Source organism: Mercurialis annua, linkage group LG7 (assembly GCF_937616625.2).
Source record: "Mercurialis annua linkage group LG7, ddMerAnnu1.2, whole genome shotgun sequence".
Lineage (NCBI taxonomy): Eukaryota > Viridiplantae > Streptophyta > Magnoliopsida > Malpighiales > Euphorbiaceae > Mercurialis > Mercurialis annua.
In genome coordinates this window covers 16871663-16943751 of record NC_065576.1, presented here as the reverse complement: position 1 = coordinate 16943751, position 72089 = coordinate 16871663, and the positions used below count along the sequence as shown (strand labels likewise).

General features: G+C 34.6%; 1 long non-coding RNA gene across 1 annotated transcript; it reads right to left on the bottom strand.

Annotated features, from left to right (window-relative positions):
• Positions 1-40577: 40577 nt before the first annotated feature.
• On the bottom strand, positions 40578-42482 carry LOC126656407 (uncharacterized). The gene is made up of 3 exons (XR_007633217.2): positions 42019-42482; positions 41534-41776; positions 40578-40772 (listed from the first exon to the last, which is right to left on the bottom strand). It is a non-coding gene; the product is annotated as an uncharacterized LOC126656407 (long non-coding RNA).
• Between the last annotated feature and the right edge of the window lie 29607 nt (positions 42483-72089).

Genomic DNA, 72089 nt, shown 5'->3' with positions numbered 1-72089 from the left:
CGAAACAAATCCAAATGTTTCACCTTTCTAGCGATTAAAGACAAACATTTAAAACGTTACAAAACCAATCCAAATGTTTGAAACGTTATGAAACAAATCCAAAGGTTTCACCTTTTTAGCAATTTAAGCTAAATTTTTAAAACGTTACGAAACCAATCGAAACGTTTAAAATGTTACTAAATGAATCCAAACGTATCACCTTTTTAGCGATTTAAGCCAAATGTTTAAAACGTTACAAACCAATCCAAAAGTCTACAAAAGATACAAAACAAATCCAAACGTTTTACCTTTTTAGTGATTGAAGCCAAACGTTTAAACGTTACAAAACTATTCCAATCATTTAAAACGTTATGAAACAAATCCAAATGTTTCACCTGTTTAGCGATTTAAGCCAAACGACACGAAACAAATCCAAATAATTTCTCTTTTTAGCGATTTAAGCAGAACGTTTACAAACTTTATGAAATAAATGAAAACGTTTCACCTTTTTAGCGATTTAAGCCAAACTCTTACAAACGTGACAAAACAAATCCCAATGTTTCACTGTTTTAGCGATTTTAGCCAAACATTTACAAATGTTACGAAACAAATCTAAACATTTCTCCTTTTTAGCGATTGAAGCCAAACGCTTACAAACGTTACGAAACAAAACCAAACGTTCCACCTTTTTAGCAATTTAAGGCAAACGTATACAAACGTTACAAAACAAATCCAAACGTTTCATCTTTTTAGCTATTTAATCCAAACATTTACAAACGTTACGAAACAAAACCAAACGTTTCACCTTTTTAGCGATTTAAGCCAAACGTTTACAAATGTTACGAAACAAATCCAAACGTTTAACATTATTATCGATTTAAGCCAAACATTTACAAACGTTACGAAATAAATCCAAACGTTTCACATTTTTAGCGATTTAAGCCAAACGTTTACAAACGTTACCAAACAAAAACAAAATGTATCCCCTTTTTACCAATTTAAGCCAAACGTTTACAAACGTTTCAAAATAAATCCAAACATTTCACCTTTTTAGCGATTGAAGCCAAATGTTAACAAATGTTAACGAAACAAAACCAAACGTTTCACGTTTTTAGCGATTTAAGCCAAACGTTTAAAACGTTACAAAACAAATCAAAACATCAAAAATGCTAAGAAACAAATCCAAATGTTTCACCCTTTTTGCGATTTAAGCCAAACGTTACAAACGTTACGAAACAAGTCCAAACGTTTCACCTTATTAGCGATTTATGCCAAACGTTTACAAATTTTACGAAACAAATCCAAACGTTTCACCTTTTTAGCGATTTAAGCCAAACGTTTACAAACGTTACGAAACAAATCAAACGTTTCACCTTTTTAGCGATCGCTTACAAACGTTACGAAACAAATCCAAACATTTCCAATTTTTATCTATTTAAGTAAAATGTTTACAAACGCTACGAAACAGATCAAAACGTTTCACATTTTTAGCAATTTATGTCAAACGTTTACAAACGTTACAAAACAAATTAAAACGTTTAACCTTTTTAGCAATTGAAGCCAAACGTTTACAAACGTTAAAAAACAAATCAAAACATTTCACCTTTTTAGCGATTTAAGCCAACGTTTGCAATCGTTACGAACAAAACCAAACGTTTCATATTTTTAGCGATTTAAGCCAAACGTTTAAAACGTTACGAAACCAACTCAAACGTTTCATCTTTTTAGCAATTTAAGCCAAACGATTAAAAAGTTACGAAACAAATCCAAATGTTCCACATTTTAAATGATTTAAGCCAAATGTTTGGATTTGTTTCGTAACATTTGTAAATGTTTGCCTTCAATCGCTAAAAAAGTGAAACATTTGGTTTTGTTTCGTAACGATTGTAAACGCTTGGATTAAATTGCTAAAAAGGTGAAACGTTTGGATTTGTTTTGTAACGTTTATAAACGTTTGGCTTAAATCGCTAAAAAGGGGAAATGTTTGGATTTGTTTCGTAAAGTTTTCAAACGTTTGGCTTAAATCGCAAAAAAAGTGAAATGTTTTGATTTGTTTTGTAACGTTTTAAACGTTTTGATTTGTTTCGTAACGTTTTAAAAATTTGGATTAAATCGCTGAAAAGGTGAAACATTTGGATTTTGCTTAAATTGCTAAAAAGGTGACACATTTGGATTTGTTTCGTAACGTTTTAAACGTTTGAGTTTGAATATTTTTCGTAATGTTCAAAATGTTTGGATTTCTTTAAACGACAAACATTACGAAATTAATGCAACCGTTTAAAACATTATGGATTTCTTTAAACGACAAACATTCCGAAATTAATGCAACCGTTTAAAAATTACGAAACCAATCCAAATCGCTAAAAAGGTGAAACCTTTAGATATGTTTCATAAAGTTTGTAACCAAACGTTTAAAACGCTACGAAACAAAACCAAACATTTTACCTTTTTAGCGATTTAAGCCAAACATTTACAAACGTTATGAAATAAATCCAAACTTTTGAAACGTTACAATACAAATTCAAACGGTTCATCTTTTTAGCAATTTAAGCCAAACGTTTCGAAATGTTATGAAACAAATCCAAACGTTTCACCTTTTCAGTGATTTAAGCCAAACTTATACGTACGCTACGAAACAAATCCAAACGTTTCATATTTCTAGCGATTTAAGTCAAACGTTTAAAACGTTACGAAACCAATCAAAATGTTTGCAAATGTTACGTTATGAAAGCAATCCAAATGTTATCAAACATTACGAAACAAACCCAAACGTTTCAGCTTTTTAGCGAATTAAGCCAAACGTTTACAAACGTTACAAACAAATCCAAAGTTTAAAACGTTACGAAACCAATCCAAATGTTTCACCTTTTTAGCGACTGAAGCCAGACATTTACAAACGTACGAAATAAAACGAAACGTTTCACCTTTTTAGCGTTTAACCTTTTTAGCGATTTATGCTAAATGTTTACAAATGTTAAGAAACATAACCAAACGTTTCACCTTGTTAGCGATTTAAGCCAAACGTTTAAAATGTTACGAAATGAATCCAAACGGTTCAAATGTTATAAAAAAAATCCAAACGTTTAAAACGTTACGAAACAAATCCAAACGTTTCTTTCCTTTTGCGATTAAAACCAAACGTTTACAAACGTTACAAAACAAAACCAAACGTTTAAAACGTTACGAAAAAAATTATTACGTTTCTCCTTTTTAGCGATTTAATCCAAACGTTTACAAACGTTGTGAATAAAAACAAACGTTTCACATTTTTAGAGATTCAAGCAAAACGTTTAAAACGCTACGAAACCAATACAAACGTTTCACCTTTTTAGCAATTTAAGCCAAATGTTAACAAACATTACGAATCAAATCCAAACGTTTCACATTTTAAGCATTTTAAGCCAAATGTTTACAAATGTGGATTTCTTTCGTAATGTTTTAAATGTATGGCTTAAATCGATAAAAAGGTTAAAACTTAAACGATGTGATTTGTTTCGTAACGTTTTTAACATTTGGATTGGTTTCGTAACGTTTGTAAACGTTTCGCTTAAATCGCTAAAAAGGTGAAACGTTTGGATTTGTTTCGTAACATTTGTAAACGTTTGGCTTAAATCGCTAAAAGGGGAAATGTTTGAATTGGTTTCGTAACGTTTTATATGTTTGGATTGGTTTTGTAACGTTTTAATTTTTTTGCTTAAATCGTTAAAGGGTGACACGTTTGGATTTGTTTCGCAACGTTTGTAAATGTTTGGCTTAAATCTCTAAAAAGGTGAATCGTTTGGATTTGTTTCGTAACGTTTGTAAACGTTTGGCTTAAATCGCTAATAACGTAAAACGTTTGTATTTATTTCGTAAAGTTTTAAGATTTATTTTGTAACGTTTTAAACGTTAGGATTTGTTTCGTAGCGTTTTAAACATTTGGCTTAAGATGAAACGTTTTGATTTGTTTCGTAACGTTTTAAACGTTTGGTTTTGTTTCGTAGCGTTTTTCGGTTTCTTAACATTTGTAAACGTTTAGATTTGTTTCGTAAGGTTTTAAACATTTTGATTTGTTCGTAACGTTTTAAACGTTTGGCTTCAATCGCTAAAAAGGTGAAACGTTTGGATTTGTTTCCAAAAACCAATCCAAACATTAAAAATGTTACGAAACAAATCCAAACGTTTCTCCTTTTTAAGGATTTAAGCTAAACCATTACAACCATTGCGAAACAAATCCAAACGTTTCACCTTTTTAGCAATTTAAGCCAAACGTTACGAAACCAATCCAAACATTTTCCCTTTTTGAGGATTTAAGCCAAACGTTTACAAACGGTACAAAACAAATACAAAAGTTTAAAACGTTACGAAACCAATACAAACATTTAAAACGTTACAAAACAAATCCAAACATTTCACCTTTTTAGCGATTCAAGCTAACGTTTACAAACTGACAAAACAAATCCAAATGTTTCACCTTTTTAGCTATTTAAGCGAAATGTTTACAAACGTTACGAAACCAATCCAAACATTTAAAATGTTACGAAACAAATCAAACGTTTCACATTTTTAGCAATTTAAGCCCAACGTTTACAAACGTTACGAAACAAATCCAAAAGTTTCCCCTTTTTAGCGATTGAAGCCAAACGTTTACTAATGTTACGAAACAAATCCAAATGTTTCACCTTTTTAGCGAGTTAAGCCAAACGTTTCCAAACGTTACGAAACAAAACCAAATATTTTACCTTTTTAGCAATTGAAGCCAAACGTTTACAAACGATACGAAACGAATCAAAACGTTCCAACTTTTTCGCGATTTAAGCCAAATGTTTAAAACGTTACATAACCTATCCAAATGTTTCACCTTTTTAGCGATTCAAGCAAAACGTTTATAAGCCTTAAGATTAAAACGTTACAAAACTAATCCAAACATTTAAAACGTTATGAAACAAATCCAAACGTTTCCTCTTTTTAGCGATATAAGCCAAACGTTTACAAACATTACTAAACTAATCCAAATGTTTCACCTTTTTAGCGATTTAAGCCAAACTTTTACAAATGTTACGGAAAAAAATCAAACGTTTCACCTTTTTAGCGATTTAAGCCAAATATTTACAAATGTTTTGAAACAAATCCAAACACTTCACCTTTTAGCGATTTAAGCCAAAGATTTACAAACGTTACAAAACCAATACAAACGTTTCTAAATGAATCCAAACATTTAAAACGTTTAGAAAGAAATCCAAACGTTTAAAACGTTACGAAACAAATCCAAACATTTCACCTTTTTAGCGATTTAGGCTAAACATTTACAAATATTACGAAATAAATCCAAACGTTTCACCTATTTATCAATTTTAGCCAGACATTTAAAACGTTACGAAACAACACCAAACGTTTCACCTTTTTAGCGATTTAAGCCAAATGTTTACAAATGTTACCAAACAAATCCAAACGTTTAAAACGTAACGAAACAAGTAGAAACGTTTCAACTTTTTAGTGATTTAAGCCAGACCTTTACAAACGTTACGAACCAAAACCAAACGTTTCACCTTTTTAGCGATTTAAGCCAAACGTTTACAAAAGTTACAAAAAAAATCCAAACGTTTCACCTTTTTAGCGATTTAAACCAAACGTTTAAAACGTTATGAAACCAATCCAAACGTTTAAAACGTTACGATACAAATCCAAACGTTTCACTCTTTTATCTATTCAAGCCAAACGTTTACAAACATTACGAAAAAAATCCAATTATTTACAAACGTTACGAAACAAATCCAAACGTTTCATATTTTTAGCGATTTAAGCCGAACGTTTACAAACGTTACGAAACAAATCCAAATGTTTCCCCTTCTTAGCAATTTAAACCAAACGTTTACAAACGTTATGAAAGGTGAAACGTTTGGATTTGGTTTAAACGTTTAACGATTTAATCCAAACGTTTCACCTTTTTAGCGATTGAAGGCAAACATTTACGAACGTTACGAAACTAATCCAAACACTTCGCATTTTTAGCCATTTAAGCAAAACGTTTACAAATGTTAAGAAACAAATCCAAACGTTTCACCATTTTAGCAATTTAAACCAAACGTATACAAACGTTACGAAACAAATCCAAACGTTTCACATTTTTTGCAATTTAAGCTAATCGTTTACAAACGTTACGAAACAAATCAAAACGTTTCCCCTTTTTAGCAATTTAAGCCAAACGTTTACAAACGTTACAAAAAAAATCCAAAGGTCTCACATTTTTAGCGATTTAAGCCAAAAGTTTACAAACGTTACAAAACAAATCCAAACGTTTACAAACCTTACGAAACAAATCCAAACATTTCACATTTTTAGCGATTTAAGCCAAACGTTTCCCCTTTTTAGCAATTTAAGCCAAACGTTTACAAACGTTACGCAATGTGAAACTTTGGATTTAGTTTAAACGTTAAGTGATTTAATCCAAATGTTTAAAGCGTTACGAAAAAATCCAAACGTCTACGTAACGTTTGTAAATGTTTGACTTAAATTGCTAAAAAGGGAAAACGTTTGGATTTATTTTATATGTTTCACATTTTTAGCTATTTAATTCAAATGTTTAAAGCGTTACAAAACAAATCCAAACGTTTCAAACGATACGAAACCAATCCAAACGTTTAAAACTTTACGAAACAAATTTAAACGTTTACAAACATTACAAAACAATTGGTTTTGTAACGTTTTAAATGTTTGGCTTAAATCGCTAAAAATGTGAAATGTTTGGTTTTGTTTTGTAACGTTTGTTAACGTTTGGCTTAAATCGCTAAAAAGGTGAAACGTTTGGTTTTGTTTTGTATTGTTTGTAAACGTTTGGCTTAAATTGCTAAAAAGGGGAAACGTTTGGATTTGTTTCGTAACGTTTCCAAACGTGTATGGCTTAAATCGCTAAAAGGTAAAAAGTTTCATTTGGTTTTGTTTTGTATTATTTGTAAACGTTTGGCTTAAATCGCTAAAAGGTAAAACATTTAGATTTGTTTCGTAACGTTTCAAACGTTTGGATTGGTTTTGTAATGTTTTAAACTTTTTGCTTAAATTGCTAAAAAGCTATTTAAGCCAAACGTTTAAAACGTTACGAAATCAATCCAAACCTTTAAAATATTACGAAATAAGTCCAAATGTTTCAGCTTTTTAGCGATTAATGCCAAACATTTACAAACGTTACGAAACTAATCCAAACGTTTTCCAATTTTAGCAATTTAAGCCAAACGTTTACAAACGCTAAGAAACAAATCCAAACGTTTCACCCTTTTTAGCAATTTAAGCCAAACGTTTACAAACGGTAAGAAACAAATCCAAACGTTTCACATTTTTAGCGATTTAAGCCAAACGTTTACAAACTTTACGAAACAAATTCAAACGTTTCACATTTTTAGCCATTTAAGCCAAACGATTACAGACGTTATGAAACAAATCCAAACGTGCCCCCTTTTTAACAATTTAAGCAAAACTACAAACGTTACAAAACAAATCCAAATGTTACACATTTTTAGCGATTTAAGCAAAACGTTTATAAACGTAACGAAACAAATCAAAATGTTTCACCTTTTTAGCGTTTAAGCAAAATGTTTAAAACGTTACGAAACCAATACAAACGTTTAAAACGTTACGAAACAAATCCAAACGTTTCACCTTTTTAGCGATTGAAGCCAAACGTTTACAAACGTTACAAAACAAATCCAAGCGTTTCACCTTTTTTTGCAATTAATCCAAACGTCTACAAACATTACGGAAAAAATCCAAAAGTTTCACCTTTTTAGTGATATTGGCCGAACGTTTACAAACATTACGAAACAAATCCAAACGTTTCCCCTTTTTAGCAATTTAAGCCAACCGTTTACAAACATTACGAAACAAAACCAAACATTTTAAACTTTATGAAATAAATCCAAACGTTTCCCCTTTTTAGCAAGCTAAATGTTTAAAACGTTACAAAACCAATCCAAATGTATAAAACGTTATGAAAGAAATCCAAATGTTTCACCTTTTTAACGATTTAAGCAAAAAGTTTACAAACGTTACGAAACAAATCCAAACGTTTCACCATTTTAGCGTTTAAGCCAAATGTTTAAAACTTACGAAATCAATCCAAACGTTTAAAGCGTTACGAAATAAATCCAAACATTTCACCTTGTTAGCGATTGAAGCCAAACGTTTACATACGTTACAAAACAAATCCTAACGTTTCACATTTTTAGCAATTTAAGCCAGACGTTTACAAACGTTATGAAACAAATCCAAACATTTCGCCTTTTTAGCAATTTTAGCCAAACGTTAACAAACTTTACAAAACAAATCCAAACGTTTCACATTTTTAGCGATTCAAGCCAAACATTTTTAAATGTTACGAAACAAATCAAGTCATTTCACCATTTTAGTGATTTAAGCCAAAATGTTTAAAACGTTACGAAACCAATTTAAACGTTTAAAACATTGCGTAACAAATGCAAATATTTAACCTTTTTAGCGATTTAGGCCAAATGTTTACAAACGTTACAAAACAAATCCAAACGTTTTCCTTTTTTTAGAAATTTAAGCTAAACATTTACAAACATTACGAAGCAAAACCAAACATTTTAAACGTTACGAAACAAATCCAAATATTTCCCCCTGTTAGCAAGCCAAATGTTTAAGATAATACGAAACCAATCCAAACATTTAAAACGTTACAAAACAAATCCAAACGTTTCATCTTTTTAGCAATTTTAGCAAAACGTTTACAAACATTATGAAACAAAACAAAATGTTTCACCTTTTTATCGTTTAAACTTTTTAGTGATATAAGCCAAACGTTATGAAACAAAACCGAACGTGTCACCTTTTTAGCAATATAAGCCAACGTTTACAAACGTTACGAAACAAAACCAAACGTTTCACCTCTTTAGCAATTTAAGCCAAACGTTTACAAACGTTACGAAACAAATCCAAACATTTTCCCTTTTTATGAATTTAAGCCAAAAGTTTAAAACGTTATGAAACCAATCCAAACGTTTTAAACATTACCAAACAAATCCACACGTGTCACATTTTTAGCGATTGAAGACAAACATTTACAAACGTTACGAAATAAAACCAAACGTTTCACCTTTTTAGCAATTTAAGCTAAATGTTTACAAACGATACGAAACAAATCCAAACATTTAACCTTTTTAGCAATTTAAGCCAAACGTTACGAAAAAAATACAAACGTTTCACATTTTTAGCAATGTAAGCCAAACGTTTACAAACAGTACGAAACAAATTCAAACGTTTCACCTTTTTAGTGATTTAACTCAAACGTTTACAAACGTTACGAAACAACACCAAATGTTTCACCTTTTCTAAAATTTGAGCTAAACGTTTACAAACGTTACGAAACAAAACCAAACGTTTTACCTTTTTTAGAAATTTCAGCCAAGAATTTATAGACGATACGAAACAAATCCAAACGTTTCCTCTTTTTATCAATTTAAGCCAAACGACTAAAACGTTGCGAAACCTATACAAACGTTTTATACGTTACCAAATAAATCCAAACGTGTCACATTTTTAGCGATTGTAGCCAAACATTTACATACTTTACAAAAAAAAACTAAACGTTTCACCTTTTTTTAGCAATTTAAGCCAAATGTTTACAAATGTTACGAAACAAATCCAAACGTTTCACCTTTTTAGCGATTTAAGCCGAACTTTTACAAACGTTACGAAACAAATCCAATCGTTTCATATTTTTAGCGATTTAAGCCAAACGTTTACAAACGTTACGAAACAAATCCAAACGTTTTATCTTTTTAGCGATTTAAGCCAAACCGTCTAAAACATTACGAAACAAATCCAAATGTTTCACCTTTTTAGCGATTTAAGCCAAAACGTCTAAAACATTAAGAAACCAATCCAAACGTTCAAATAGTTACGAAACAAATCCAAACGCTTCACCTTTTTAGCGATTTAAGCCAAACGTTTACAAACGTTACGAAACAAATCCAAATGTTTCAACTTTTTAGCGATTTAAGCCAAACGTTTACAAACGTTACGAAACAAAATCAAACATTTATAACATTACGAAATAAATCCAAACGTTTCATCTTTTTAGCAATGTAATCTAAACGTTTAAAACGTTACGAATCCAATCCAAACGTTTATAACGCTACGAAAAAAATCCAAACGTTTCCCATTTTTAGCGATTTAAGCCAAACGTTTACAAACGTTAAGAAAAAAACCAAAAGTGTCACCTTTTTAGCGTTTCACGTTTTTAGCGATTTAAGCCAAACGTTTACAAACGTTACGAAAAAAACAAACGTTTCACATTTTTAGCGATTGAAGTCAAACGTTTACAAACGTTACGAAAAAAAACCAAACGTTTCACCTTTCCCGGAAATTTAAAGGACTAATTTATTCCACAAAAGGAATAAGTTAAAGGACCAGACAAACGTAAATTAATTTTGAGGATAAAATTAATTTATAGTATCTCCGGAAATAGAAAATAGATATAGAAGTTAAAATATAAAATGTGGATATTTATATTTTAACTAACGAGAATTAAGAAATGCTTATAAATTGAAATGAAAAGATTTATAAGTCCCGTGTGAATATTTTTGGAGTCAATATTCACGGAATATTTTTAACAAGTTACTCCTAAAATTTTATAGAATTTGGAGATAGAAATTTTATTAAGTGGGTCTAATTTAGCCCTAATAAATCTTAAATTATTTATTAAAAATAAAATATAGGTCCCGTGAGAATAAAAATTACGTTTTTTTTCTAATTACGAATTATGGAATTCATGGTTCAAATTTCATAAAATTCGGAGTTCGTTGTCCGTTTTAGCTATGGACGAGTATATAAGAATTTCGGTTAAAGTAACGCGTAAATACCTAGGGGCTAGTTTTGCTTTTAGCCAAACTATATATAAACATTTCAAATGTTTCATTTGAAACATTAGAAACCATTTATAGGTTTTATACTCAGAGAACAGCGACAACTTCGATCGACGGTAAGTTCGCCGATTTCGATCCGATTTATCGTTTCTAACTCAAATTTCTTCGGTAATCCGTTATTAATCAATGTTACAACCGTTATTTTGAATTTGGTTTTATAGAAAATGGATTATATTCGAATATATAACGGCTACTGTATCGAATCGAACGAATACGTAATGATCTTACGTTCCGATAGCGGAAATGGATAGATTGGTGTTTGTATAGGTGTTTGGGATCAAAATTTGATGATTAAGCACGTCGGAAAGCCCGGGAAACGCGAATTCCCTGGGCTGTGCACGACTAGTTCATGAACGGGCACCAGCCTGGGTGCACGATGTTAGTGATATGCACTAGGTCAATCATGTTTGACCATGTTTTGACTTTATCATTTTGTTATTTATTGATTGGCAGTTTTATCATTTTATATTAATGATTAAAGACTTGAATGGTTAATTCTTTCTAAGGTCATCAAGTATGTGACTTGATAGTAGAACCCTTAGGTTTAATAAAAAAATTATATACCATATATCCCTAGTCTTAATAGAACATTGAGACTAGTATGATGTTGACTGATGATTATGTTTTACTAATCATGTATATGAGATATTAAGTCAAATCATAGGTGCTATTTGAGAAATAAGGCACTGGATGACCCACTGTGAGAATACTACATAGATCACTGTCATAAGTAATTCTCATTACAGTTCTATTAGTATAATCCTTTGATCTTGAAATCATCATGGATTTCTACATAGCTATTTCATATTTTGATACAGTCTTACATTATCTTTAACAGGATAATGGAATAGATTGTCATTGGATATGAAAGTAACTATGTGAGAAATGTGAGTGACTGAGAAGGAATTTGTCCCTCATTTATTTGAGTAAGATATCTATGGGCCACTTGAAGAAGATAGACTGAAGGAAATGCATGGCCATGCTAATTGATAAGGAGTTATCATTTTCAGTCTACTTAGAGTCAAGAAACTAATGATTGAATATTATAAATGCCTTATATTCAATCTGGATATCGAGAGACAAAGGGATTAAAATATTATTGTAAATGGTTAAATCGGATTATCGATATTCGTATAACTTGGGTAGTCATAATGTCTTGCTAGTGGCCATTTATGACTTGTGGGCTGAAATAGGGATTTCGGGCCTACTGCCAACATTATATGAACCTACAGGGTCGCACACTAAGAACAGGCCCAAAACAGTTATGGGTTGTACAAGCCCAATGTGATTAAGTGAATAATTATATATATATATATATATATTAATTCAAAATTTAAGGATAAGTGTTTTCCTTAATTTATTATTTTTTGGAAGATAATAAAGGAGTTTTTGATAAACATAAACTTGTAGAATTGCAATGAGATTGAAATTCGAATTTGTCTCAAACCCTAGTGTTGTTGTATCACTATAAATACACATTAAGCAATTGGTTTGAGAATTACGAAATTCATTATTCACTAAATCACTAAAAATTCGAAATTGCTTGTGAAGCAATAGTGCTAGCACACAAGCACTAGTTTTGGCTAAGGTCTGTTCGTGTGGATACTCGTAGAGGACGCGTTCTTTTGGAGGCGTTTCTGATCCGAGGCCAGGTATCACCAAAGTGAACCACCTCCTTCCTTCCTACATTGCTGTTGCATTCGACATACAAGTAAGTACTTATTCTGTTAATTCGAATTACATGGATCTTGGTTTGGATTTTTGGATAAATTTTTGAAATTCCGCTGCGTTATGAACTGAAAAAACCCAACACACGAGCATGCACCAGGCAGCACGACCGTGCAAGGGGTTACACGATCGTGCTTCCATGACTCGAAGGGGGGGAACGTTTTGGGGCCTTTTTCCCTAACTTTCGACGCAAGTAATCGTCGAATTGTGGATAATTCAAATGAACTTTAAAACTTAAACCTAGACGTTTAACGGACTAAATGAACTTGGACATTTAAAGGAGTTCGATTAATTAAAATTTAAAGACGTTTTAATTAGGTCCACTATCAATCAAAGTGATTAATAGATAGAGGACTATCAGTTTATATCGATGATGAGAATAGACTATATACGTTATATGTCTATTAATGTCTATATATAGTCTACTCCTTAGAGTTAGAATTCTTGTTACAATTGTGTTTAACAATTATTTTCTAAATAGATCCGACGAAAAAGCAAGCTACCAGACCAGGAGAGTAGACGGTGACCAAAAACTATTTTATGAATAACGTTTTTGTGAGTTCGCATATTTACTTTTCAATATTAATGCCAAAACATTTATAATTCAATATGTGTTTGAAATTGCATCGCATAGAGTCGATTTGAAACCGATATAGATCCACTAGAACGTGCTATCTATTGGGCAACAATAGGACTGTGTGATCACCGGTGTTATTAAATCACTACATTGTATTGCATATTGGTTGGGTCCTTTGGCCAAATGCTTGCAAAGTGGCCTAGACCTAACACGTTATCCTCGGGAGCCAGTACATCAATTTACGGCCCATCAAACCTTACACAGAGTTAAGATGACTGTGATAACATGAGTTGAAAGTTCAACCTGTGTTAAACAAGTGAGCATGAAATGTGGTATTAACCATTGATAACCAAATGGGGTTTCTCTTAGGGTTTCATTTGGATCGGTTATTTGGATGCACGAACGGTGTTTACATGCGATTTCTGCTTTTATTAATATGCTTATGTAACTATATGAATTCACTAATATTTGACTTGACCCCCATTGATTTCCCTTTTACAGGTAAACGGCATTTTGACGTGACAAGACTTCCAGTTCTTCTCAGAAAGTCGTAAATAGATAAAGGTCGCTCTAGAGCTGTAGTGTAGTTTTACTATCTCACAGTAGTTAATTTGTAAATGTTTTAACTCTGATATGAAACTACTATCAGTATCATTTTGGTACAAAGGCATGTTTCATACAAAACGGGGTTTTTGCCAAATGTTTATAAAGAAACCTGGTTTTGATAAAAGTTATATGATTGTTTGTCTGACATGCTTAAACCGGTTACTTGATGTCATAACTGGTTTGCACCGCTGGCATTGTTTTCAGACTGGGTTATGTTAGAATACGTGTTCTGTACACGTACTGCCCAGAGTCCAAATTTGCAATAGCACGGTTTTGATTACACGCTCATCCAATGGTTTTCAAATACTTGTGAAAAGAGATTGAGACCTTTTATGTTTTCAAAACACGAAAAGTTTTTATTGTTTTTCCTAGGCTTGCTACTGGTTCCAGAACAACCATTCACATTCCCTAGCGTTGGTCTCGACACGAGTTTCTGAGTGGAAATCGGGTCGTGACAAACTTGGTATTAGAGCAATGTTGTTGGACTAGAGTGTCTACAATAACATTGCCGATACTAGAGTCATGAAGTCTGGGGAACTACTGCAGCAATAGGATTCGAGTCATGTCCTTGATATGTCATCATTTGATTGTGAAATATTCAGATTTTCCTTTAGGCTGTGAGTTTATAGTGTGTTTGATGTGAGTTATATGTTATGATAAGCATGAGCACATGAGGTGTGACTATTGAGATGGTTATATGCATACATTTTGAACAAGAATTTGTTATTCATCATCTGATTGCAAAGTGGTTTGATTTGGTTAGGATGGCTGACCGAAGACAAACTCGCGGTCAAGCTGTGATGATACGAGATGCATCTGAAGAGGCTCATGTTGAATCGTCTGTGCATATAGGGCAACATGAACCTGATAATGCAGCAAGTAGAGGCCGTGGGCATGGTAGACCTAGAGGTAGAGCTATAGGTCATATAGTGGAGGAACAGGAACCAGTTCAGGCTCCTGGAATGCCTCGGAAACCTAATGCGGCAGACTTTGACTTTAATCAGTTGTTAGCCGCAGCTGCAGCTATGCAGGCCAACCAAGTGGAGAATCAGGATATGCATAGAGAGCAACTATTATAACAACAACAGCGAGTTGGTGCAAATATTGACAGAGATAGTGTTTTAGCTTATATGCGGCTTAAACCAACAGAATTTGATATTTCTAGTGATGCGTTAGATTTCTTGGAAGAAGTTGAGCGTAATGCTAGACGTCTGCAGGCTTATAAGAGACAGTCAATTATGTTAGTTGAGATGTCAATGAAAGGACCAGCAAAAGATTGGTTTAGACATATGATTAAACATACGATGGATCATATGACTTGGGCAGAATTTGTCAATCGGTACAGAGAGTTCTATCTGCCATTCTCTATTACCGAAAGTTATTAAGATGAGTTGTTAAATCTGATGAAAGGAGATAAGTCAGTGAAGGAGTATGTGACAGAATTCACTAGAATGGGGAGATTTGCACCTGATTTGATGTCTCATCCAATCAAGGTAAATGTGAGGTTTATCAAGGGTTTAGGACCCAAATTTGTCAGTCTTGTCTCTGATGTGAACCGAGATTTGATCCAACTGATAGATAGTGCACATCAGATGGAGATTTTGTTGGTACAATTTGGAAGGATTGTTAATTCTACTGCACCAATGACGACAAGGAGTGATCAAGTTAGTGCGATGGCTAATACACAGATGTTACTCATTCCAAGTGGTTTTACTGGACCACATCGCAAAAACTATAAGAAAGGAAAGAATAACAAGCGTTTCAATACCCCTGGGGCTAGTTCAAGTGGATGCAACCCAGGAAGTGCTGAGTGTTAGCTCCATTTTTCCAGAATTGTCGGAGGAGACATTATGGAGTGTGTCTTCTTGCTCCAAGAGCGTGCTTTATTTGTGGCCAACCAGGCCATTATGCTAGACAGTGTCCGATGTTAGGAGCACAAGGGTCTACTGCCAGTGTCGCTCAACCTTTTCAGCAACAGTGGAGGCCTGTGTTTCCGGCAGCATTTGGGCAAGGTCAGACTGGTAGTATGTTTACTGATCAGAGAGGAAGAGGTTTTGAAAACAATCGAGGTGGAGGAAGAAATGGTGGAGGAAGAGGTACTAGCTAAACTTCTCAAGCGGAAGGGAGTCAAGCCAGAGTGTTTGCACTTAACCCACAGGAGGCTCAAGCCTCTAATGCAGTTGTGCAAGGTATCTTTACTACAGCTTCTATGGATGCCTTAGCATTATTTAATCCGGGTGCGACACATTCATTTGTTTCGCCAAGTTTTGCAATTAAGATGGAGAAATAACCCGCTTATTTTCAAAATCCATTATCAGTAGCCACGCCAATGGGTGAAATTATGGATACAGACATAGTTTATTCGTCTTGTCCTGTGAATGTTCAAGGACGAGAGTTGCTTGCTGATTTAGTTTTGCTAGATGGTGCTAGCATTTGATGTTATATTGGGCATGGATTGGTTAGCTCAACATTATGCAAGTGTGGATTGCAGGAAGAAGTTAGTGACATTTAATACCCCTGAAATTGAAACAAGTTCAGTTCAAGGTGAGGAACTGAAATCCACTACTAGCATAATCTCAGCTATGAAAGTTCAATGAATGATGAGTAAATAATGTAAAGCATTCTTAACTATTGTGTTAGATACAGAGTAAATTCAAGGGAATGTACATAATGTACCAGTGGTAATGGAGTATCCAGATGTTTTTCCAGACGAGTTACTTGGATTACCACTAGAAAGAAAGATAGAGTTATGCATTGAGTTAGCTCCTCGTACCAAACCGATATCAATACCACCTTATCGGATGGCGCCATCAGAGTTTAAGGAACTGAAAGATCAACTAGAGGAGCTACTTGGTCGTGGTTTTGTTAGACCAAGTGTTTCACGTGGGGAGCACCTGTCTTATTTGTTAAGAAGAAAGATAACTCGTTTCGGCTCTGTATAGACTACAAATAGCTGAACAAGGTTACAATCAAGCACAAGTATCCTTTGCAATGATTGATGATTTGTTCGATCAATTGCAAGGAGAAAGGTACTTTTCTAAGATTGATTTGCGATCAAGATATCATCAGTTGAAGATCCGAGAGAATGATGTTTCGAAAACTATTTTTAGGACTCGGTATGATCACTATGAGTTCCTAGTTATGTCATTCGGATTGACGAATGCACCAGCGGCTTTCATGGATTTGATGAACAGGATATTCAAACCATTCTCGTATCAGTTCATGATTGTTTTTATTGATGATGTTTTGATATACTCTCGTACAGATGAGGAGGATGCACATCATTTGCACATAGTTCTTCATACATTGAGGGAGCATCAATTGTACGCATGTTTTCAAAATGTGAGTTTTGGTTAGAAAGAGTGGCATTTTTGGGACATGTAGTGTCTCAAAGTGGAATCAAGGTAGATCCAAAGAAGATTAAAGCAATTGTGGAATGGAAACAACCAACTTCGGTGATTGAGATTCGTAGTTTCCTTGGATTAGCAGGATACTACAGAAGATTTCTGCGAGATTTTTCAAAAATCTCTGCACCATTGACGAAGATAACTCAAAAGAACACAAAGTATGAGTGGACAGAAAAATGTGATAACTGTTTTCAAAAATTGAAGGAGTGTCTAACAACAGCTCCAGTGCTAGCATTACCAGAAGGTATCGAAGGATTCACTGTTTACTGTGATGCTTTAAGGGTTGGTTTAGGATGTGTGTTGATGCAGCATGGACGGGTGATAGAATATGCTTCTCTGTCATAACCCAATTTCATGGATCGCGACCGGCGCTAGGGTATGGGTATGGTTGAACCAAAACCCGTAGCTAGCCTTGCGGATAAACAACAAATGCATAAACCTGCAAGAAAACCAATGCTCGGGGGCAACCGAGACTTCAGCCTAGTTCTAGCAGTTCATAATATACAACATTTATTATCAAGTGCTCAGCCAACTCTGAGTCTTAAACATGGAAAAAGTACATATTAACCCAAGTTAATAAAAGAAAGCCAAAATAGCTATAATCCATTAAATAAGTTTATAACAAGTATTAGACATATAAGACTTCTAATTACTACTGCGGTCTAAGAATAAAATCAGTTTAATAACTTTCTTAAATAAAATAAAACCTTCGAGGAAATAAAGAATCAGAGAACAGCTGACTCGCTCATATCATAACCCTTGAAAAAAAATTTGGAAAAACAACGGGGTCAGATATACTGAGATGAGTTCATACCACTATTTACATTTATCAAGTGGAAAACCTTTAAAACTCTTTTAAAACATTTAATACGAACATTACGTTTAATAGTTGGAACCCTAATCCATAATGCTAAATATAACCATAATCCATATAGGCCTGGTCCCGAGAGCTGAGCTACACCGAGTTACCACCGACCACTCTTAATCTATATCCAGAGTCCCGAGAGCTGAGCTACACCGAGTTACTCTACTGGTCCCGAGAGCTAGGCTCACACCGAGTTACCACCACATATCACATACCTTATCTAGATCAATACCGGTGTGCACGCAGTCCTAATGATGCCCATTATGTAGCATGTTCCAACTAAAAGCCATAATGGGAAAACAGTTCAAAATATACATACAGTATATATTTATATATTAAAATTACAATTTACTTAATAAAGCGGTAAATAGTAAGTATAAACTCACTATTTGCTAATCCACGTGATAACCTGACAAGCAACTAATTCTGGTTCGTCTCCGAAGCACGAACAGTCGACTAGTCTAGACAATATAAATCAGAATTAAAACATTTCCTAACTCTAAAGAGTACTAGACAGCACATATGACTAGCACAAACATCAACGAGCCAAGACAAAGCAAACACACTTACTTAATCCATAGCCAAAGCATAAAGCAAAGTAGAGTAATCATACATACTGAACATAACCAAAGTCATACGATAATTAAGTCAAATTGAGTTCCCACTTTGAAAACAAAATCCGGAAATCATTTCAATAACTTAGTTAAAATCATAAAACTAAGTTTAAACCAAAGTGGTGAGCTAGCCGAGTTATCACAACTGCCAAGCCTATACTCACAAATTAGGTGACCCAAGTCTAACCCAAACTAAACATCCAACCAAAGTAAAACAATTCGTTTAAAGTCTTGAATCATTTAAATATACCAATGTTTCAATTTAGAAAACAAGGGAACTCAAATTAAACATTAAAATCCAAATATAGCATCATGATTATAAAGTGTTCGATAAAAGTCCCCAAAGGATAAACACAACCAAATAAGCCAAAAACCAATATAAAACAGCCCTAGCATGCTTAATAATCATATTTTATATAACACATGCCATAGCAAAACATTTGGAATCAATTAACATATTTTTCACAAAATCAAGCCAATAAAGCATTCATGGCACTTAGCCCAAAAACGAGATCAAACATGAATCACCAAACTAAACACCTTAGATCAGTTCATATACATTCCATAATCAATAATATGAAAGTAATTCAGAACTTAAGTCATTACAAAGTATCGAATCCTAAATCAAAGCATTTTAGCGTAAAACTAGCTAGTTTGCAAACTAAGCCAACACGTAGCAAAACATTTATGATTCAAACTCTCAAACTCATTTAGATCAGTAGTATATCATACATAATTTCAAAATAGCAAACCAACTAAGATCTAAACTCATGCCAACATCACATAAAGTGTTTTATCAAAGTACCACGAAGAGGCACTATGAAATCATAGAAGTGTATCGTTGGAACAATATGAGTAAAGCTATGACAAGGATAATAGTAAGTATATATAGGAATAGTAAGTCAAATTGGAATGCCAGTGACTATACGGATTTTGACAATTAATATCTGTCACGACCCAATTTATTGAGCCGAGACCGGCGCTGGGGAATGGGAGTGGTAGCTCCGAAACCCGTAGCAAGCCTAAAACCACTAACATCTATTCACTACTGCAGCTCTAGGAACTCATACTTGTGCAAGTCCAATGACTTCTGGCACAATGAAAGTGGTTTGTCTGATCCGACTCCGTCTACCTGCAAACATGAAAGTGAGGGGTCAGTATTTGGGAAAATACTGAGTGAGTTTGCAAGTTACTTATAGCATTATCAAAATATAGCGTTACACGCTTAATACATATATAAATTTATGATATAAGCAAGCATTATTAATTTCAAAAGTGTGAGTCCAACTCACTAGATACGGGGACTTTCAGACTACACCGTAGTCGAGTGCTCACTCGTATCGAAATCAAAGTGTGAGTCCAACTCACTTGTGGGTCCAACCCATTGGTGGGCCTAGCCCACTAGATACGGGGCTCAGGTTACACCGCAACCGAGTTCACTCACGTATCGCATTCATAATATATCATGCATAATTATATCATCTTACTTCTTAATCACAAAGTCAGACACTCTAGACTGACTCACTAATGATCATACAGCCTATTGACACCCAATAGGTAGTTGGTCTCTTTGGACCGCACATTAGACATTCATCTTCAAAACAACAAATACAACAGAATCCATAAAATCAAATCTATCAAACAAAACATCTTATACGAGCAAATCATAAAGATACGAGGTATTTAATAATAGTGTTCATGATATAAGAAAATAACTTTTATAATAATACACAAAAGTAAATTTGCCACTCACAGTGACCGCTATCCAAAACTGCATTATCGCCACCCGAATACGTAAGCTCCGTGCATCGTTTGATCTCGTAGTTACTCTAGCTCAACGGCCTGGTAGCCTAACGATACGTCCAGTTCCTATTCAAATCATATGTACGTTTAACTCATAAACGTAGACTTAATCTCAAAACCCTAAGTTATAAACTTAGGTTAATATAATCGTATTTTAAATATGATTCTTAACTTTAATATTATCTTAATGCTTAGTCAAGATATTCGGTATATCTCTTATTCATGGATTCTTAAACTCGGGTTCCTTATATCCCAAAACCCTATTCGAACTTGTTATGTTCGATATTCAAACTTCTTATTTTCGGGGTCCGTGATTCACTTTTAATATCTGACGTACTTGAAGTCGGAAATCTAGGTCTAAACGGGTCAAAATATGCAAACAGGAGCGATGGCTGGCTGTGCGAGTGCACACAAGGGTCCCGAGCGTTCGCACGGTCTGGTGTGCGTCCGCACACCAGCAGGTGTGCATTCGCACACATAGGTGTGCGTTCGCACACCGTGTGCGTCCGCACACTACGATGTGCGTTCGCACACCAACGGCAGCTCCCGGAAAATCCATTTTCCGGGCGCTTTGCTGCTCGCCGGCACTCCCGACATGCTCCCGCTTCATTATAACACATATTCCAATCCAATTCTCACTAAAAACGATTATAGAAACGCGATTACGATTCGTTTAATTCGTTATTCGAAATAACCCTAATCCAATCATTTCAATATCAAAAACCATAAAATTACCTCGATTTGATGCTCGTGGTAGATAAAGAATTGAATTCTGAACAAAACGATATAAAGAACGCTCGATTTGGACGAGAAGCGGCGAAACATCGGCGGAACGAATCGATCGCCAAAACCTTCCATCTGTTTCCATCGCCTTCTGCTCTTCTCTTATTTCCTTATTCTTAAGGAAAGCTTATTATATATCTTGGCTAATTGACAACTTTGATCCTTTATTTCTTTAACTTAAACCATTTCTCTTTTAAACTTTCTAATTTGACTAAATGGTTAAATTATCCTTTTAACTCGATTACTTTCGTATTATTTATATTCGTATAAATAATACTAACTTAATATTATTATTTTCCGTCAATAATCTCTTAAGTACTATTCTCGAGTCTTAATTAGCTAATTTACACTTTAGCCCATAAACTTCTCAAAAGTTGCAATTTAGCCCAAAACGCATCCGCGTCCAAATTTTAAAAGGTCTCCGATTGACCCGAAACTTTTACCACATATACTATAAAATATTTCGCGGACCTTGGCGAAATAATTTTCACTTCGGAATTTATATGGCTAAATTGCCATTTTAGCCCCTGTACTTTATTTTACGACTTTCTTAACATTTTTCTTTTTAATTCCAATTCTGTGTTTAGAATTGAACTATATTATTAAATTCCTCGCATATAATCGCTTCCAAAACCGACCTACTAAAACTTATTTATCGGAAAACTTTCTGATTTTGCCACTCTGGCAAATCCAGACTGGACACGTGGTCCAATTATGTACTTAAATATTTTGGGGTATTACATTCTTCCCCCCTTATAAAAATTCGTCCTCGAATTTTCATACACTTTCTGGACTTATCTTAAACCATTAACATCTTGAACTCCATTCATAATAGGTACACCGTGTTCATTTCACGATGCCTATCGGTGCGTGGGATTATTATTTCAGCTATGTACTTCTTGTACAATAACATCATTCGTCATTGACGACCTTCATCTTATTACCTTCTTCTATCGTGACGTCAGGTGTTTTCTGATGCCTCGTGATTCCTGATCTTTAATTTCTTTGCTTTGATCTTATTTACATAACCCTTTTTATCTGTTCCTTGTTTGACATGCAATATTATAGGCTCTTGTCCTTGTAATTGAACTTTCAGTTTATAACTGAAGTTCAATGATAGTTCGTCCTAGCGATGTCTTATCATTAAAGACGATAATCCTCGTCACTTGACTTCTTTCTTTTATGACGACTTTAGTCGTATGCACACGTACTTGCGATTCTCTGTTTTTGATTCTTTACTTTTATCCAAAATGTCTAATTTTATTATCATTCCCTGTCGAGTGATGTAAATAATGAATTAACTCATGTTTCACTACATACATAGTCTCTTTCACATTTCTGTTACCATCGTCTGATTATTATTCATCGTGGTGTTGGGAACTTCATCCCATTATTCGCTATCCTCGTAGGTCTTATTTACTTACCTTATGTAATTTCATTCTTTACTATCGTCGCTTATCGACGGTCATCTATGAGATGTTTCTTATGATGCATCCTTATAATGTCTTTGCTTTCTCTGCAGGGACTTACTCAATCTTCTTCTTTTTATGTTATTGCACCTTATGTGCTGCTTCCTCTATCGTATCCTCGTTGACTTACTTCCTATTCTTTAAGTGCGATGCACTAAGCGTTGAAATTTCTTATCTCTTCTTACTTTGCATCAATATGTTTCATCATTTCATCAATGCTTTTCCCTTCTCTGTTGTCTCTTGACATTCAAAGATGCTTTTAGCATTTATCATTATAATCCAACTCTTTCTTTTCTATATCATCTTTTCAATTCTTAATCTTAATTTGGCTCTTAGCTTCCAAACTATTTCTTTTAACTTTTATGTAGCGTTAAACTTACTTCTAATCATCATCCACGATCTTGCTATTCTACTTATTATTCCTACTTTCGTCCATATTGCAGACGTACTTCTTCGTAACTTTCATTGATTTCTTGTCCTTAGTTAACCAATAAGATCAATAGTCTAAATGCTATGATCCTCTGGTATTCTTCTTGCGTTCCTAATTCACGTTCTTATCGTGTTTCTTGATTATCTTCTATTGCATTCTTTGCTTTCCTCCTCAGCGCCTTTTGTACATCGTGTACTACTTGCTTTTAATATCCACAACATCGATCATTAATAGAGAATCGTGGTCTTTTCGTCTAAATTTCCCGATGTAGTACGTTCTCAATCGTATATGTATTGTCTTATCGTATTCGTACTAACATTATGGCTGTCCATAATGTCAATTGTATGTTGGTATCATCTCTATTGTATTTTGCACTGTTGATATTTCTTGTTTCAGCACTCTAACGTCGATCACCAATTTATTTTGTTTGAATTATCGACATAGTGCGCTTTCGATCACTTACTTATTGTACTATTGTACTATTATTGACGTTAAACTGTCAATGAATCCGATCCTATATCTCTCTATCATATTTACTTTTTTTTTGTTCCTATGTGTCCGCGACTACATAGAGTTCCATTTCTCTAATCTCCTTGACTGTTCCCCATGTAACTCCTCTTTTCCTTACCTCAATCTCTCTTATGGAGTTCCTTGCGACATACGCAAGCTATTCACACTTTCTTAATGCTTATCATCTTGAATGATTTCTTAATATCCTTAATCCCTTCTTAATTCTCATCGAATGTATATCTTATACCTTTAGCATACCTTACTTTAACATCTTAATTTCTCGTTCGATTTATTTGATATTACTTTCTTTCGTATGGCTCAATTCCAATATTGAGTCTCTGCTTTACATTCTATCACTTATTTCAACATACTAACTTTAATCGTATATCTGACACGTTCGATGTCATATACCATCTCTTAACCGTTCATATATTATATCTATATCTTCTCATTAGGGTTACTATTAGCCTTTTAGATCAATCGCACTATTCACTTTACTCCTTATTAGTCAAACTCGAACTTAGTGTTACGTGCTTCGCGTACATCTATCATACTTATATTTATTCTACTCTTTCATTTGCTTTATAATCACAACTTGTGGTGGGGATTCTAACTTCTAGTTCACTTATTACAACACTTTTCGTCCATCTCTTGATCTTTCTTATCGTGTACCTCCAACTATTCATTCTCATACAGGGTTGGTGTTGGATGTACTCAGCAAGCCAAATCTTACACTTCAAACTATTCAATCTCATGTAACTCTGACGTTAACTGTACCTAGTTAATCACATTCTATGCTCTGTCTTTTGTATTCTCGTCATACGCCCTCTTGGCTCATCATCCTTATCCATATATATCTTCCATTGATACTCCTATTAAACTAATCCAAGCCCTTAATTCAACGATCGCAGCGATTAATACTTAGGTAATCGTCTTATAAACGTCATATCCCGATATTAACTTGCTCCAACGGCTTAATTCAAAGTCAACACAGTTTTACTAAACCTTCATAGGTATCTCTTTCTTCACGCTAATATTGTCTTAATTGGCACACAATTCCTTATATCAGTTGCTTTTTCGGCTAACTGATTCATAATGACGTTGGGCTACGGCGGCACTTCTGATGCCTGTATGTTCCCACTTTACTTTGCTAAGTTTCCGTTGTCCTTTATCTCGTCTCTGGCCATTACTGACCAATTGGAGTAGATTGCATTCACTTTGGTTACCTCAATCTTCTTCTCGCGCCTCATACACTTGCTGTGTAACAGCGCGCGTTCGTGCAGTTCTTTGTTCATAGTATAACGATTATATAAAGGAATACTGATGGATTCCTTAAAATATAACACCTACTAATCATCACAATTGATCGATGTCCACGTACGTTGGACTCTAGGAACATCTCATTCCTTTAGGCTTTCTAGGGTTACGTCTCTTATTGCAAGTCTTATGAGTGTTCTGACTCATTGTAGACTTAGCAAATTATCAAAACATATACTCGCGTTGTATATGTTATACGTATATTACTATCGTAGCTATAACATCTATATTGACCGAATTCAAGAAAACCAGTGTTCCCTAGATTTTCTTGATTACGTATCATAACTTAAGTCTTGTTAGCATTCCGCTCACACAGACTTAATCAAACATCAAGAGTATTAAAATATAACATACATGTCATACATTATTCATCGGATATGTTTTCCTATCCGAACACATATCTACTATCCAGGCTAAATTCATTAGCTAGAGGCACAAATCCTATGTTCTCACAACTATACGTATTCATTCATCTCATAGCCTAGATCACAGCTTGTTCGCGAGCACTTTACTTCCGTCACAGAGTTCTGGTCTAGGTATATTCACATTAAAAACAAAACTCTTTGAAAACTCTTTCAAATAAAACGACTCATTTGAAAATTTCATTTAAATCTTAGCAAAATTGTGCACTAGGGTGATGACGTCTCTCATCCCCAAAGAGTTGCCACATCTCACCTCTTCGTCTGAACATAATGCATATGATGTATGTCCTATTAATGCATGTATTGATGTATGTAGTGATACACTTCTATCAATGTCGTGGCAAATCATGTATTTCTGTATCGGGTCTAGGCACAATTATGCTTTCAGAATCGTTAAACAAATAACTTTTAAAAGTTATAAACTTCGAGTTTTGTAAGTTCTCTAGACCTTTAAACTCTGCTTCTGGAAAGTTCCTCAACTTCTACAACTTTGCATTCCTTCTTCTCACTCTTTCTGAAATTTCGATCGATCGAATTCTATAGCATCTATCACGTTATCTGATGCTAAGCACACATATATATGACATCAAATCACAATCATATCAATTATATTCTATTCATAGGAGGCAATACCTCTCCTAGAAACTTCATTTCAAAAAGCAAATTATATATGCATGTCTCCTCGAAACAACATATACGTATATATCTCGTATATACGTGTCACAAGAAACAAACAAACGTTTCACAAATCAATTTTCTATACTGATCACCAAGCAACTCACACTAACGACTTGGATCAGACAAACCTCAACTCTATAGCTGCAGTAGTTCCTAGGTTACTCAACCGACAAACACATCTTAGCAGGGGTAACTGGACCAACTGCTCTGATACCACAGTTGTCACGACCCAATTTATTGAGCCGAGACCGGCGCTAGGGAATGGGAGTGGTAGCTCCGAAACCCGTAGCAACCCTAAAACCACTAATAATTTTTCGCATTTAAAAGTATAATATTATATAAAAAACATTTTTGGAAAAACTCTTTTCAAACAATATACTCATAAATAATAAAATATTACAATAGTGTTTACGATATAAAATACTGTTTGAAATCAAACTGTCTATTTAATACTAACATCTATTGACTACTGCAGCTCTAGGAACTCATACTTGTGCAAGTCCAATGACTTCTGGCACAATGAAAGTGGTTTGTCTGATCCGACTCCGTCTACCTGCAAACATCAAAGTGAAGGGTCAGTATTTGGGAAAATACTGAGTGAGTTTGCAAGTTACTTATAGCATTATCAAAATATAGCTTTACACGCTTAATACATATATAAATTTATGATATAAGCAAGCATTATTAATTTCAAAAGTGTGAGTCCAACTCACTAGATACGGGGACTTCAAGACTACACCGTAGTCGAGTGCTTACTCGTATCGAAATCAAAGTGTGAGTCCGACTCACTGGTGGGTCCAACCCACTGGTGGGCCCAGCCCACTAGATACGGGGCTCAGGTTACACCGCAACCGAGTTCACTCTCGTATCGCATTCATAATATATCATGCATAATTATATCATCTTACTTCTTAATCACAAAGTCAGACACTCTAGACTGACTCACTAATGATCATACAGCCTATTGACACCCAATAGGTAGTTTGTCTCTTTGGACCGCACATTAGACATTCATCTTCAAAACAATAAATACAACAGAATCCATAAAATCAAATCTATCAAACAAAACATCTTCTACGAGCAAATCATAAAGATATGAGGTATTTAATAATAGTGTTCATGATATAAGAAAATAACTTTTATAATAATACGCAAAAGTAAATTTGCCACTCACAGTGACCGCTATCCAAAACTGCATTATCGCCACCCGAATACGTAAGCTCCATGCATCGTTTGATCTTGTAGCTACTCTAGCTCGACGGCCTGGTAGCCTAACGATACGTCCAGTTCATATTCAAAGCATATGTACGTTTAACTCATAAACGTAGACTTAATCTCAAAACCCTAAGTTATAAACTTAGGTTAATATAATCGTATTTTAAATATGATTCTTAACTTTAATATTATCTTCATGCTTAGTCGAGATATTCGTTATATCTCTTATTCATGGATTCTTAAACTCGGGTTCCTTATATCCCGAAACCCTATTCGAACTCGTTATGTTCGATATTCAAACTTCTTGTTTTCGGGGTCCGTGATTCACTTTTAATATCCGACGTACTTGAAGTCGGAAATATAGGTCTAAACGGGTCAAAATATGCAAACAAGAGCGATGGCTGGCTGTGCGAGCGCACACAAGGGTCCCGTGCCTTCGCACGGTCTGGTGTGCGTCCGCACACCAGCAGGTGTGCGTTCGCACACCGTGTGCGTCCGCACACCAACGGCAGCTCCCGGAAAATCCATTTTCCGGGCGCTTCGCCGCTCGCCGGCACTCCCGACATGCTCCCGCTTCATTATAACACATATTCCAATCCAATTCTCACTAAAAACGACTATAGAAACGCGATTAAGATTCGTTTAATTCGTTAAACGAAATAACCCTAATCCAATCATTTCAATATAAAAAACCATCAAATTACCTCGATTTGATGCTCATGGTAGATAAAGAATTGAATTCTGAACAAATCGATATAAAGAACGCTCGATTTGGACGCGAAACGGCGAAACGGCGGCGGAACGAATCGATCGCCAAAACCTTCCATCTGTTTCCATCGCCTTCTGCTCTTCTCTTATTTCCTTATTCTTATGGAAAGCTTATTATATATCTTGGCTAATTGACAACTTTGATCCTTTGTTTCTTTAACTTAAACCATTTCTCTTTTAAACTTTCTAATTTAACTACATGGTTAAATTATCCTTTAAACTCGATTACTTTCGTATTATTTATATTCGTATAAATAATACTAACTTAATATTATTATTTTCCGTCAATAATCTTTTAAGTACTATTCTCGAGTCTTAATTAGCTAATTTACACTTTAGCCCATAAACTTCTCAAAAGTTGCAATTTAGCCCAAAACGCATCCGCGTCCAAATTTTAAAAGGTCTCCGATTGACCCGAAACTTTTACCACATATACTATAAAACATTTCGCGGACCTTAGCGAAATAATTTTCACTTCGGAATTCATATGGCTAAATTACCATTTTAGCCCCTGTACTTTATTTTACGATTTTCTTAACATTTTTCTTTTTAATTCCAATTCTGTCTTTAGAATTGAACTATATTATTAAATTCCTCGCATATAATCGTTTCCAAAACCGACCTACTAAAACTTATTTATCGGAAAACTTTCCGATTTTGCCACTCTGGCAAATCCAGACTGGACACGTGGTCCAATTATGTACTTAAATATTTTGGGGTATTACAATATCAGATCCACTATGGAAATAAGAAGAGATGTCAAAGGATTTGGTAGTCAAAATACCTAAGTATTAGGAAAGTTTCAACTTGATATAGATGGTCATGGACAATATGATTATGATCATACGTTCCATACTCTCAAGACTTTGCAAATAACAGCAAATCGATGATAGTTTAACCAATAAAACTAACGTCGGTTGATGACTAAAACGACTTAAAGGAAGTAAACTAACCAGTAAGATACACACCATAAGTGTATGATAACTGTGGAATAAAAAAGCGTATATACGATTAAGAAAATCGTTTAAATACTAACTAATGCTACAATAAGCATTAGGCGATCAAAGAAATAGATCTTCTTTGTGTTAAGAGAAGTGAAAGAAAGAGAGGTTATAGAATACACAAATTGTGTAAATATATACGATGAAATAGTGTGAAAAGACACACTTTTTCGATGGATGAAATGTATAAATCCAAAGAGAAAGGAAAGTGAAAAAAGATGGAGATCGTGTAAGTATATACGATTGAACAGTGTCAAGACTTAGCGATAGACATTGATCGAAAGTGAAAGAGTAATAGAGAAGTTAAGATGAATGTGATAAAAAGTATAACCTAGGTTATAAGAAAATGTGGAGTGTTAACTCCAAGTCATGATGAATCATGACATAAAGGATATTGCATAAACATGCAACCGACGAGCTAGTGTCGTGATAAGTATATCGTGATTCGTACGATACTACTGTAAGGATAGGGCTTAGAGCCTACCTATATCTGGAGTTAAGCTTATGCTACATAAAGCATAAGGATTGACGTATAATGCATTCATTTGAGTACGTGGCTTTAGATTTTAAATTCGAGGACGAATTTTTATAAGGAGGAGAGAATGTAATATCCTGTAATTTTAAATAATTAGAATATGCCACAAGATCAAATTGGAATAATCAAAATATTAAAAATAATATTTTGAGGTTTCAAATATTAAGAAAAATATTCGGAAAGACTAAGTTTAAAGAATTAAATATTATTAGTTGGTCCAAATTAATATAAAATAATTTAAAAGTCTCGAGCGAATAAATTTGTTGTTTTGTTTCGTAACGTACGTTTGGATTTGTTTCCTTACGTTTTAAACGTTTGGATTGGTTTCGTAACGTTTGTAAACGTTTAGCTTAAATTCTAAAAAGGTGAAATGTTTCGATTTGTTTCGTAACGTTCATAAACGTTTGGCTTAAATCGCTAAAAATGTGAAACGTTTGGATTAGTTTTGTAACATTTGTAAACGTTTGGTTTAAATTTCTAAAACGGTGAAACGTTTGGATTTGTTTCGTAATGTTTGTAAACATTTGACTTAAATCGCTAAAAAGGTGAAACGTTTGGATTTGTTTTGTAACATTTGTAAACGTTTCACCTTAAATGGAAAAAAAGGTGAAATGTTTGGATTTGTTTCATATTTTTTAAATGTTTGGCTTAAATCGCTAAAAAGGTGAAATATTTAGATTTGTTTCAAAACGTCTGTAAACATTTGGCTTCAATCACTAAAAATATGAAACGTTTGGATTTGGTTTCGCTACGTTTAAACATTTGGCATAAATCGCTAAAAAGGGGAAACGTTTCGATTTGTTTCGTAACATTTGTAAACGTTTGGCTTATATCGCTAAAAAGGATTGGTTCTGTAACGTTTGTAAATGTTTTTCTTAAATCGCTAAAAAGGTGAAGCGTTTGGATTTGTTTCGTAACATTCTAAATGTTTGGATTGGTTTCATAACGTTTTAAACGTTGGCTTAAATCGCTAAAAATGTGAAACGTTTGGATTTGTTTTGTAACGTTTTAAACGTTTGGATTAAATCCAAACTTTAAAAACGTTGCAAAACCAATCCAAACGAAAAAAATCGCTAAAAAGGTGAAAATCCAAACGTTTTAACGTTTGAATTAGTTTCGTAACGACTTATACTTTTGGATTAGTTTTTGAACATTTTAAACATTTGGTTTTATTTCGTAACGTTTGACTTCAATTACTAAAAAGGTTAAAAGTTTGGATTTATTTCGCCTTTTTAGCGATTTGTCCCGCAACGTTTGTAAAAGTTTGGCTTCAATCGCTAAAAATGTGAAACGTTTGCATTTGTTTTGTAACATTTGTAATCGTTTGGCTTAAATCGCTAAACAGGTGATATGTTTGGATTTTTTCATAACGTTTTAAATGTTTGGCTTAAATCGATAAAAAGGTGAAACGTTTGGATTTGTTCCGTAACGTTTGTAAACGTTTGGCTTAAATCGCTAAAAATGAGAAACATTTCGATTTGTTTCGTAACGTTTACAAACGTTTGGCTTAAATCGCTAAAAATGTGAAACGTTTGGATTGGTTTCGTAACGTTTTAAACATTTGGTTTAAATCGTTTAAAAGGTGACATGTTTGGTTTGGATTTGTTTCATAACGTTTGTAAATATTTGACTTAAATCGCTAAAAATGTGAAACGTTTGGATTTGTTTCGTAACATTTTAAATGTTTGGCTTAAATCGCTAAAGAGGTGAAACGTTTGGATTTGTTTGGTAACGTTTGTAATCGTTTTGCTTAAATCACTAAAAAAGTTAAATGTTTGGATTTTTTTCGTAACGTTTTAAACATTTTAATTGGTTTCGTAATGTTTTAAATGTTTGGCTTAAATCGCTAAATAGGTAAAACGTTTAAAATGTTACGAAACAAATCCAAACGTTGAAAACGTTACGAAACAAAGCCAAACGTTTCACCTTTTTAGCGATTTAAGCCAAATGTTATGTAATAAATCCAAACGTTTAAAACGTTACGAAACAAATTCAAATGTTTTATACGTTTGGATTAAATCGCTAAAAATGTAGAATGTTTGGTTTTGTTTCGTAACGTTTGTAAACGTTTGTCTTTAATCGGTAAAAAAGTGAAACATTTGGATTTGTTTTGCTACGTTTCACCTCTTTTGTGTTTCACCGTTTTAGTGATTTAAGCCAAACATTTAAAACGTTACAAAAACAATCCAAACGTTTACAAACGTTACGAAACAAATCCAAACGTTTCACCTTTTTAGCGATTTAAGCCAAACATTACGAAACAAATCCAAACGTTTCATATTTTTAGCTATTTAAACCAAACGTTACGAAACCAATCCAAACGATTAATACTTTACGAAAAAAAATCCAAACGATTCACCTTTTTAGGGATTTAAGCCAAACGTTTACAAACCTTACGAAACAAATCCAAACGTTTCCCTTTTTTAGCAAATAAGCCAAACGTTTACAAATGTTACGAACGTCTTAATCGTTTGGCTTAAATCGATAAACAATGAAACATTTGGTTTTGTTTCATTACGTTTGCAAATGTTTGGCTTAAATCGCTAAAAAGTGGAAACGTTTGGTTTTGTTTCGTAATGTTTGTAAACGTTTGGCTTAAATCGCTAAAAAGTGAAACATTTGGATTGGTTTATTAACGTTTAAAATGTTTGGATTGATTTAGTAACGTTTTAAACTTTTGGCTTAAATCGCAAAAAAGGTGAAACGTTTGGATTCCTTTCGTAAAGTTTGTAAACGTTTGGTTTAAATTGCTAAAAAGGTGAAACATTTTGTTTTGTTTCGTAACATTTGTAAACGTTTGGATTTGTTTTGTAACATTTTAAACGTTTGAATTTTTTCGTAACGTTTTAGACGTTTTCCTTCAATTTTAAATAGGTGAAACATTAGGATTTGTTTCGTAACGTTTGTAAACATTTGGCTTAAATCGCTAAAAAGGTGAAACATTTAGATGTGTTTCGTAATGTTTGTAAATGTTTGGCTTAAATCGCTCAAAAGGTATAACTTTAGGATTTGTTTCGTAAAGTTTATAAAAGTTTTGGCTTAAATTGCTAAAAATGTGAAACGTTTGGATTTGTTTCGTAACGTTTGTAGACGTTTGGCTTAAATCGCTAAAAAGGTCAAACGTTTGGATTTGTTTCGTAATGTTTTAAATGTTCGGCTTATAACGCTAAAACGTTGAAACGTTTGGATTTGTCTCGTAACATTTTTTATTTCGTAACATTTGTAAATGTTTAGCTTATATCGTTAAAAAGGTGATACGTTTGGATTGGTTTTATAACGTGTGTAAACGTTTGGCTTAAATTACTAAAAAGGTAAAACATTTGGTTTTATTTCGTCACGTTTGTAAACGTTTGGCTCTAATCGCTAAAAAGGTGAAACGTTTTGATTTGTTTCGTAAAATTTGTAAACATTTGGCTTGAATCGCTAAAAATGTGAAAAGTTTGGGTTTGTTTCGCAACGTTTGGCTTAAATCGCTAAAAAGGGGAAAAGTTTGGATTGCTTTCGTAAGGTTTTAAACGTTTGGCTTAAATCGCTAAAAAGGTGAAACGTTTGGTTTGGATTTGTTTTGTAACGTTTGTAAACGATTTATTTAAATCGCTAAAAAGGGGAAACGTTTGGATTTGTTTCGTAACGTTTGTAAACATTCGGCTTAAATCGCTAAAAATATGAAACGTTTGGATTTGTTATATAACATTTTAAATGTTTGGCTTAAATCGCTAAAAAGGTGTAACATTTGGATTTGTTTCGTAACGTTTATAAACGTTTAGTTTAAATCGCTAAAAAGGTGAAACATTTGGATTTGTTTCGTAACGTTATAAACATTTGGATTGGTTTTGTAATGTTTTAAATGTTTGGCTTAAATCACTAAAAAGGTAAAACGTTTAAAACGTTATGAAAAAAAACCAAACGTTTCCCTTTTTTAGCAATTTAAGCCAAACGTTTAAAACATTACGAAACAAATCCAAACATTTAAAATGTTACGAAACAAATTCAAACGTTTTAAACGTTTGGATTAAATCGCTAAAAATATAAAACGTTAGGTTTTGTTTCGTAATGCTTGTAAACGTTTGGCTTAAATCGCTAAAAAGGTGAAACGTTTGGATTTGTTTCGTAACGTTTGTATTAAATCGCTAAAAATATGAAACGTTTGAATTTGTTTCGTAACGTTTGTCTTAAATCGCTAGAAAGGTGAAACGTTTGTTTTTTTTTCATAACGTTTGTAAACATTTGGCTTAAATCGCAAAAAATGGGAAACATTTTGTTTTGTTTCGTAACGTTTGGCTTAAAATACTAAAAAGGGGAAACGTTTGGATTTGTTTCGTAACATTTGTAAATGTTTGGTTTAAAAGGCGAAACGTTTAGATTTGTTTCGTAACGTTTGTAAACGTTTGGCTTAAATCGCTAAAAATGTGAAACGTTTGGTTTTTATTCCCAACTTTTGTAACGTTTGGCTTAAATCGCTAAAAAATGGGAAACGTTTGGATTTGTTCCGTAACGTATGTAAACGTTTAACTTAAATGGCTAAAAAGGTAAACTGTTTAGATTTGTTTCGTAACGTTTGTAAACATTTGGCTTCAATCACTAAACAGGTGAAACGTTTGGCTTAAATCGCTAAAAAGGTGAAACGTTTAGTTTTGTTTCGGAACGTTTGTAAACATTTGGCTTAAATCGCTAAATAGGTGAAACGTTAGGATTTGTTTTGTAACATTTGTAAACGTTTGGCTTAAATCACTAAAAAGGTAAAACGTTTGGATTTGTTTCGTGGCGTTTTAAACATTTGGATTGGTTTTGCAACGTTTTAAATGTTTGGCTTAAATTACTAAAAAGGTTAAACGTTTGGATTTCTTTCGAAACGTTTGTAAACGTTTGGATTTGTTTCGAAACGTTTGTAAACGTTTGGCTTAAATTGGTAAAAAGGTGAAACATTTGGATAGGTTTCGTAATGTTTGTAAACGTTTGGCTTAAGTTGCTAAAAAGGTGAAACTTTTGGTTTTGTTTCGTAACGTTTGTAAACGTTTGGTTTATATCTCTAAAAAGCGGAAACATTTGGATTTGTTTCACAACGTTTGGATTGGTTTCGTAACTTTTTTAACGTTTGGCTTAAATCGCTAAAAAGGTGAAACATTTGGATTTGTTTCGTTACTTTTGTAAACGTTTGGCTTAAATCGCTAAAAAGGTGAAACGTTTGTAAACGTTTGGATTGGTTTCGTAACATTTTAAATGTTTGTTTTAAATCGCAAAAAAGGTGAAACGTTTAGTTTTCTTTTGTAACGTTTGGCTTAAATCGCTAAAAAGGTGAAACGTTTGGATTTGTTTCTTAGCGTTTGTAAACCTTTTGCTTAAATCTCTAAAAAGGGGAAACGTTTTGATTTGTTTTGTCTTAAATCGCAAAAAAGGAGAAACGTTTGGTTTTGTTTCGCGATGTTTGCAAACGTTTGGCTTAAGTCACTAAAAAATGTGAAACGTTTGGATTTATTTCGTAACGTTTTGAACGTTTGGGTTGGTTTCGTAACGTTTTAAATGTATGGCATAAATCGCTAAAAAGGATAAACATTTTGATTTGTTTCGTAACGTTTGTAAACGTTTGGCTTAAATCGCTAAAAAGGTGAAACATTTGGATTTGTTTTGCAATGTTTCAAACGTTTGGATTGGTTTCATAATGTTTTAAACGTTTGGATTGGTTTCATATCGTTTTAAACATTTTGTTTAAATCGCTAAAAAGGTGAAATGTTTTGATTTATTTCCTAACGTTTTAAACGTTTGAATTGGTTTCGTACCGTTTTAAATGTTTGGTTTATATAACTAAAAGGGTGAACCGTTTGGTTTTGTTTCGTAACATTTGTAAACGTTTGGCTTAAATAACTAAAAAGGGGAAACATTTGGATTTTTTTCGTAACTTTTGTAAACGTTTGGCTTAAATCGCTAAAAACGTGAAATGGTGGGATTTGTTTCGTAACCTATTAAATGTTTGGATTGGTTTTGTATCGTTTTAAATGTTTGGCTTAATTTGCTAAAAAGGTGAAATGTTTGGATTTGTTTCTTAACGTTGGTATTTTGGATTAAATTGCTAAAAAGACGAAACGTTTGGATTTGTTACGTAATGTTTTAAACATTTGGCTTAAAATGCTAAAAATGTTAATCATTTGGATTTGTTTCGTAACTAGGAGCGGAGCGGGGTTCGGGGGTCTCTCGCCCTAAGGCTTATGGCTGACTTCTCAATTTGGAAATGGTTTGAAAAATAGAGTCGCCACTTAGTTCAACTAGGAAATGCCTTTTAACCGATTAGATAGCCTTGCTCGTCTCCAGTAAGACTATCGTGCATCAGACCAAAGACTAGGGTTCGTGGACCTCCACGAGACTCTTGTGCTTGGCTTATCTTTACCGACTTTATTTTCTAGACATATTCGTATTGTATCTCATCTCAACAATATATGCAGTTCACAGGATATGAAAGAAGTAAATAAACAAGTATGAAAGCAGTAAACACGTTTGACGCGCATATGACTCGATATGGACTGCTATTTGAGGCAAGTAGCAGGTACTCCTAAGCATACATCTAATTTTAGAGAGTTTCTAGAAAATAGTCATAAATCTTGCTGGTCTGGATATTTTACATACACAAAGCCTAAAACTGGATGTATAAGTGTGATTTGATTGATATTATTAGGTGAGTCTTGAAAAACTTATACAACCGTTACTACATTTTTGTATCAATCCTATGATGTCTAAGTGATGGGCTGGAATTGCATTAATGGGCCAATTTTAGGTGATTAGTCCTTTAATGGGTTATTATTGGATTTGGATGGTTTTGGAAAGCAGTAAACAGTGCTGGCATGCTCATGGGCAGTTGGATATACATACAAGGTTAGGAATACTGTTAAACCTCGTTGACTTTGAGTGCATGGCAATCGCGCGGGTTTTGACCATCAGTCTGGTCATAATGGTCTCGGCCAGATCATGAGAGTTGTGCGTCTCGTCAATCCGGTTCTACTAATTCGATCCGGAGCCGATTCCGAGTTATGGTTAGCCCGGAATCGGCTCTAGAAATTGCTGGTTTGCTGGGCCTCAGGCTCGTGGGCCTAGTTTACACACTATATTACATATATGGACTTCTGAGTCCGTTTTACACCGGGTCTGGCCCGTTACAATACAGAATATGAATTTACATTGGGCTTTTTATACGTTTAACGATATTTTCTCAAACATCTACTTTTACACCGTGCGGTCTAATTCTTTACATTCATTACGAATTTAATTATATTTTTAGACCTAATCTTTATATTGTTTTCTTTTCTACCGTTTTATTTGTTTTCTCTCATCTTCTGTTTGGAAGATGAAACAGGAGCGGCGGCATGCTGAAGATGGAACAGCGGAAGCAGCTGAACAATGGTTAGGCAAAACGACAGCGACAGCGGAGAAGGCAGAACATCGATTTCTTCTCTCTTCTCCATGATTTTCTGAACTGACCGATTCTTTCTCCACCGTCTAAGTAAGTGTCGGCTGCACCTACTCCGAGAACTGTCGCCGCCGTTCCACTTCACCTTCATTCGTTTCCGCCCCGTTCCGATTTAACATCGTTCTATGATCACCGCCGATATGCTCCACCATCCTTCTGTCCTCGCCGCCGTTTTGCTGCAACGGCTATTATGCCTTCACCATTGTTTTAGTGCTCTGCCGCCTTAACGCTGCCTCCACTCTTCAATTGAGAGCATAATGAAAAACATCCAATAGCATCATCTTCACAGGAGTACAAAGTGCCTCTTGTTTGAATTGACTAGTATTTCTTCTTCATGCTATTGACTAATTTTATTTTATTAATCTATAACGTTAAGCTGTTTATACATTTGAATTTCTTTTTGAGATATGAAGTTCATTTTTATTTGTTTTTTTAGAAGAAATATAGGATATTATTGCAGCACTACACAAGTATTACAAATTCAAGTAAAAAACTTGTATGTAAATACATTAGCAGATAAATAAACAATCAAAAGCCGCAATCCTCTTTGCACGAGATAAAAATCCCGATGATAACCCCATGAAATTAAAAAATCGCAAATTGTTGACCGTGCACCACAATGTCTTCTGCAAGCAATTGATCGTCAATTGGGCATTATATTCAAAGAGATACTTAATCAAGAACACCATATGCAGTTATGACAGTTTCAACCTGATTTGCTCAACTATCACCAGGAGCGATTCATATCTGTACCGCATGAAAAGATCCACAAAGGGAACATCAAATCCCATTACGGGCAACATAAAATCTTCCACAAAGGGAAATATAAACTCCATAAAAAGAGATGTCAAAACAGCAAATACAAAAATAAACAAACAAATTAAATAATAAAAAAAAGAAAACAAAAGAAACCGAAAAAAGGAACGAGACCACCGCTAATCAAAAATATTGATCACCGGTGGCCTTAAAGAAGATAAATGTTGAGAGTGCTTCTTTGCATTGAACGTGGTCGATGTCAAAAGCATATGATTCTAAAAGGATGATTTGAAGGAGTGGATGCATAAAAATGGATTGCCTCTGTGTAAAGTTGTTCTTAAAGAACGAAGGCATCCTCATGATTCTAAGTATCGACTTATTCATTATATTGTTGCTAGCGAAGATCTTTAGGTCTTTGTTTTTCAAATGTATTAATTATCTTTGTTGTTTTGTTTTGAGATTATGTTGTTAAAGGTGTATGTGTGTTTTGTTGTAGGCTAGTGATGTGGTGTTTTCGATTCTGAATTCGCTCGTTGTTACTTTCGAGAGAGTGTTGGGAAATGAGACCATTGATAAGCAATCATGTCCTAGTGTTGCATTGATAATTCTTTTTTGTTGTGTTAGAAACTTGTGTTATGGATGTGAAATTAGGATGGAGATAAATTGCTAGTTGGCCTTATATTGTACTATAAATTAATAAGAATAAATTAGTATTTATTGTATTTTGCATCATAGTGTAAGAATTGATTCTCACGGGAGATATGAAGTTCATCAATTGGATTTCACACTTGAACGAATTTTTTATCACTAAAAGAGATTAAAGTAAAAGCAAAACATACCTAACTTATGAAGCATACCTGTTTGTAATATGAAAAATGCATTTATTTGATTATATGTTACAACATCTATATTATTGTCTTCTTATTTTTCATGGCAGGCTGATTCACTGAGTGAGGTAACGGAGTATGTGGTTGGTGATCATGATTCATATTCATATTGATTTTACAGATTATAGTATAAAAATTTCAGTTTATGTTGTATCATATATTTCAGAGTTCCTGCTCAATTTGTAGAAGATCAATTCTGGTTATATGTAGGGTTAATGTAAAAAAAAAAATCACAAATTTTACACGTTTTTTCATTTTAATCACATAGTTTAAATTTTCTCATTTTCATGCACGAACTACCACTTTTTCTTAACTTCATGCACGGTGCTGAGGTGGCACTCATTTATTGGTGTAAAATGACATCCATCTCAGCGAATTACACCAATGGAGCCGTGACACCTCAACACCATGTATGAATTTGACAAAAAAAATGATAATTCGTGCATGAAAATGAGAAAATTTAAACTACGTGATTAAAATGAGAAAACGTGTAAAGTTGGTAAATTTTTATGACATTAACCCTTATATGTATAACAATAATACTAGCATTTGTTTTGCTTCTATTTTTGTTTATCTTTAAAATATAGACAAATGTAACTGCCTCTGTAAAATTGAATAGTTTTTTTGTATTGGTGCTTGAATTTATTTACATTAACTCATTTTGAACGGATTATTAATAATTTTGAATAATTATAATGTTATAATGTTGATTTTGTGTTGATATTTGGTTGATTTAAACGACAACTATTGTACACATGTTGATTTCATGTTGATATTGTGTTGATTTTTTTATTGATTTTGTTTATCTTCAGTTGATATTTGGTTGATTTTAATCATAAATATTGTACACATGTTGATTTTATGTTAATATTGTGTTGATTTTTTTTATTGATTTTACGTTAATATTGTGTTGATTTGTTTTATTGATTTTGTGTTTATTTCCAGTTGATTTTAACATTGAGAAAGAAAACGATATTGTTCGTGAAATAAATTAAAAATAAAAAAAATTTGAGACTGCAAAAATAATATAATTATCATATATTTAATTTTTTATTTTTTATTTTTTTATTTTTTTTTTGAACTTTGACTTTTTTTTACAGTTGACGTTTTTCGTCATTTTTAATATCAACATAATATCAATAACATTTAATAAACTGGGTAATATTAAGTTTTAAATCTATTTTATTCTAATTTTTTATATTTTTTTGCTCATAATTAATCAATATTTATTATTTATCATATATTTAATTTTAATTTTAATTTTATTTTTAATTTTAATTTTAATTTTTTTCATATATCAATATATAATCAACACAAAATCAACAACATTTAATAAACTAAATAATTTAATTTTTTTAATTTTTTTACACTAATTTTTATTTTTTTCAATATTGCTTCAATTTAATTTTTATTTTTTTAATTTTATTTCATGTATGATATGGTTTTTTTGGCTAATGCTAAAATTAATCAAATATCAACATAACATCGACATGATATCAACACTGTAAGATTATAATAACCAACGTCATTATTGTCTTTTTCACCAATGTTATACCAATAAAATATCAACCGAAAATCAACACTAAATCAACACAATAGCAACATTGTAAAATTACAATAATTCAAGATTATTGTTGTCTCTTTCACCAATAACAGAATCAGTAAAATATCAACACAAAATAAACATAAAGTTAACACAAGATCAACACAATACCAATAATATTATTCGGAAATTTTTCCCTTCTTTTGGTTTTGTCTTTTGTCTTTATGCATTTATTTGAAAAATTTCTAGACTAAATTGAACAATAATTATAAGAACTGAAAAATTGTTATATTGATTATACTACAACTACAGTGGAAAACAAAAAATTTATTCATATTGGTTCTATTTTGTAATGCAAAAATGACTTATTTAGCTGCCTCTATATCTTTATCCCCATTATCAGGATTGTTTAAATCTTTTGCCTCTTACTCAATAGCTTTTATAACTTCAAAGAAGCGATGGAGCCATGTCGACAGCCTTGATAGTCTCAAACAAAAGTCCTGCAATCTGTTTTCAACTAATAAGATCAGTTTATGTTATGGAAACTGAAACGGAAGCGATGAAACAAGATAAAGCTGAAATGAGAAACATTAAACTATGACTTTTGATCCACTATTCCTTTATATTTTCATAAGAAAATGTTATAAACAGAAGGTTGTGAATTTTTGAAAACGTATTTGGAAACAGAAACGAAACTCGACTAGCATATCAGGGTAATTGATTTTGCAGGTCACTGTACTTTTCAAAAATTGCAAAATGGTGACCGAACTTCAAAACGTAACATTTTAGTTACTATACTATTTGGTTATGTTAAGATAGAAGGATTTTTGGTCACCGAAGAAAAATATTTCGAGTCGATTTTTTGTTTTTTGTGTGTATATATGAAATATAAGGTATTATTTGTCATAAATAATCAAAATTTGATTACTACATATGTATAATTTGACAGTAAAACACTTAAAAACCTTCAAAAATCACATATTTGAAAGTTTAGTAACCATTTTGTTACGTTTTGAAGTTCGATCACCATTTTGCAATTCTTAAAAAGTACAGTGACCCCTAGAATCAATTACCCAGCATATCAAATGAAAACATTAGCAAAACTAACAACAAAGCATATCAAGACATGAAACCATTTATCGATATAAGGTTTTAAAGTTCAGAAGTGTATTTGAAAACAAAACTGAAACTTGACAAGCATATCAAGAAACAAAAACATTAGCAGAATTTACAAAGATAGTATCAAGAAATGAAAACTTTGGCATCACCTTCTGCTCAAACCCTCCAATTGAGCTCTTTTAATCTTATCTTCTGGTGGAATGCCATCATTGTCCCAAGATTCAATACTTGATGCATCACCACCATACAACCAGTGTTTATAAAAGTACAACTCCTTTGCTTTGCTCAATTTAAGGCTTCAGATTTGCTCTTTCATGATCCATCTTGGCTCGTAATTTTAATCGAAACTCGCCCTTCCGATCTACTCACACTTGTTACTTCAACATCATCACCTTGAACAACAATTGGTAAATTAATTTGTCATGTTAAATTGAATTAGCAGACATTAATATGGAAATTTGTCGATGATATATGAACTTTCGGAGGATAAAGCCAGTGGAACTACTGTTAATTGACCGAAGGAAGCACTAGAGAATTGCATATGCAGGAATTCAAAAATGACAGTGTTTGATTTTGAGATTCTCCAGGCATACAAATCTGAAAAAATGGCAGTAAGCTATGTTCTTCAGGTTACCTTAAAAACCCATAAGATGATTAGGGATTGAATACATATTATTCTCTGCACCGCCATCTTCACCGCCACCACCGCCGCCGGAGGAGGAGGAAGAAGTAGAAGAACCAACAAGACAAGAAAGAAGAAGGAGATATAGAAAAAGTACTAAAATAAGGAAAATTTGGAAACCCATAGAAGTTGCACCACCGCCGCAACGCCACTAGTCGTAATGTCGCCGCACCCCCACCAGATAGAATTTCATCGCGTCGGCAGCTCAAACGCCACCACCAACTCCGCCAGTCCAAACGCTATTGTTCCGTCACCAGATTCAGATCTAGCCGCCATACATGGCGGCATGGATAATGGCAAGAGCAGCGGAAAGAGGGGATCAGAAGATTAGAAACATTTGGAAATCGTATAAATCATATAATTGGAAGCGTGTACCTAGTTTAGGAATGGGAAAGTATTGATCGTATAAAAGTAAAACAAGATGAAATATTGGTAGTTTCTGAAAAAAGCACATCTATATTGGATTAGCTACATCTGGGTTCAAACTGAGCCTGATTTGGAGTCCGGATGGGCCCAGAAACACGTTTTGAAGTCTGGATCGAAGTCTGGAAGATCTGGGAAGCTATTCTGGAATCCGGCGAAGGAGGAGCATGGCACCGGTTCATAGAGCCGGCGCCGGAAGTTTAAGGTCGCGGCGCCGCCAATTTGTTGTGGCGGCGCCGCCGGTTGCAGCGGCGGCGGTTCGTTTGCAGCAGTTCTAGGATTTTTATTTTGCTTCGTTCTAACTCGTTTCAACTCCATTTTTCTTGAAAGAGTAGTCAAAATAGCATAAACTCGAACAAGGAATCCAAAAAACACATAATCGAAGTGTTTTAAGCTCATTTAGATAAATTTATTTTCTGGGCAACAAATACGTTTTTTAAGTTTTCATAGCAAAACAAGCTAAATTCTCTGAGAAACATGCATTCTAAGAGCTCTGGATTAACTGGGTTTATGTATTTGAGCTTAAACATGATTAATTACAGCAATTTAATATGTCTATCATCGAATTTCATGCAATTATTGAAAGCATCGAATTAGTTAATTATAGCAATTTCAACAGAAAATAAGCAATTATAGGCAAAACATGCATCGTAAAATACACAATTACAACAATTATGATATTCACGGCATGGCAAATCAAATGAATTATGATAGAGGATCCTAAGAATTACCGTTCTGGGTCCTTGGCTCGTTTGCTAAAGAAGTGGATGCGGAATCCAGCTTCGAATCTGTGCAAGGCTTGCGTTATTGGAGAATCAAAGCGTTCTTAGTGTTTCAGGACTGGAATTTTTTGTGTGTGTGTGTTTTGATTTTTGGATTTGCTATTCTGGGGTGGTGGCCGAATTTTCTATCTGTCTGTCTAGGGTTTGTGTGCCACCCTTAGCCAGGCTGGCTTATGGCTGCATTTATAGTAGATAGGGGTTACCTACGGTTTCCTACAATCTTTTAGAACATTTTAGAATATTCTAGGGTGAAAATGTGTGAAGTGATAAGTTAGGTGTCAAGATTAGCTTTAAACTCTATTTTTCTAGTTAAATTCGTATTAAGGATTAGTGGGTAAGTAAAAGATTGCTAAAAGTGCATTTTGGTGCCCGAAAGTGTTATAAAAGGTTTCTCGGGCCCTATAGGTTTGGCTAAGGTAAATTTCAGTTTGTCAAACTTGCAAATTGGCTCATAAAATTCTAAGATATGGCAATTAGTCCAATTTCTAGACTTAGATTACAATTTCTTTGGATTTTTATGGTCTATTCACGCCTAATTACATTTTAACCCTCCAAGTTTGCAACTGTGCACGGATTACGCCTGCTTAGATTCCAGCAAGCAAATCGAACGCTCGTCACCTGGACGAATTTCTCTGAAAATCATCATTGAACGCTTCAGTTCCTTATCTCTTTTTACCTGTCCAAAAAATAGGTGTCTACAGTCTGCCCCCTCTTTAACAAGAATTGACGAAGTAGGTCAATTTTTGTTAAAGAAGAGACTTGCTGTTAGACTAGCGACAAGGATACTGCCAACCATCGGAGGCCCTCGCTCGCCCGCTGGTATGGTAATGCCCTAGCCTGAGCATTACCTGATGTGGTGCATGACTCTAGCCTCATGTACCTCTGGTTCTGGCCTACACCTCTGGTTTTGGCCTACACCAAATTTACATGTATACGTCGTTGCTTCAATACATGCCAGTGACACAATTATTATTAAATAATTAAATATTTGAGGTATATTATATGATTCTTTTGAAGGCCATAAATTATCACTGTAGAGTGTACAATTGTACATAACATACCATTAGCAAAATCCAAGATTACTAACGGTAAACGGTCACAACTTTGTGACCGTTTAAAATCTTTACAAATTATATATATTGAATGGAAGATTTACATAATATATAAATGTATGGTAATATGCTAATATATAAATTATAAAATATTTTAATTAACATATAAAGATTACAAATAAGATTTAATAGCTCTATAAAAACCCACACTACACTAAAATATATTTTCACTATAATTATTTTAACTATTTTATAAATTCTCAAAGATCTTACATTCTTAACTATTTAAATTTATTTTTCAAAAATATTATGGCAAATTTTAGTAGCAATTATGAAAACCTTATGGGCGAGTTACAAGATGATTATCCAAATAATCAAGATGAAGCTTATTGTGAAAGAGTGGTGGATGAACAATCACAAAATGTTCAAATTCCACAAGAGCAAGTGCAAAAAAGAGATCCTAAATCCGATATATTTTTAGTACACTTTAAAAAAAAAATCGGATGGTTCAATGGAAGCTATATGCAACTATTGTGCTCAAAGTTACAAGCATAAAATTGGAGGTGGTTATGGCACGTTATAACGACATTTGAAGAGTAAACATCCAACGCAAATGGGTAATCAACAGACGCAAACGCAAATGTCTAGGTATGGAGATTCTTCTTCCTCAATTTTATTTAAATATTCGGATGAAAAAAATAAAATAGAATTAGCTAAAATGATTAGTGTGGAACATTTGGCTTTTAGTTTTGGTGAAAAAATTGGTTTTATTAATTATTGTCAAAATGCTTTAAACCCTTCTGCAAAACGTATACCTAGAAATACCTTAAAAAGAACAATTATTAAATTATATCAAGAAGGAAAAAATGATTTAAAAAAATTCTTTTTAAATTTTGATGGACAAGTTTCAATTTGTAGTGATATATGGAGTGATCAGTGGCAAAAACATTCTTATATGGGCATAACATGTCATTGGGTAGATGCAAATTGGTTTTACAAAAAAGAATAATTGCATATAGAGTTTTTGAAGAACGTCATACCGCTGATAATATTTTTCGAATAATTCAAAATATTTTACAAGAATATAATTTAGTAAAAAAATTATTTTCAGTATCATTTGATAATGCCGCGGCAAATACCGCTTCAATTAATGATTTGCAAAATATTTGTCAACCAAATATCGGTGGAAATTTTTTCATATTAGATGTGCATGTCATGTTTTAAATTTATGCGTAAAAGATGGTATTAAATCACTTGAAATTTGTATTGCACCAATTAAAAAAGCACTTTCATATTTATGGACACATCCACAAATAATAAAATCTTGGTTTAAATTTTGTAAAAAAAATAATAAAAGACCTAAAAAATTTCCTAGAGATGTTCCAACTCGTTGGAATTCAACTTATGAATTACTCAAAGAGTCATACGAATATAAACAATTATTATGCACATTTATTTCTAATAAGGTAAAGCAAATTAGTTTATATCCACAAAATTGGAGTGTTTGTACAACACTTTTGGATATGTTAAAAGTTTTTTAATGATGCAACTTATATATTAAGTGGTGTGTATTATCCAACAAGTCATTTATTACTAATTGAATGTATTAATATTGCCGGTGCATTTAAAGAATATGAAAATGATTTTATTTTAAAAGAATCTATTCAATTAATGAAAAAAAATGGTTAAATTATTTTAAAGAAATTCCATTAATTAATCTTGTGGCTTGTATTTTAGATCCTAGATGTAAAATAGATGGTTTATATGATTATTTAAATGCTTATTATGATTGTTTAGGACTTGACGCTACTTGTAATAATTTTAATAATATTATTAATATTGATAAATAAGTTATTGATGCTAAAAAAATATTAGTTGATATTTATGTTGAATATAATGCTATTTATGGAGTTTCATCAAATTCTTCAAGTTCTCCTGATATTGTTAACGTTCGGGAGGAATCCGAAAAAATTAGTGTGGGTGATCTATTAATTATGCAAAGGCATAAAAGACCTAGAGAGTCATCCAACTTTTCCGGTTTATCTCCCAAACTTGATTTTTATCTAACAACTACTTTTGATTTCCATGATAGTTTATGCGCATTCAACTATTAACAGTGTTTCTGGAAAAACATATTGAAACCCCATATTGTTCGAGTGGTTTACAATTTTTGATGTTCCGCTCGGCTGTTCCGGATAACTGAGGCCTTTTCTGCTTTTGAACTCTATGATGATCAATCTGGTTGTTCTGGATGACTGAAAACCATATTGTTATGTTTTGATTGTAGGGAACTCGCCGTCTCGTGAGATCCCATGGTGGTCTTGATGCCCCCATATTCTGCACTGTAAATCTCTGAGCTTTGTATTTTGCGAAGATTGGTTATGCTTTTCGTTAACCTTCCATTCTGGACTTTAATTTGTCCCCTCATTCGAGCATTTCGTTTTTTTTCTGATGGGAGATTGGATGTTCTAGCAAAGATTCCGGCTACTCTATTCATCTGCTTTGAATATGAGGCTTAGCCCTGTAGGACTCGTTTGGAATCTTTTTTGACAGTATATGCGCATTTCAGCAATTACATGGTGCTACTGGGAAGTGTATCTGATTATTATTATCATTTCATTATTTTCCATTGTCTCAAAGATTGTGCTTTAGAATTTACAGTCGTTTGTCTGTCCTTTCTAGGTACATGCGCTGGTCAATAATCATGGCATGCATGCTTGATAAGAGATCTATATTTCTAGCTCATTAAACAACCGGTATAAATGTGATACTTTCTATTTCAAGGGACCGTACCCCTGTCGTCAATTAGTCCTTTTCGGATTTTTGTAATTGTCTATTTTTATAAGCGTCTTACGGGGCTCACTGGCGTCTAGAGGTGGTCTCGTAGCACACTCCTTCTTCCACTCTTTTGATTGTCTCGCTCTCGTAGATAGGTGGGCTACTACTTTGTGGTGGTGATTCCTATCCGGGCTAGACGTTCGTTCTAATGTATGTCTCTAATGCTAGATGCCTTTGAGTCGTGAAGCCTTTCGGTTTGTGGCCAAATCTTTTTATGCCAAGAGACCTATGAGAGATCTCTTGAGAGTACTACCCTGCAAGCCGCTATCCCTTTAAGATAGCTATCCGGTTTTTCTCATGATTCAGGAGTAAAGTCTCTTGGGACAAAATTATCCTCTAAAAGTTATTCACTTCTTTGTACCAGTTATTGAATGAGCTAATGACATAGCTCAATCTCATCAATGCATGTATATATGGTTATTGAAAATAACATGTAATTTAGGCAAGACATCACATAAATGAGCAAAATATATTTCATCATTGACTCTGGATTTTTAATGAAAAATAAATAAAGCATATTGTACATAATTGTTCAAGTGCTGGAAAATTGATATAAAACTTGAAAACGGTAAAGTTAGTCAAGGAGAACAGATCTCCAAGAATGCCCCAAACACGGGTGGTGCCATTGCTTCTTGTCTCTTCAATGCTTTGAGATGATCCCATTGTCAATCAAGTCTTAAATCTTATGTTGGAGAGTGATGCAATGATCTGTATGATGTCCTCTAATTTGGTGTAGTTGGTAGTATGCATCGGCTACATAGCTTGGCCTACTTGGATAATGTACTGTCCTCGCCGTTATTTGCTCTATCAGGTTCAGAGCTCTCAATTCTTCAAATATGACAGACAGGGGTTCCTCAAACTTGGAGAACCTCATGTTAAGAGCCCCTTGCGTGATTAGCCCTTTTTTGATCATTTTTTGGGCGTTGTACCATTCTTCCATGGGCAGTCTTGGCACAACAAGTTGTTTGTTTACATTTTTGAACATGGATGCGACTTCATTTCTTATCTCACGCTTGAAGGCTTCCATCTCGGTCCTTAATTCAGCAACCATGTTAGCTTTTAGACTCTCTAACTCCTCTCGTTTGACGGCATTCCCTTTGGTGGCCCGTGCAGCATGCTCCAAGCTTCTGTACCGCTCTATGGAGTATCTGGTCGCTTCGCAACTCTTCTGATGGCAGTGGTTCTATCACTCTTCTCAAAACAGAGGCGGGGGGTCTTCTTAATTTGAAAGAAGGTATGTACTCCTCCTCTTCAGAATCTTTCTTGTAGGTCTTGGGGAATGCTTGATCTCTTTCATTTGCCCCTCCAGTTGATCCTGTGGACCCTTCTTCACACTTCTTCCTTTTAGCTCTCTTCTCGAGAAATTCTAAAATCCAGGGTTGGTTCCTCATCTCTTGCCCCATTCAAAGTGAAAACTCATGTTCTGTTTGCTTCCATGTCCTGATTCCGGCTAGCAATTGGCTGATGCTTGGCATCCCGGATGCTGTCTTGGTACCCAATCGAGCTCTCAGAGGGATGAGGTTATGATTCCTTTCCTCTGTGATCGGCTCAAACTCTAGAGCATATTGTCTTGCCTCAGCTTGAGCGGCGGCCTGGTTCTTGATATAGTAGTGCGTCATTTTGGAGATGTCAGTGAGTAGGAGTCAAAGATGTATATGGCTGCATCACCAAGGGGTTAGTATATAACATTTTATATTCTGGATGCATGAGATGCATGATATGCAGATGATACACAAGGTTAGCATTAACACGTAGCACGTAGCAACTTAGCACATAGGACAGTTTGATATTACAGAGACACGTTGTCCCTTCCAATCTTATTTCTCCCACACACATGTTCCGAGCGAGGTTTATCTCTAGGTACCCTCACATCGCAATGCAAGAGTCGGCGTTCCTGCAAAAAAAGCTCTCTTCTAGCTGTTCTAAAGCAGATAGACGATAATTGTCGATGTAATGACTCTAAATCCCTTTCTGGAAGGAGTTTGAAAACATGTAGGGTTGACATGGAAGTCCGTTTTGAAATCTGGAATTTTATTTAGCCTGGCGGCTGTATCTAACGAAAGGAGTTTTCACTAGACTGGTTATTGGAGGTTTGATTAAGCGAAGGTGCATCACTTAATCAGATTTTTTTCTTTTAGGTCTGGCCTAACTGGAAGTTATAGAAATCTGGTTTTCAAACTGGAAAATTTGTTAGGCCGGATCTAAGACTAAGATTGAAGTAGTAGTTTTTGAAATATTGGATTAAGAATAATTACATTGACATTCATGCCTTAAGTACAATCATTAGATTGGGTATTTTCCTAGAGGGTAGTGTCTAAGCTGGAATGCGTGTGTGGTGAGTCATTGGGTTTTGGTAGTAACCAGTTTAAGGATCCCATAGACAGATATACCTTTGATAGGTCTCCTAAATCACGAGTAGAAGTGACCGAGGTACTGGGTTGTGAGTGCTACTGCTCTGCATAAGACGTTCTGGGCAATGGAGTGCAAAGCCATAGCGTGAGAGCGGCTATGATTATCAGGGCTGGATAGGGACTCCTAGAGAGTAGGTGAGAAGAAAAATTTCTAATGCAATGCAACAGGTGCGAACATGTCTGGAAAATAAAGTCGGCGATTCATAAGGCGCAAGCCGTGCGGTTTAGGTCCATGGCAACCGTTTTTTAAAACAATTTTGAAAAGGGTTTTATGTTTATGTTTTAAAAACAGTTGTATTAATCCCCAGTGGAGTCGCCACTGTGAGCAGAGCAGGGTTCGGGGGCCGGAGTCGCCACTGTGAGCGGAGCAGGGTTCAGGGGCCGCTCAGCCTAAGGCTTATGGCTGACTTCTCCATCTGGAAATGGTTTGAAAAATGGAGTCGCCACCTAGTTCAACTAGGAAATGCCTTTTAGTCGATTAGATAGCCTTACTCGCCTCCGGTAAGACTATCGTGCATCGGACCAAAGACTATGTTACATATATGTAATTCTAAGTCCATTTTTCATCGGGTCTGGCCCGTTTCAATAAAGATTATGAATCTACGATGGATTAGCTACATCTGGGTTCAAACTGGGCCTGATTTGGAGTCTGAATAGGCCCAAAAACACGTTTTGAAGTCTGGATCGAAGTCTGGAAGATCTGGAAAGCGATTCTGGAATCTGGAGAAGGAGGAGCATGTCACCGGTGCATAGTGCCGGCGCCGGCAGTTTAATATGGGGGCGGCGCCGTTTTGTTGGGGCGCCGCCGCCGGTTGCAGCGGCGGCGGCGGTTCGTCGGCAGCAGTTCTGGGATTTTTGTTTTGCTTCGTTCTCACTCATTTTAACTCCATTTTTCAGACAAAGAATCTAAAAAAAAACATAATCGAAGTGTTTTAAGATCATCTAGACAAATTTTTTTATCTGGGCAGCAAGTACGTTTTTCAAGTTTTCATAGAAAAACAAGCTAAAATCTCCTAGAAACATGCATTCTAAGAGCTCTGGATTAACTGGGTTTATGTATTTGAGCTTATACATGATTAATTACAGCAATTCAATATGTCTATCATCGAATTTCATGGTAATTATTGAAAGCATCGAATTTATTAATAATAGCAATTGCAATAGCAAATAAGCAATTATAGGATAATATATGCATCGTAAAATACACAATTACAGCAATTATGATATTCATGGTATGGCAAATCAAAGGAATTATGATAGAGGGTCCTCAAAATTACCATTATGGGTCCTTGGCTCGTTTGCTGGAAAAGTGGATGCATAATCCAGCTTTGAATCTTTGCAGGGCTTGCGTTCTTGGAGAATCAAAGTGTTCTTAGTGTTTCAGGACTGTAATTTTTTGTGTGTGTGTTGTGATTTTTGGATTTGCTATTCTAGGGTGGTGGCCAAATTTTCTGTCTGTCCGTCTAGGGTTTGTGTGCCACCCTTAGCCAGGCTTGCTTAAGGCTGTATTTATAGTGGCTAGGCGTGACCTACGGTTTCCTAGAATCTTCTAGAACATTCTAGAATATTCTAAAGTAAAAGTGTGTGAAGTGATAAGTTTTTAGATGTTAAGATTAGCTTTATACTCCATTTTTCTAGTTAAATTCGTATTACCGATTAGTGGTTAAGTAAAATATTGCTAAAAGTGCATTTTGATGCCCGAAAGTGTTAAAAAAGGTTTCTCGGGCCCTATAGTTTTGGTTAAGGTCAATTGCAGTCCGTCAAACTTGCAAATTGGCCCATAAACGTCTAAGATATGGCAGTTAGTCCAATTTCTAGACTTAGATTACATTTTCTTTGGATTTTTATGCGCTATTCACGCCTAATTTCGTTTTAACCCTCCAAGTTTGCAATTGTGCACGGATTACGCCTGCTTAGATTCCAGCAAGAAAATCGAAAGCTCGTCATCCGGACGGATTTCTCTGGAAATCATCATTGGACGCTTCAGTTCCTTATCACTTTTTACCTATCCGAAAAATAGGTGTCTACAGTAACGTTTTAAATGTTTGGCTTAAATCGCTAAAAATGTGAAACGTTTGGATTTGTTTTGTAAGGTTTGGCTTAAATTGCTAAAAAGGTTAAACGTTAGGATTTGTTTCGTAAAGTTTTAAAGGTTTGGATTGGTTTCGTAATATTTTAAACGTTTTGCTTAAATTGCTAAAAAGGTGAAATGTTTGGATTTGTTTCGTAATGTTTTTAATGTTTGGATTGGTTTCGTAACATTTTAAATGTTTGCCTTATATCGCTAAAAAGGTGAAACGTTTGGTTTTATTTCGTAACGTTTGTAAACGTTACGCTTAAATCGCTAAAAAGGTGAAACGTTTGGTTTTATTTCGTAACCTTTTAAACGTTTTGATTTGTTTCGTAATGTTTTAAACGTTTTGATTTGTTTCGTAACATTTTAAACGTTTGGATTGGTTTTGTAACGTTTTAAACTTTTGGCTTAATTGGCTAAAATTTGAAACGTTTGGATTTGTTTCGTAACTTTTGTAAATGTTTGGCTTAAATCGCTAAAAATGTGAAACGTTTGGATTTATTTCGTAACGTTTATAAACGTTGGGCCTAAATCGGTAAAAAGGTGAAACTTTTGGATTTGTTTCATAACGTTTGTAAACGTTTGGCTTATATCGCTAAAAAGGTGAAACGTTTGGATTTGTTTCGTAACGTTTATAAACGTTTGGCTTAAATCGCTAAAAATTTGAAACGTTTGGTTTTGTTTCTAATGTATGTAAAAGTTTGGATTCAATCGCTAAAAATGGAAAATGTTAGGATTTGTTTCGTAACGTTTGTAAACGTTTGGCTTAAATGTCTAAAAAGGTGAAACCTTTGGATTTGTTTCGTAACGTTTGTAAACGTTTTGCTTCAATCGCTAATAAGGTGAAACGTTTGGATTTGTTTCGTAATGTTTATAACGTTTGGATTGGTTTCGTAACGTTTGTAAACGTTTGGCTTAAATCGCTAAGAAGAGGAAACATTTGGGTTTATTTTGTAACGTTTTAAACGTTTGGATTGATATCTTAACGTTTTAAACTTTTCGCTTAAATCGCTAAAAATGTGAAACGTTTGGATTTGTTTCTTAACGTTTTAAATGTCATATGGCTTAAATCGCTAAAAAGGGGAAACGTTTGGATTTGTTTCGTAACGTTCGTAAAATATTGGCTTAAATTGCTAAAAAGGTGAAACGTTTGGTTTTGTTTCGTAACGTTTTAAACGTTTGGATTAGTTTCGTAAAGTTTTAAACGTTTGGCTTAAATCACTAAAAAGCTAAAACGTTTGGTTTTTTCGTAACGTTTTAAACGTTTGGATTTGTAACATTTTAAACGTTTGAAATTGTTTCGTAATGTTTTTAAATATTTGGCTTAAATCGCTAAATAGGTGAAACTTTTGAATTTGTTTCGTTTCGTTTTAAACGTTTGGATTTGTTTAGAAACGTTTTAAACGTTTTAAACTATTGGCTTAAATCGCTAAAAAGATGAAACGTTTGGATTTGTTTCGTAACGTTTGTAATCGTTTGGCTTAAAATGCTAAAAAGGGGAAACATTTGATTCTGCTTCGTAAAGTTTGTAAACGTTTGGCGTGAATTGCTAAAAAGGTGAAACATTCGGTTTTGTTTCATAACGTTTGTAAACATTTGGCTTAAATCGCTAAAAAGGTGAAATATTTAGATTTGTTTCGTAATGTTTGTAAACGATTGGCTTAAATCGCTAAAAGAGTGAAATGTGAAACGTTTGGATTTGTTTCGTAACGTTTGACTTAAATTTCTAAATTGGGGAAACGTTTTGATTTGTTTCGTAACATTTGTAAACGTTTGGCTTAAATCGCTAAAAATGTGAAACGTTTGGATTTGTTTCGTAACGTTTGTAACATTTTAAACGTTTGGATTGGTTTCGTAACGTTTTAAACGTTTGGCTTATATCGCTAAAAAGGTGAAATGTTTGGATTTGTTTCATAACATTTGTAAAGGTTTGACTTAAATCGCTAAAAAGGGGAAATGTTTGGATTTGTTTCGTAACGTTTTTGGTTTCGTAACGTTTGTAAATATTTGGCTTAAATAACTAAAAATATGAAACGTTTGGACTTTATTCGTAACGTTTTAAACGTTTTGATTGGTTTCGTAACGTTTTAAATGTTTTGTTTAAATTGATTAAAATGGAAAACGTTTGGATTTGTTTCTTATCGATTGTAAATGTTTGGCTTAAATTGCTAAAAATGTGAAACGTTTGGATTTTGTTTCGTATCGTTTGTATATGTTTTGGATAAAATAGCTAAAGTAGTGAAACGTTTGGCTTTTTAAATGTTTGTAAACGTTTGGCTTAAATTGTTAAAAATGTGAAACGTTTGGATTTGTTTCGTAACGTTTTGTAAACGTTTGGCTTAAATCGCTAAAATGTGAAATGTTTGGATTTGTTTCGTAATGTTTTAAACGTTTGGATTAATTTCATAACGTTTTAAATGTTTGGCTTAAATTGATAAAAAGGGGAAACGTTTTGATTTGTTTTTTAATGTTTGAAAACGTTTGGCTGAAATCGCTAAAAAGGTGAAATGTTTGCATTTGTTTCGTAATATTTGTAAACATTTTGCTTAAATTGCTAAAAAGGTGAACGTTTTGTTTTGTTTCATAACGTTTTAAACGTTTCGTAATATTTTAAACGTTTGGATTAAATTGATAAAAAGGTGAAACGTTTGGATTTGTTTCGTAACGTTTTTTGCAATTTAAGGCAAACATTTACAAACATTACGAAACAAAACCAAATGTTTCACCTTTTTAGCGATTTATGCCAAATGTTTAAAATGTTACAAAACCAATCCAAACGTTTAAAACGTTACGAAACACATTTACGGAACAAATCCAAACTTTTTACCTTTTAGCGATTTAAGCCAGACGTTTACAAACGTTACGAAACAAAACCAAACGTTTCACCTTTTTAGCGATTTAAGCCAAATGTTTATAACATTACGAAACCAATCCAAACGTTTAATACGTTACGAAACAAATTTACAAGACAAATCCAAATGTTTCACCTTTTTAGCGATTTAAGCCAAACATTTACAGACGTTACGAAACAAATCCAAACGTTTCCCCTTTTTAGCGATTTAAGTCAAACATTTACAAATGTTACGAAACAAATCCAAACGTTTCACATTTTTAGCGATTTAAGCCAAACGTTTACAAACGTTACGAACAAAACCAAATGTTTAAAACGTTACAAAATAAATCCAATCGTTTCCCATTTTTAGCGATTTAAGACAACGTTTACAAACATTACGAAACAAAACCAAACGTTTAACCTTTTTATCTATTTAAGCCAAATGTTTAAAAATGTTACGAAACCAATCCAAACGTTTAAAACGCTATGAAACAAATCCAAATGTTTCACCTTTTTGTGATTTAAGCTAAATGTTTCCAAACGTTACGAAAAAAATCCAAACGTTTCACCTTTTTAGCGATATAAGCCAAACGTTTACAAATGTTACCAAAATAATCCAAACATTTCACCTTTTTAGCAATTTAAGCCAACCGATTTAAAACCTAATGAAACAAATCCAAACTTTTAAAACGTTACGAAACAAATGTAAACATTTAACATTTTTAGCGATTTAAGACAAACGTTTACAAACGTTACGAAACAAAACCAAACGTTTCCCCTTTTTAGCGATTTAAGCCAAACGTTTACAAACAATACGAAACAAATCCAAACATTTCCCCTTTTTAGCGATTGAAGCCAAACGATTACAAACATTATGAAACAAAACCAAACGATTCACCTTTTTAGCGATTTAAGCCAAACGTTTACAAAAGTTACGAAGTAAATCCAAACGTTTCCCCTTTTAGCGATATAAGCCAAACGTTTACAAATGTTACGAAAAAAAATCAAAACGTTTCACCTTTTTAGCGATTTAAGCCAAATGTGTGCCTCAATCGGCAATGGTCCCGGAACATTTCTTTCAAGAACATATGCTATGTGTTCACTTAAAACAACCATTTTGAGATTTCTTAACCAATCAACAAAGTTAGGACCCACTAAGCGATTATTGTCGAGAATGCTACTTAATGGATTCAATTTCATCTTATCTTATCAACCTATAGATAGCAAAGATCTCTAATTAGTATTATTGTTTTGTATATTTAAACCATAATGATTTGGTCTTTATCAAAATGGCCTCCCACTATCTTTTTTGAATCCTACACTTTCAAAATAGAAAACGTAAATCTTTGTTGGAAAAGATTTCAAGTGGGTGATTGAATTATTATACTCATTTATCTTTCCCTCAAGTACTTAATGCTATTCTTGGGATCAAAATGATATATAAGTGAACAACTATTTGTTCATAAAATCTCATATGAGGTTTAATCATTTCCGGCTCCTAATGCTTTCACCCTCAAGTACTTGATGCTATTATTGGGTTTCCACATTAGTTAAGTTTAACCCATTGAATCAACTAAGATGTATCGATTTGAATAATATACGACTCAGGTACACCTAATTGCCTTTCTCCCCGTATATTATATCGACTACACCCGTAATATCTCATACTTAACAATAAACTCAACAACATCTCTTGACGATATAATTTCACCCCTATGTATCCATAGCCGACAAAATGATAACTCAAAGCGTGTTAGTTTATTGCTCCAATGGAGAGCTATTGATTAATCAATTTAATGATTAATCAATATAAACTTAATCTTTCAACTTTTAGGAAGATTTCTTAGGGTTTTAAGTTATTCCAGTCTCACTAAGCACACAACTCATTTTAGCATGCATCTCATACATATTAAAAGTAAATTGAATTATGCAACCACACATGTATGATCATGGACTTCCTAGGTCTCATTCTTTGGCCACAAAAGAATGAGCAAACTATTACTTGTTCCGCATGTTTTATTGATGACAACATAATGCATAAGCGAGTCACGTATTGTGTTAAATAATAACATAAGAAAAATTCCCAGGATAGATTGGAGGGTCACGAGTGGACCACTTAAGTACCAATCTCCTAGAGATAATTTAATCAAATGTAATTAATGTCACAATAGCGTTTGCTCGTTTTTGCAAACAAGAACTAAGCCCTCGGAATTATACATTACATGCCCAATAATAATTCTTAAGTCCATGATTATTAATACATGCATTCAATCGTAAAGCTTTAATTCTTGATGATAAGGTGGCTCTGATACCAATGTAGGTGTAGCGGGACGCGAGGGTCGGGATCGTATATTTTAGTTCAAAATTGGAATTTCAACTATCCGAATCCAGAAATTGATCATATCAATAACAAATGGATCGTCATATCATCTAGTAATTAAAGTACGCATCTAGAAATCGTAAGAAGAATACCTATGTCGATTCTCTAACGACTCTTATAGTCCCAATAGTACGGTGACCTCAAACTCGTCCACACGAGTATGCGTCCGATTGAATCCTCGACTTGAAGTAATCCGCAAGAGTTCCTCTTGCCGAGCAACCCTAAGCTCAAACTCTCGCCGCCATTACATCTTTGCTCAGATGTATGAAAAACTTCGCGAAGCTTTCCGTGATTAATGACTACTTGAACTCCTTCAAGTATAGCTTTATCTCTTTACAACTTTGTGTTGTAGTATGTTGTGTATATTTTAAAATAAACAAAGGCAACCTTATTTATAGGCTAGAGTTTTTCTTAATACTCTGACACCTCACATGCTAGGTGTCACACACTAAGCAAAGGTGTTTCCACCATTTGACACCTCACATGCTAGGTATCACACACCAAGAATAGGTGTTTCCACCATCTCACACATCACATGCTAGGTGTAACACATCAAGCATAAGTGTTGCCACCTTCTGACACGTCGGATGCTAAGTGTCACACACAGAGAGATACATGACATCATCACGTGTCATCATCGCATGACATCATCGTGACATCATCACGTTAACTTGGATAAAATACAATTAGGTGCCTACTAATTTACAACTCTTACAAATTAGTCCCTAATTTATACTTATTTTCATCTTAGATTAATTTCCGAGATATGCTAGTATCTATATGAAATCGATCTCTCGTAAACTCAATCGGTTGCACACCCTATTGTGTGTGACTAACTAGGTTCACATCTATATGGCAACGAGAGGCATAAGAAACGCCTTTCTTATATTAAATAATTAAATCCCATTAATTAATAATTCTCGTAGAACGTGAGTGACGTCTAGCAACATATCACGACCCCCAAATAGATATGAATGTTTCGATGCATTCTTTATAAACCAATGTTCATAATTACGTACACTTAAAATTCCCTTCATCTAAGATTCTGATCTCGTCTAGTGTCACGGTTAAGTCAAACATTGTATGTCTTGATCATATGACCTCATCTCAGATCTTATTCTTGAAAAATATGACTTCCACTAGAAACAAATTTCTAAGTAAGTCATATACACCTGCGCAGGTTTTATCATCAATCAAGAACAATTTGAGATAACATAGAATCTTTTCTCCGTTAATCCGTAGTGATAAATTCTCTCTTGGTTAAACCCCTATCTCCATATACAACTAACAAAGAGCCAGCACATCCCACGACCCTAGCTAATGAAAGATCTAGAGATAAGGAGTATCAAACTCTAATCACCTATATACAAGATAGTGTCACCGCAAGTCAAAGGACATATGTACAATTATGAACTAGATGACATTAAATTGACTTTGATGAAATACCATGTGCAAGTCATCTAGCGTCACTTGTTCGACTCACTCAAACCCTTTGAGTGTCCACATGTTTATTTAGATCCCCATCAAGTAGTATGAGACTCCCTACTTCCTATTGTTAGTAACTCTTTACTAATCAGGAGAATAAACTGAGGTGACGATCTTTCTGGGATAATTCGATGCCCTTATTCGTAGGACCCCATTGACTGTGAACGTTTATTTAGATCACTTGTATAATAGAATCTGTCACTCATATTCTTAACACCTTAAGAATATATTCTATCACAATGTGATAAGGATAATATGTAATAAATAAACGCTTTGTTGATTAGACACTTAGTTCAAATAAAACATATATATTATTGCCATTGGGATTTGTTTATACAAGTATAAAGACAAAATGGCCCTAGGGCACATACTACTAACAATATTAGGGCTGGAAATCCTATTTTGGGGCTGATGTAGGTTGCTAGAAATCTACTTGTTGTTGTTGGCTTATTTATTAGTTTGTAAGTTGAGTAATTGACTTGAATTGCATATTGATGCTTTGATAGATTCGATTGTTATTCTTAGACCCTAGTGGCTGCCCATAAGCGTTGTGAAGGTGTTTTGGATGTTGTAATATGTTAGCAATGTTTAAGAATTATTGGTTTCTTCCTATGATCATTATGCGTGAAAATGGAAAATTTGTACAACGTAAAGGATAGATGTTAATTCCCTATTTTCAGATCTGAATTAATTAATTTAAATGCATATTAGGATCCTTTTAAAACTTAATTGTATGATGTTGACACATTGGTGTCTACTTTGGGTAATATGACCAATTGTGGCTAGTTTCGAGTTTATTATACAAGTGGACCTCTATTATCAAGCAAGGTTGAGTTCCGTCTTTTCAAATGAGTTTTGTTTGGTATGAAGGTTCCGGTTTTGAACTTGAATACTACTTTAGCGTCTTTGGGTCGGGTTAGACCTGGGTCACCGACATCTGAGATTAGCTTGTTTTTAGTTACTCGACTAACCCACTACTTTGGGACTTTCAATTGGTTTTCAAGAATGGAACTAAGCCATTCAAGTCTTACAAATCAAGCTTTAAAAAGGGAAATCAACTAGGCTTAGCTTGATGTTTGGTTTCAGTATGTTGAATGTTATGCTGTGGCATTTACTGTGGTTTGAACTTTGGATTGTATTTGAGATGCTAGTCCTGTGTGGTGTCTAGTATTATTAGAGTTAGGGGTTGCATGGTTTTTAACTTGTACCTTGCTTTTAGACCCGGACTGCTCGTGCTTCGAAGTCCGCACAGGGTTAGCTTGCTTGCGAAGATTATCACGTGGATATGCAAGCAGTAAGTTTATAGTGTTATTTACCGCTTTGTTAAGTACGGCAAATTATTTTAGCATTACAAATGTTTATGAACTGTTTTAAATGATTATGGATATGAATTGGAACGAGTTACTCGATTGGCATTATCGAGACAGTGTGCACTGGTAAGTACTCTGGGATCGGCATACTAATGTCTTGCTTACGCTGGTATATGACGAGGATTTGTTCCCGTCCACTCCGGGATTCGGTGTGATACGTCACACTTACACTGGAATCATTTCAATATTGTTATTCCATAATCTTTTATATATTAGTATAAAAGGATTTCGTTTCAAAGATTTAAATCTTAATAAATGTAAATAGCATTATGAACTCATCTCAGTTTATTTGACCCCGTTGTTTTCCCAATTTTTTTTCCAGCGTTATGATTTGAGAGCGTTAGTCGATCTCCGATTTCTTTATTTCCCTCGCAGGATTATTTTTAATAAAAATTGTCAACTGTTTAATACACTTAGACCGCGGTTAAACAAGTTAGTCGTTTATGATTATTTTATACTTTTGTTTGTCGGAGTGACCCGACTATTTTATATTGATGTTGGCATGTTATACTTTGGATTGATTTATATATGAGGCATGCTTTGGAGTCTCGGATTTGAGCCGAGTATTTTAATTATAGAACTGTTTATATAAATTGTTAGACTTAGGTTGAAGTCTCGGTTCCCCGAGAAGTCTTTTTCTACAGGTTTATATGATTGAATGTTTATCCGCGAGACTTGCTACGGGTTTTGGTACAACCATACCTATACCCTAGCGCCGGTCGCGATCCTGGAATTGGGTCGTGACAAAGTTGGTATCAGAGCTTTGGTTTCAAACCAAGGCCATTTTTCATGATATGTGTATACTGTTTTAAGGCATGTTTTATGTTGTTGAGTCATAAGTACTACTGCGGAATTAGGATTCAAGTCATGTCTTTTGAAACGTCATCTTTTGATTTTAAAACTTTCTACCTTCACCTTTATGAGTGTTGTGCATCGGTCTTATATTTAACTGATGCTTTAATTTGGAATGCTTATTGTTCATACACTAGGTGTTTAATTTTTTGGCTGTTGTGCCTATTTTATGTACTCTGGGTGTTTCCTTTTTGGCTTGTTTTAAGGTTTATTTGTTTCATTCTTAAGAATGAATACTCGTGCGCGTGCTGCACCTCAACAGAATGCTGAAGCTGATGACGCTATGTCCATTGAGGTTGATCAACATGAACTTAGGGTTCAAGCTGGCAGAGAACAAGCGGGCAGAGGCCAGGCTGGTAAAGGTAGAGGCAGAGGCAGGGGGCGTGGTGGTGCATGTGTTCAGGCATAAGGTGTACCACACGCTGCTATGGATTTGTTTGACTTCACAACTTTTATGGCTGAGATCGCTGCACTTCATAACAATCAGGTGCAACTGTAGGCGGGTCAGGTCGCCATGCAGAATCAGTATGCTATACTGGGTCAGCTTGTGCAGCACTGGGTACCACAGGCTGGTGGTTTTGCAGTTGGTGGTGTCGGAACCATTGATAAAGATCTGGCGTTGGCTTATATGAAGTTGAAGCCGACTGAGTTTGATGGTGAGAGTGATGCTCTAGATTTTCTAGAGGAGGTTGAGCAAAATACCTAGAGGTTGAAGGCTATTGAGAGGAAGACCATTGTTCCAATGTAGATGTCCTTGAAGGGTCCTGTAAAGGATTGCTCTCGTAGGGTCATTCGTCCTGAGATAACCACTACTACTTGGGTAAATTTCGTGGCATGGTTTAGGCAGTTTTCTTACCTTTTCAGTGACGGAGGGTCACAGAGACAAATTTCTTGTCTTGACTAGAGGAGATAGGTCGGTACAGGAGTACACAGGTGACTTTGTTTGGTTGAGTCGCTTTGCCCCAGATTCGTAGACTTAACAGATGAGGGTGAACGACAGGCACGTGAAGGGTTTAGGTCATGAGTTTGTTAGACTCCTGATGGAGACGCACATGGATTTCACTAGTGTAGTAGACAGTGCTCATTGGTTGGAGAGTACTTTGCTGCATTTTGGGAAGATGCCTGAGACCAAGAAGGCGAGCAGTGTTGTTCCGAGTGGTGGGCAGCAGAGTGGTAGCAGCAGCTATCAGTCCAAGTCTTTACAGTACAAGAGTAACAAGGGGAGTGATCCGAAAGGGTATCATCCGTACTCGCACAGTTCTGGTCACAGTGGGAATAGCCGTGGGTTTGGTTGCAGTTATCGTGGTGCTTCTAGTGTTCCGTTTTGTCAAAACTGCAGGCGCAGACATCCGGGATAATGCCAAGTGGCACTAGGTAGTTGCTATGCATGTGGCCAGCCGAGTCATTTTTCCAAAGAGAGTACGGCTTCAGGGCAGCAGATGTCGTCAGCTAGTGTTGCTCAACCTTCTTTTCAGAAGCAGAGGCCTGTTTTTACTCCTTCGGTAGGGTATTCTCAACTTGCCGCTTCTTTTAGCGGCCAGCGGGGCCGTGGTTCAGGAGGACGTGGTTTTGTTGGCCGTGGTAACGGTGTTAGAGGTTCGGGTAGTTTGAGTTCTGCTCAGACACCGCAGCAGGGTGAGCGTCAAGCCAGAGATTTTGCCTTGACTCCTCATGATGCTCGTTAATCCAATGCTTTGGTGCAAGGTACTATCGCAATCTCTTTCTTAGATGCATTGGTCTTATTTGATGCGGGCGCAACCCACTCTTTTGTTTATGCGTATTGCTGCTAAGTTGGGTGTGACACCATCTAGATTGTTAGAGCCTTTATCTGTATCTACGTCTTTGTCTGATTGTGTTGTGGTAGACATGGTTTATTCGTCTGATTGTTCTTGACGTGCTTTCTTTTGATGTTATCTTGGGGATGGACTGACTTTCATGCCATTATGCTTCGATCGAATGTCGAGGAAGTTGGTTGTGTTTGGAATTCCGGGTGATATGCCTTTTTCTTTCTAAGGGAAGATGGCAGAAACGCCTAAAAATCTCATATCTGCGATCAAGGCCAAGCGTATGTTGGGAAAGGGTTGCAAAGGGTTTCATGCGGTGGTTCATGATTTGGATGCGAATGTTGGTGGCATGAACAATGTCTCTATAGTTAATGAGTTCATTGATATGTTTCTAGAGGAGTTACTACATGTTTGTGACATCGAGTTCTGTATCGATGTTGTTCCTGGAACAGCTCCTATTCTGATACCTCCATATCGGATGGCTCCTACTTAGTTGAAGGAGTTGAAAGATCAGTTGCAAGAGTTATTGGACAGTGGTTTTATCAGACCGAGTACATCTCCGTTAGGTGCTCCTGTTCTGTTTGTTAAGAAAAAAAGGCGGTTCCTTTTGGCTGTGTATTGACTACAGAAAACTGAACAATGTTAATGTCAAGAATAGATATCATCTTACTCGTATTGATGACTTGTTCGATCAGCTGCAGGGTGTGAAGTGTTTTTCTAAGTTTGACTTGAGATCCGGGTATCATCAACTTCGGATTGGAAATATTTATGTGCCTCAAACTGTTTTCAGAATGCGTTATGGGCATTTCTAGTTTCTAGTCATGTCGTTTGGGTTGACTAATACACCAGCAACATTTATAGACATGATGAATGGGTTTTCGAGATGTTTTTGGATCAGTTTGTTATCATCTTCATTGATGACATACTAATTTACTCTTGGAGTGAGGAAAAGCACGCTTTCCACTTGAGGACTATACTACATACCTTACCTGAGCATTAGTTGTATACTAAGTTCTCAAAGTGCGAATTCTGGTTGGATCAGGTTACCATATTAGGACATGTGGTGTCAAAGGACGAGATCAAGGTTGATCCGAAGAAGATTGAGGCAGTTATGGATTGGCAGGGGCCAAGGTCAGTTACCGAGATCAGAAGTCTTATGGGGTTAGCTGGCTATTATCGTCGGTTTGTGCAAAATTTCTCCCAAATATCTGCACCGCTGATTAAATTGACATGGAAGGGTGTTAAGTTTGAGTGGACTGACAAGTGCGAGGCGAGCTTTGAGAAACCCAAAGAGATTTTGACTACAGCTCCTGTGTTAGCTTTGCCATTGGGCATTCAGGGGTTTACTGTGTATTGTGATGCTTCTCGTATCGGTTTGGGTTGCATGTTGATGCAACATAGTAAGGTGATTGCCTATGCTTCCCGTCAGTTGAAGAACCATGAGGTGAATTATCCTACACATGATCTGGAGTTAGCAGCTGTGGTTTTTTCTCTTAAGATTTGGAGGCACTAATTATACGGTGCGACTTCCGAGATACTGATCATAAGTGTCTGAAGTACATCTTTGATCATCGCGAGTTGAATCTGAGAGAGCGGAGATGGTTGGAGTTGCAAAAAGACTATGATTATTCTATTCAGTACCATCTCGGTAAGGCTAATGTGGTAGCTGATGCTTTGAGTCGCAAGTCTTCGGGCAGTTTGGCCCATATTTCTGAGGATGGGAGGAAACCCATGGTTTGCGAGTGGCATATTTTGTTGGCTTTAGGATTCAGATTTCAGGTTTCTCAAGGTGGTTATTTATTGGCACAGTTGCAAGTACAACCGATTTTAATTGATAGGATTAAAGCTTTACAAGATGAGGATCCACAACTGAAACGAATTATGGATGAGATCCACTTAGACGGGGATTCCGAGTTTGTGTTAGTGGATGGAGTTCTCAGATACGGTCTCGACTGTATGTAAGAGACCAGATTCTGGAGGAAGCACACAAGCTAGCATATAGTGTTCATCCGGGTTCTACCAAGATGTATCATGATCTCAAGGGTACGTACTGGTGGAGCGGGATGAAAAAGAATGTTGCAGAGTTTGTTTCCAAGTGTTTGACTTGGCAACATGTAAAGTTGGAGCACCAGAGACTGTTTGGTTATATGCAACCGCTACCTATTCCAGAGTGAAAATGTTAGCAGATAGTTATGTACTTTGTGGTTGGTTTTCCACGTACCCGGCAGGGGTATGATTCGATTTGGGTGATTGTTGACCGTTTGACCAAGTCAGCTCACTTCTTACCGATCAAGGTTACATATGCGGCTTCGAAGTTGGCACAGTTTTACATCGATCAGATTATTATTCTCCATGGTGTACCGGTGTCAATTGTTTCAGATAGAGGTTAAGTGTTCACCTCTTGGTTTTGGAAGGCGTTACATGAATCTTTGGGTTCGAGGTTGGATTTCAATACTTCTTCTCAATCTCAGACTGACGGTCAGTTTGAGAGGACGATTCAAACTTTAGATGACATGCTCAGGATGTGTGTGATTGATTTTCAGGGTAGCTGGGATACTCATTTGCCTTTGATTGAGTTTTCCAACAACAACAATTACCACGCTAGTATCGAGATGGCACCATATGAGGCTTTTTATGGGCGCTAGTGTGGATCTTCTATATGTTGGGAAGAGGTCAGCGAGCGTCAACTTTCTGGAGCTGAGATCATCCAGATTACCTCTTAGAAGGTACCTCTAATCAAGTGTAGACTGGAGACCTCTTTTAGTCGGTACAAGAGTTATGTTGATCTTAAGCGGAAGGTCTTCAAGTTTTAGGTTGGTGATTATACGTTTTTTCGGGTTTCGCCTATGAAGGGCATTGTTTGTTTTGGTATGAAGGGAAAGTTAGCACCAATATATGTATGTCCGTACGAGATTATAGAGCGAGTTGGAGCTGTGGCTTATTGTTTAGCTTTGCCACAAGATATGTCATTAGTGCATCCTCTGTTTCACATTTAGATGTTGCGGAAGTGCATTTCTGACCCTTAGCACGTGATTGTACCATAGAGTGTTGAGATTGACCAGGAGCTATCTTATAAGGAGCAGCCTTTTGAGATTGTCGATCCGCAGGTGCGTAAGTTGCGGAAAAAGGAGATTCTGATGGTCAAGGTTCTGTGGTGTAATCATTATATCGAGGAGTGCACTTGGGAGACGTAGTCCGAAATGCGAAATAGTTATCCTTTCCTCTTTCCTTGAGGTAGGTTGGGCTTAATGTTGTTTTTGAGTGTTATGATTCCATGTTTATACTTTGGGTTTGTGTTATGTGTTTTGCATTGGGTGCTATATGCACTTTATATGTGTTTTCATGCTTAGTATGATTGCATTAAATTCGAGGACGAATTTATATAAGTTAGGGAGATTGTAATATCGCGTAGTTTCCGTTGTTTTTCGCCGTCGTTGCAGTCTTTTTGGTTGTCCGTTGGACTCGTTTAAGTGCACGTTTAAGTTTGGGAATGAATACGTAGGCTCGGGCCCATGTTTCAGGCCCATTGCAGGCCTCAGAGCGCTGGCGCGACGGAGGGCGCGGCGAGGACAGTGTGCCTCCCGCCGCGCCGTCTGTTGTTTTTAGAAGCGCATTGGAGGGGGCGAAGAGGCTGGCGTGCCTCGCGTCGCGCTCTCCCCTTAAACTTCTCATAGTGCACGATGGCCCGTCGCTCCTCGCGACGCGCCCGTCATAACTCTTCCATCTGTTTTCACTCCGGGGTCTATAAATAGACCCCTTATCTGACCCTAATCGTTTTTAACACTCTATTAATAAAAACCTAAACTCTAGGATGGCTAGAAACTTAGAATACTTCATCCCTAACTTGTTTCTCACATCTTGCGCCTATTTTCTTATGTAAAAGTTAGTCCTTTGTTTGTTTCGATTCGTAACCATTCAAACCTTGATTTCCTGCGGCTTTGGGTGTTGAAGGGGTTGACCTAACTAGGTTTCGGTTGTTCTTAATTCGTTCGTTAGTTCTTATCACGGTATGTGCCGTTTCTCTGGCTTAATCAAGATTATCGGTCTTTTGATTCGTTGTTGTGTTGGTGTTATGATTTTGTCTACTGTTCTTATGATGTTGAATCTGAATTATATGTTAAGGTGTCTCAATTATGTGTTGTGGTTAGGTCAAACTCTAGATTCGTAAGGCAAATTGGTAGGATTGAATGCTAGGTTGTTTAGTATGATTTTGTCAAGTGTTGTTCACTATTATGATGTGATATCTTAGGGCCGGGAATCCATTTTTGGTGCTGATGTAGGTTTCTAGAAATCTACTTGTTGTTGTTGGCTTATTTAATAGTTTGTAAGTTGAGTAATTGACTCGAATTGCACATTGATGCTTTGATATATTCGATTGTTCTTCTTAGAACCTAGTGGCTGCCCATACGGTTGGATTGGTTTCGTAACATATTAAATGTTTAGCTCGAATCGCTAAAAAGATGAAACGTTGATAAACATTTGTCTTAAATTGCTAAAAAGGTGAAACGTTTGGATTAGTTTCGTAACATTTGTAAACGTTTGGCTTAAATCGCTAAAGAGGGGAAACGTTTGGATTTGTTTCGTAACGTGTGTAAATGTTTGGCTTAAATCGATAAAAAGGCAAAACGTTTGGATTTGTTTCCTATCTTTTTAAACGTTTGTATTTGTTTCGTAACGTTTTAAATGTTTGGCTTAAATAGCTAAAAAGGTGAAACGTTTGGATTTGTTTGTAACGTTTGTAAACGTTTGGCTTAAATGGCTAAAAAGGTGAAACATTTGGATTTGTTTCGAAACTTTTTAAAAGTTTGGCTAAATTTCTAAAAAGGTGAAACGTTTGATTTGTTTCGTAACGTTTGTAAACATTTGGCTTAAATTGCTAAAAAGGTGAAACGTAGGGAATTTGTTCGTAACATTTGTAAACATTTGGCTCAAATCACTAAAACGGTGAAACTTTTGGATTTGTTTTGTAATGTTTTAAACGTTTGGATTGGTTTCGCAACGTTTTAAACCTTTGGCTTTAATCGCTATAAAGGTCTAACGTTTCGATTTGTTTTGTAATGTTTGTAAACAATTGACTTATATCGCTTAAACTGTGAAACGTTTGGACTTGTTTCATAGCCTTTATAAACGTTTGGCTTAAATACCTAAAAAGGGGAAACATTTGGATTTATTTCGTAAAATATGTAAACGTTTGTCTTAAATAGCCAAAAATATGAAACATTTGGATTTGTTTCGTAACGTTGGTAAACATTTGGCTTAAATAGCTAAAACGGTGAAACGTTTGGATTTGTTTCGTTTTAAACTTTTGGATTAGTTTCATAACGTTTTAAACGTTTGGCTTAAATCGCTAAAAAGGTGAAACGTTTGGAATTGCTTAGTAAAGTTTGTAAACGTTTGGCTTAAATCGCCAAAAAGGAGAAACGCTTGGATTTGTTTCGAAAAGTTTTAAACGTTTGGATTGGTTTGGTAACGTTTTAAACGTTTGGCTTAAATCTCTAAAAAGGTCTAACGTTTGGATTTGTTTTATAATGTTTGTAAATGTTTGGCTTATATCGCTAAAAATGTGAAACGTTTGGAATTTTTCGTAACGTTTGTAAACGTTTGGCCTAAATACCTAAAAAAAGGGAAACGTTGGGGTTTGTTTCGTAACTTTATAAACGTTTGGCTTAAATTTACTAAAAAGATGAAACACATAACGTTTTAAACATTTGGTTTAAATCGCTAAAATGTGAAACGTTTGGAATTGTTTCGTAACGTTTGTAAACATTTGGCTTAAATCGCTAAAAAGGTTAAACGTTTGGATTTGTTTCATAGCGTTTTAAACGTTTGGATTGGTTTTGTAAAGTTTTAAACGTTTAGCTTAAATCGCTAAAAATGTGAAATGTTTGGATTTGTTTCGTAACGTTTGTAAACGTTTGGTTTAAAATTGCTAAAAAGGTGAAACGTTTGGATTTATTTCGTTACGTTTGTAAACGTTTGGCTTAAATCGCTAAAAAGGTGAAACATTTAGATTTGTTTAGTAACGTTTAAAACATTTGGATTGGTTTCGTAACGTATTAAACGTTTCGGTTAAATTGCTAATACGGTTAAAAGTTCGGATTTTTTTCGTAATGTTTTTAGATGTTTGACTTAAGTCGCTAAAAAGGGGGAACGATTCGATTTGTTTCGTAACGTTTAAAAACGTTTTCCTTAAATTTCTAAAAAGGTGAAGCGTTTGGATTTGTTTCGTAACGTTTTAAACGTTTGGCTTTAATCGCTAAAAAGGGGAAATGTTTAGATTTGTTTCGTAACGTTTGTTAATGTTTTGCTTAAATCACTAAAAAGGAGAAACATTTGGATTTGTTTCGTAACGTTTTGAACGTTCGGATTGGTTTCGTAACGTTTTAAAAGTTTGGCTTAATTCGCTAAAAAGGTGAAACGGTTTGATTTGTTTCGTAACATTTGTAAATGTTTGCTTATATCGATAAAAAGATGAAACATTTCTATTTGTTTCGTATCGTCTTAAACATTTGCATTGGTTTTGTTATGTTTTAAACGTTTTTCTTGAATCGCTAAAAAGGGGAAACGTTTGGTTTTGTTGTGTAACATTTCTAAACGTTTGGCTTAAATTAAAAAGGGGAAACGTTTGGATTTGTTTTGTAACGTTTTAAACGTTTGGATTGGTTTTGCAACGTTTTAAACATTTGGCTTAAATCACTAAAAAGTGGAAACGTTTGGATTTGTTCTGTAATGTTTGTAAACGTTTGGCTTAAATCGCTAAAAAGATGAAATGTTTGGATTTGTTTCATAACATTTGTAAACGTTTGGCTTAAATCGCGAAAAAGGTGAAACGTTTGGATTTGTTTCGTAACGTTTCTAAACGTTTGGCTTAAATCGCTAAAAAGGTTAAACATTTGGATTTGTTTCGTAACGTTTGTAAACGTTTGGCTTAAATCGCTAAAAAGATAAAACGTTTGGATTTGTTTTGCAACGTTTGGCATAAATCGCTAAGAAGGTGAAACGTTTGGATTTGTTTCGTAATGTTTGTAAACATTTGCCTTAAATCGCTAAAAAGGGGAAGTGTTTGGATTTGTTTTGTAAAATTATAAACATTTTGCTTAAATCGCTAAAAATGTGAAACATTTCGATTTGTTTCGTAACATTTGTAAACGTTTGGCCTAAATCGTTAAAAAGGTGAAATGTTTGGATTTATTTCGTTACGTTTATAAACGTTTGGCTTAAATCGCTAAAAAGGGGAAACGTTTGCATTTGTTTTGTAAGTTTGTAAACGTTTGGCTTATATTTCTATAACGGTGAACCATTGGATTCATTTCGTTATGTTTGTAAATGTTTCGCTTAAATCGCTAAAAAAGTGAAATATTTGGATTTGTTTCGTAACGTTTGTAAACTTTTGGCTTAAATAGCTTGAAAGATGAAACGTTTGGATTTGTTTCGTATCGTTTTAAACATTTAGTTTGGTTTCGTAATGTTTTTAACGTTTGTCTTAAATTGCTAAAAAGGTGAAATGTTTGGATTGGTTTCATAATGTTTGTAAATGTTTGGCTTAAATCGCTAAAAAGGGGAAACACTTTGATTTGTTTCGTAACGTTTAAAAACGTTTGCCCTAAATCGCTAAAAAGGTGAAGCGTTTGGATTGGTTTCATAATGTTTTAAATGTTTGGATTGGTTTCGTAATGTTTTAAACGTTTTGATTGGTTTTGTAACGTTTAAAAGTTTGGCCTAAATCGCTAAAATGGGAAAACGTTAGGAATTTTTTCGTAGTGTTTGTAAATGTTTGGCTTGAATCGCTAAAAAGGAGAAACTTTTGGATTTGTTTCGTAACGTTTTAAACAGTCAGATTGGTTTCGTAACATTTTAAACGTTTGGCTTAATTCTCTAAAAATGTGAAAAGTTTGGATTTTTCATAACGTGTGTAAATGTTTGCTTTAATCGCTAAAAAGGTGAAACATTAGGGTTTGTTTGGTATCGTTTTAAACGATTTCATTGGTTTTGTAACGTTTTAAACGTTTTCCTTGAATCGCTAAAAAGGGGAAACGTTTGGTTTTGATTTGTAACATTTGTAAACGTTTGACTTAAATCGCTAAAAAGGGGAAACGTTTGGATTTGTTTCATAACGTTTGTAAATGTTTGGTTTAAATTGCTAAAGAGGAGAAATGTTTGGATTTATTTCGTATCGTTTTAAACGTTTGGATTAGTTTTGTAACTTTTTAACGTTTGCCTTAAATCGCTAATAAGGTAAAATGTTTGGATTTGTTTTGTAACGTTTGGCTTAAATCGCTAAAAATGTGAAACATCTGGATTTGTTTCATAACATTTGTAAACGTTTGGCTGAAATCGCAAAAAAGGTGAAACGTTTGGATTTGTTTCGTAACTTTTGTAAACTTTTCTGAAAAGGTGAAACATTTGGATTTGTTTCGTAACGATTTAAACTTTTGGATTGGTTTCGTATCGTTTTAAACGTTTGTCTTAAATCACTAACAAGGTGAAACGTTTGAAAACATTTGGCTTAAATCGCAAAAAATATTAAACGTGTGGATATGTTTTGTAACGCTTGTAAACGTTTGCAATAAATTGCTAAAAAGTTGAAACCTTTGAATTTGTTTGTAACGTGTGTAAACTTTTGGCCTAAATTGCTAAAAAGGGGAGACATTTGGATATGTTTCATAGCATTTTAAACGTTTGGATTGATTTAGCAACGTTTTAAACGTTTAGCTTAAATAGATAGGCGAAAAGTTTGGATTTGTTTCGAAACGTTTTAAACGTTTTGCGTGAATCGCTAAAAAGGTGAAACGTTAGGATTTGTTTTGTAACATTTTAAACGTTTGTCTTAACTCGCTAAAAACGTGACACATTAGGAATAATTTCGTAACTTTTTAACGTATGGCTTAAATCGCTAAAAACGTGAAACGTTGGGATTTGTTTCGTAATGTTTCAAACGTTTGCTTTGGTTTCGTAACGTTTTATATGTTTGGCTTAAATCGTTATAAAGGTGAAATGTTTGGATTTGTTTCGCAACGTTTGTAAACGTTTGGCTTAAATTGCTAAAAAGGTGAAATGTTTAGATTTGTTTTGTAACATTTTAAATGTTTGGATTTGTTTCGTAACGTTTTAAACTTTTTGCTTAATCGCTAAAAAGCTCAAACGTTTGGATTTGTTTCGTAACGTTTGCAAAAATTTGCCTTAAATTGCTAAAAAGGTAAAATGTTTGGATTTGTTTCGTAGAATTTATAGACGTTTAGCTTAAATCGCTAAAAAGGTGAAACATCTGGATTTCTTTCATAACGTTTCTAAACGTTTGGCTTAAATCGCTAAAAAGGTGAAAGGTTTGGATTTGTTTCGTATAGTTTCGAACGTTTGGATTTGTTTTGTAACGTTTTAAACGTTTGACTTATATCGCTAAAAAGGTGAAATATTTGGATTAGTTTTGTAACATTTGCAAATGTTTGATTTAAATCGCTAATAAGGTAAAACATTTGGATTTGTTCCGTAACGTTTAAAAACATTTGGCTTAAATCGCTAAAGAGGCGAAACGTTTGGATTTGTTTCGTAATGTTTTAAACGTTTGGATTTGTTTCGTAACGTTTTACACGTTTGGCATAAATTGCTAAAAAGGGGAAACGTTTGGATTTATTTCGTAACGTTGGTAAATGTTTCGCTTAAATCGCGTAAAAGGAGAAACGTTTGGATTTGTTTTGTAACATTTAAAACGTTTGGATTGGTTTCGTAACGTATTAAACGT